Source organism: Montipora foliosa, chromosome 10 (genome assembly GCF_036669935.1).
Source record: "Montipora foliosa isolate CH-2021 chromosome 10, ASM3666993v2, whole genome shotgun sequence".
NCBI classification, from domain to species: Eukaryota; Metazoa; Cnidaria; class Anthozoa; order Scleractinia; family Acroporidae; genus Montipora; species Montipora foliosa.
In genome coordinates, this window is record NC_090878.1 from 4,716,940 (window position 1) to 4,779,361 (window position 62,422).

Consider the following 62,422-nt stretch of genomic DNA (forward strand, 5'->3'; position numbering starts at 1 on the left):
TCAAGAAGTTTCGACTTTTTGCGTAGGCTTGTTTTCATCATGCGACAAGATTGCCAAATCACACTTGAAAATATAAATGGTAAGTGTAACTAGACGACCATGACGCCTGATGAAGACAAGGAATAAGCAATCGAAACGCCTGAACCAATAACTCGAGTGTAAACATCATGAAACAAGCGATTGGCTTAGTACATCACTTTGTTGAAGCTATCTTTAAAGTGCACCTAACAACCTCCAAGTACTTTCTTTTGCAAAAGTTAAATGTCTGACATATATTTTACTTTATATAGGCCTAATGAGGTACGAGAGAGTAACAAAGCTGGCATTCATTTGTCCCATGGCCGAGCTAGTGAGTTGTATAGGTCTATTCCTTCAATGACGTCATCGAAGGAATAGCCCTCGGCCATGGAACAAATGATTGCCAGCATCTGTCTCTTACATACCTTATGCGGCACATAAAAAGTAAAATCTTGAGAAGTGAAGGTAAATATATGTTTGATATATAACTTTCGCTAAAGTAAAAATTGAGGTTGGTTGCACTTAAATAGCTAACAAACATGCAGCTAAAGTAGCAAGATTAAAGTCCACTTAACTCTAAGTTTCCGTTGAGAAGAAAAATCTTCCAATTTATAACAAAAACATTTTACCATTCTCGCCTCGACATGCCGCTTTTTATGTGCGCGCAAGTCACGCATTGTTAGCAAAATTAGCCGTTGTGTGACCCACGACCGAGACAGTGAGAAACCTGGACCTACTCCTGATTATACGTCACGAACTGATTTGTATTGCAGCACAGTTTGTGACGTAAAATAAAGAATACACCCATGTTAGTCACAGCTCGGTCGTTTTCCAGATCAGTGACTGCTAGTTTTACTAATATTGCTAAACGTGTGCAACTCACAAAAAAACGAAATTTCGACGCGACATTATTATACATGGTAACCCATCTTTGCTTTTGAAAGGAAGATTCATTTTATCAACAGAGGACATTTGAGTTTCGGCGTGCTTTAACACTGGCTTTGGCTTTCAGATACTGACAGTGCAATCCCTGAGATATAACAAATACAGTAACGCCTGCTAATTTCTATCGCGCTCTTTCGAAAGCACTATAAAAATATTCAGTGATAGTGAAGAAGTTGGCCTATTCAATTAAAGTTTTAAGGAAACGGAAATTCTAAAGTTTTCTTGAAAACATTTAATAATCAGCTTTTGTCTTTGATGGAGTAATCTATTAAAATTCAAGCGTGTCTCGTTTTATATGAAACGTGAATAAAAATACTAGACATGTTGAAGAGCGGGTTTCGTCTGTGCGGACCTCTGAATCGTATCGATAGCTAATTCAGTTTCTGGATCCGGAATCCTGACAAATTATGAAACGATAAAAAATAGCGCGCTTTCTGATAAATTATATCTATGCCAAACAAAACTAAGTTGGAAATTCCTGTTCATGACATGGGTATTGCCCAGCTAGAGATAGGTTTCAGCCATAACAAGGGGAAATGACGTTCAGGAATCAGACATTATAAAAAAGAAATTGAAAATTTGAAATAAATTCACGACTTGAGCACTATCTGCATTTTTAAGTCGCTACTTAGTCATATTTAGACGTTACATTCACCCCTCCTTTTTGCAAATTGGATAGAACTGCCGATCACTGTGCCAAACAAACAGCCCATTAGACAAAAAATGACGAGGAAATTAGCCTTTAAAGGCCTACGACTTTCTTTCTCTGATTGAAAAAAGGCACGATCGATCTTCATCAGACGACGTTAAGTGTCCTTCGTCGACCAAAAAAAGGTCATTTTCGCACTTAAAAAACTAAAATAGGCCATTTTAAAAGTTGCTGTTTGTTTCGGTTTCGAAGTGGGTCTCGGTGCTCAACTATTCAAAATGAGTTTGATTTGCATAAGAATACGCAACTCATTTCTATTTGAATGGTTGTGCACCAGGACTCGCCTTGAAACTGAGGCATGCAGCAACTCGGAAATGGGCTATTCTATTCGATGACGCCTACTTACATTGACATCAATTACGATGTCTACAATCACGAATTACGATGTCTACAATCACGACTTAGAATAACTCACTCACAGCAACGATTTGCTTTTACAACTTCGAAGATGTTCGGAATGTGACCACTTTTCCATAAAAGTAATGAAAAAAAAAAAAAAAAAAAAAAAAATGTTCGGAATGTGAATGTTTCCATAAAAGTAATCTTCCTTCACACTTTTTCACGAACTTATTCCAAAGGCTGACAACTGTGGAACATTTTACAAATAAATGTTTTGATATTCATATCAAGACTGTATATCTTTTAGTTTCCTCTCTGCTAAAAAAGCGCTATATCAATGCTTTACTAAGAATAAGATGGTTGGCGATCGACCAAGACAAATAACGCTTCAAGTGTATACGACAGATTTTCTTTATTTACTCAATCGAAACATAATGGTTTTCGGAGATGACTTAAACCATTAGAAAAATTCCTTATCGATTTTCCTTCCGTGTCCTTAGCTTTCGGAATTTTCACTTCCGGTGAGGTACAAAACCGCTCTAGTAAGGAGACTGGTGATAGCAGAACTATGACGTAAAAACAAGAATAAAATTTTTCCAGGGATCGAATTTTCCTTTTTTTCTTAGATTCAAAAGTTGCTGAAGCTGCTTCTGAAATGCGTTGTATTTGGTTGCAACATGCAATGATGAAATTAGACAAAAGAACGAAATTTATATCCCTAAAATTTCCTGCGTTCTTGTTTTAACGTCACAGTTCTGCTATCCCAGTCTCCTTACTAGCGCAGTTTTGTACTCCACCAGAAGTGAAAATTCCGATTTTTAAAACTGAAGGACAAGGAACAAAAATCGGTATGGAATTTTTCTAATTGTTTTTATCTCAGACAACCATGATGTTTCGATTGAGTAAATAAAGAAAAATCTGTCGTATACACCTGAAGGACGTCATAAATCATGTTTTTCTGCATGTAAAAACGAATGATTTTTGGATACACATTAATAATATTCCACGAATTCATTCCAAAAGCTGACAACGGTGGAACACTTTACAAATAAATGGTTTACCGTTTGCGATTCATCTTTGTAGTTAGTAAGGAGTAAAGCTTTCGAACCTTCTTCGTTTTATACAGGAAGTTGTATGCAGGGTATTGTAAATAATCTTGAAATAATGAAACGTGAATAATTTTACTTCCTTAAGGATGGTGCCTACTTTTGTTATTGCGCATACGTTCTGCGCATCTCGAGATACTCGGATTTCCTATCGGCGGTGCTTATTAATACAGGGATATTTTTGCACGGTTCAAAACTATGCGGAGAAAGCAGAACTTAGCAAGTGCTCATGGTATCCAAAAAGAAAATTGGGGGTAACCATATATTTTTCAGAGATAATTAAGCTTCAATTTGGCAAAGAACGCCATAAATTGCTTTGTATTTTAAAGCTTTTTACAAATATTGTTGATTAATTATCTTCGAAAAATGCGTGGTTACCCCCAATTTTCTTTTTGGACTTCAATAACACTTGTTAAGATCTGCTTTTCCCGCATAGTCAGTAAAGCGTGCAAAAATACCTTTGAATTAGTAGGCACCGTCCTTAATTCGTCACGTAAAAAGGTCAATTTTATATTTTCTGTCGTTCATACTGGTATATCAAACAATGACGATGACGATGACGATAACGAAAACGAGAAAAATAGAAGCTCGTTTAGAAACCGACACAGATCATGTCAATCAAGTAACGTTTTTTGTCACGATTTATCTCTCAGAAAGCTGCAGAATAACTAAGAAAAAGACTAGCCAAAGACCATCGGTATTTCGAGTTGTATCTTTACGATTGCAGAGAAAAAGTTTCACTGGTGTATATTGAACAAAAATCGATTTTTGCAAGAAGTAAGAGGAAATGTATTTGCCTTAAAAATATATGTTACTGCGCTACTGCATGCTTAATTCGCAAAAGCGTTTGCATTAGAATCCGTGTCTTGGAAGCGCATTCGACGCAAATAAATACTCCGCGCTGCCTAGACTTTCATTTCAGCTTGTTATTGATCCTTTTTGCTAAATTCGAAATTGAAGATAGTTATATCAAAAGTTGCACTGTCAGTGTATCGTGAAAACCAATATAACATACCGTATTAACCCTTGATGTTTAGGTCGTACTCTGGTTTTAGTCGCATCCTAACGCGCATGCCTACTTTGCGTCTCACAGAAAAGTGAAGGCCACAGTGGAACTCCCCCAAACAACCAAACAGTAAATTCATGTTTCCTCATTGTTTTGACCCACCAATTTTCAGTCGTGAAACAAAAACGTTGCATAAAGTTCACGTCCTCAAACATAGTTTTCATTGTTAGGGACCCATGACCACCTTTGGCGTCCCATTTTAAGGTTCATTCCTAAATTTACCCTACTGGAACACTGAAACGACTTTTTTCTGTGGATTAGAATTTTTGTTTCATGCTTCTTCCTGTATATAAATTTTTCTCTTTGTGTCTCCTCCCATTTGAGGCAAATCATAAGTCACAGCACCCTGCCAACTGCTTCTACTCTCCTCGTATGAATGAAATTTCATGGACTGCAAGTTGCTTTCAATTATACTTTGACACCAATCCACAAGTTCTGCTACCCTCTTAAAACAAAAGACCAGTTTGGACTCGAAGTTCTCGTCAATTAAAATCTGTCGCAATCCTACTAATGCTCCTGACCTGCCAACCCCCTCCCCTCCCCACCCCCCAAAAAAAAACAGCCAAAATTTATAAACCGTATTTCTGCCAATTATAAAACGATACTACCCCCGCACCAGGCTAGCATTCACTCCCATAAATATATGTGATCCAAATTCGTTGGTCCGCGTTAACAGCATCCCATTTCCCCACCACCAAAATTTCACCCTGCGTCAATGGCTGAATTCACGAAGTTCCACTGTAATCACACTATGCGTGGCCGTAGCTGTGCTTACGAGCTACTTACATTCAGCGTAGCATTATCGAATATGAAAAGCACGACCCAACACACAGGTTAATACGTTTTGAATCCCACCTTTTCTTGCTTCTGCGACGATCATCTTTTTCTTTCTTGCTTGAACTCCATTGGTTTTGAATAAGAAGAGGACCATATGAAAACTTATGAGGTGGAATAGAGGAAGGCTTCCCTAAATGCACGGATTTTGCGTGGCTCTTACTGCGTGGCTGCGCATCTATGCTTGATCGTATTGCATGCAGTTTCGATCGCTATTTCCCTTGCGGCACCTATTTGCTGCTTTTCCCCTGGCATACCCCATAAAATTAGTTCTTATGGTCCACTTCTCCTGCAATAGCTTACCATTTTGACCCATGGTGTAAAGGCCTCATTTATCCGAATCTCACGCGCGACCTAAAGCGTGCCAAACTAATTCTCCGTCTCAAATGTACAGAAATGACAGCTAATGGGGAAATTCACCATGCAAGCTCCTCTCTATACTTGGCGCCACCACGTGACCAAACAACACTTTTTAATGTCCTAGGTTGCAGTTCTCCAGATCAGACTTAACGACCGTCATAAAAAACATTTTTAGATGTCTATCTGCCGTCAGTTTTCAAAGTAATCCGTTTCAAACCATGTTACCTTAGTCCTAAAATAGTTCTGACATGTAACTCCAACTTTGAGGCCAATCATCATTTTAGCTCACTCCACCTATATTATCATCATTCTTTTACATGGACGACGCTGCTCTGCTGGTTGCTGCTGATCATATCGTAATTTGACACCGTGTCGCCTTGATAGTTTTTCTCCATTAACTGGGAATTAACTTCTTGGTCCACAAATTGCCAATCATAATGTTACCGACTACCCACTGCAAACACGTGGCCACCTCCTTTTTAAGACAGAAATTTGTTTGAGTGCACCAGCTGTTGTCAATTATAATTCGACACTATCACTCTAATTCGACGTCATAAAACACTTTCATGACCCCCAACCACTACATTGCGGACCGCATCTCTTTGGAAACCACCATTATCTTATGGACCAGTCGTCACTGTGGGCTACTCTGCCAATTTCGGCTTCCGCAGGAATGTCACACACCTCAACGTGATGATTGTATGGATGATATTATTCCACCATTTCTCCAGTTTCTAGTCGCGCTGCATGTTTAGCTGTTGCCCGGCTGCGCAATAACTGCTTGCCTATGCGTCTTTACTATTGCCACCCTTTTTATAAAAACATAAGGCCTCGGAACCATAGGTCAAAACGGTCATATAAACATGCTTCTCCGTAGGTTGTGTTTCTTTCCAAACTAACTAATCGTACCTTTACTTGCTCAAGGAAAAATTGTCTGTCCTTCTTGCTTTTGCTTGATTCTCTTTCTTTAACTTTCCTTGTCCAGTCACGTCTTTTAAAATCCTGAGCAGAAATAGAACAAAAACAGCGTCAAAACATGATTAAGAAAATAAATGACTAACATGATATCACCTTTTCATTTGTATTGGAAATTTGAATCTATAGTTGATACAATTGTTTTCTAAACGGGACCAAAAGTAATGTTTGTGAACTTGAAAGGGTTACTTGCTTTTATTGATCAAAATTTGCTTTGCTTTTGCGTTTTGGAAATAGACGCGACGTCACTGTCAAGCAAAATATTTCATATATCTTTAAATGAAAGGTCCGATCTGAGTAACGCTTGTGGTTCTTGTGTATTTGTTTACTCACTATGAGCAATCAGTTTTTCCTAATCCTAGGTGGAGGTATATACACGGGAATAAATTATGGTCCATGAAATCCCTTTCATTCCATTCACTCCCATCCCATCCCGTCCCGTTATGTCAAGTGTTTGCATCCCAAGGTGTCTTATTAGGACGATAACGAGTCTTTTATCGTGCTGTTTAGAGAGCTTTATCAAATCTCACCTTTTCTTGGCCAGTGCTGTCTTTGACTTGGCAACTTGTGTAGTCTTGGTGACATCTTCCTTTAGGATTGACTTCATTGCCTGAAGATAGAGGAAACGATGTTAGAACTTGCATATTTGCCTTGTACCTCTTTCTTAAATTTCATTGCCAAGTGTGGATTGATATCTTTAAAATCAATATAATAGGCCGATTAGTAAAATAGCTTTTGCATGGTGGAGTAAACGATTAAGAGTTGGTTGGTTGGGTGGGGTTGAGGGGGGTGGGGGGGGGGGGGGAAGGATATTCAAGACTCTTGGTGTAACACAAAGTTATATTCTACCTAAATTTAACTCAAAATACTGATTCTCCATCTTTTATTAAACTGTGAACTTTCTCTGTGTCATAGAGTGTCACCACAATTCTATTGCAAGCTGCCGAGCATTCTTTTCCTAAGCTACACTTTCATGCATTGTACTCCATAAAGGCCCATCAATTATTGAGTCTATAGATGCTATAGATGAAATCGTATGACACAGTGTGATCATCCGAATGAACTCTGCAGTTGATTAGATGTTTTTTCAGACATGAGTATTAAAATGATTCACACATAATTCATCTTATTCATAAGTTTTGATAGAAGCCCGAACAGTTTTTAACGCTCGCACTTTATGGCTGCCAATCGAGGATAGTTAGAGAAACTATAAAATTTCGTATTTGCGCGCGGTAAACGTTAAAATTTATATTACAAACTTCATTAAATTAAAGAATGAACTAAACAATTACCTGTAGTGATAAAAAATTCCCTCCAAAACTCTCTCGTACGTTCAAATCTTTGATCATAACTTTGTGTTCACGTCTTCTGCAACCCTCCAACGTCAGGAGAACGGGTTTCTTTAACTTTCTGCCCCCATGGTTTGCACCAGGGAAACGCCAGCAAGGATTTCAGCGACGAAGTCTGCATGGAAAATACTTTAAAGCGAAAAAATGAGCTCCAAGGAGCGCCATATTGTATTTCTTTACGGTTTTAGCAACGTGGGCAAACCAAATTAGCATATCATTTGCAATTCAATTGATTTCACATGTTAAGGGAGTACTTTTTTGAAAAAAGGAGAACTGGTATAGATGAGTTTCCTGTGAATTTGCATTGAAAGTTTAAAAGTTAAACTGTTCATATATTGCCTATGAAAGATCTCGTTAATATTTCTGTATTTAGTGAATATATTAAGTGTAAGAGTTATGTAGTCTTGTATTCCCTTGGTTCCATTTTGGACATAATGCGACTCCCGAGCATGGCCTGGAGTCAAATTTTTTTATTTACTTTTTAAAATTAAATTAATTTTTTTTTGCGGGGGGAAGGTGGGGTGTACAATTATTTCAGTTGCACATTTTTTAAACTGCATTAAAAAAAAAAAAACAAAATTCCATCAATTTGTTCTTGGCAGGGGGAGGCAAAGGCACAACCTCGCGGAGCAGAATCACTTGTCCCCAGAGCCGCCCGGAACCTCTTAGCCGCCAGAGGCTGAGCACGAGAACCAGTTGAGCCACATAACCCATCCTCTACCTCTGAAATAACGATTATTGACAATTCCTAATTTTCTCAAAATAATTGAATAGTATCGTCAATAGACCATATAGAGCGTTTTCACTCACGGGACCAGCAGCCATATTGGATTACTGAAACAAAAGAAAGTATTTGCATAAAAATAGAGTTCAATTCCCGGAGGATTAGTTCTGTACACCAACATGGCTGCCATTTCTTTGTTTTGGAACACCAACATGGCCACCGTGACGTCATGTGAAAACGCGCTATTTGTATTCTCAGTATTGTACTGGAACTACAATAGCTTGCAAAGGAGGCTACGGCGGGGGAATATATTAAAACGTATTTGCATTTGAAAGATTCCCCCACATCAGCCTCCATTGCAAGCTAGTTCCAGTCCAATACTGAGAGGACTCGAACCTGGGAATGTACGATTAATATACTTCAGAGGGAGAGGACCGGGCTGGGCGGCTCTGGGGACGAGAATAGAGCAGAATTTGCTTTGGGAGGCCTGGTCTGAGCATGGTTCAAGCCTTACGCAACTCGAAGGGCTAACACCCTGGATAACGACCTGGCTAACGCTCTGATAAAGAGTTAACGCTTGAAAGGTCAGCTTACACAGGAACCCATGACCCGGGCCTACAACTCTACTGTGTTCGTGTAACGGCGTTTTCACAGACCGATTTATTTTTAGATTGAATTTCCCGCGAATGAGACTCCCCCAGGAGCCCGATGACCAATTACAAGAAATTAAGCTGACGTCATAGGGTCACCGAACCGGAACTGCCTTTGTTTTTTGACCTAATTCGCGGGAAGGGCTAGTCGAAAAATAAACCTACTTGTGAAAACGCCGTTTCACAGACGCTGTATGGAAGTTGACGCTCCAGATGGGCTCCTGGCTTACAATCTTTCTTACGGAAGTCAATTTACCTTTATTACATGTTTATTAACTCATTTGAGAAAACCAAATGCTCTTTGTTTTAATAAATATTACACAGGCAAGGACGACACTGCATTTTGCACCAATGACAGTTAACAATAGATGGTTTTCACTCACGTGACCTGGCGGACATATTGGTGTACAGAACAATACAAAATGTATGCATGGAATATGCACAAAAATAGAGTTTGGCTCCAAAGGAGAAAACGTCTATTGTTCTTGTACACCAACATAGCCGCTGTGACGTCATGTGAAACTCACGTGACTTGCCTGCCATATTGGTGTAGAAAACAATACAAAATGTATGCATGGAATATGCATAAAAATAGAGTTTGTTTCCTAAAGGAGAGAACGTCTATTGCTCTTGTACACCAACACAGCCGCTGTGACGTCACCTGAAAACGATCTATTAAGGCCAAGGATGGAATGACGTCTCGCAAAGTGAATTCGATTTACTTCAATAGACCATTCTCACAGTTCTGTGCTCAGCTACCAAGCCTTTGAATGAAAGCCAGGCTGGAGTTGACCCCTTGCTCTGAAGCAAGGTCAACTCCTGCCTCGCTTTTATTCAACCCCTTGCTCTGAAGCAAGGTCAACTCCAGCCTCGCTTTTATTCAAAGGTTTGGTAGCTGAGCATAGAACTGTTTGTTGTGGACTCACTCCGCTGCGCTTCGAGAATCCACATTTTGACCACTGTGATGACGAATATTACTGTCGATAAGAGTACAAACAACGCTAAACCACTTTCGATTTGTTTTTTTACCACAATATTCAACGCTAAAGAAAGTTTTTATTTCAGAGCGTGAGCAAATTCACGACAGAAAGAAATAGCAAGCGTAGTCTATAGCTTTCTCGCAATATGATTGGTTTATTTCCCAAAATGAGCGTTCCTGATTGGCTATTACATTGCGTGACAAATTGACGCGAGCATGACGCGTTCAGCGTTGTCTTGACTCTTATTGACAACGGCAAATTAGCCAATCATATTGCGAGATTACAAGCAATTGTGGTAAAAAATTGAATTGAGGGTTAGGGTTTAGGGTCAATGAACTCCAAGAAAAAACACTGGAAACCATTTCATTTTCCAATGATTTTATTGAACGAATGTGCAAGTATAGGTGTAAGCGGGAATAAGTCATATTTCTAAATGGAAACAAGTTCTCTGGAACGCTTTGAGACAGTGTTGGTCTGAATAAAGAAAAGATCTCCCTATCCAACTAGAAACACAAAAAGCAACCGAATTAACCAATTTGATGGAGCTTGATCGAGCGAATCACTATTGGCAATATTGGCTAACTCACTAAACAAAAAATGCTAGTTTAACGAAGGAGCTCATAATTTGAGTTAGCATTTTCTCAATCATCTTAACCAACCAATGTCTTACGTCACGAATGCATGAATTAATTTTTAAATAGTAACCTAAGACTAAATTACTCGAACGCGATCGCCCTTATTAGGGGTACTTCTTGTTTGCTCCCAATTACATGGCTTTTGTTCAACGTCATCAATCAAGACAAGCGCTGAACACTCCATGTTGGGTAGCATTGTAATTGGTATAAATAAATACAGCCAATTTATTAGGTAAACAATCAGACCTGGCCTGACTTTAGAACAAACGAAAGTAGAAAGATGAGGCTACTTTGCACCAGCAATTTAAAACCTAGGTATTGGACATGACTGTATCATCAAACGGCCTATTGCTACGAATCTATCCCTTTAGTCCTTTACTGGCCAGAAAAGCATCTTGATTCGGTTCACGGCCAAGAAAGTTCTTCAACATGTCGGTGGCGTCCTGAAAGAAAAAATAAAAACAACTTTTCTTGTATATCTCTGATAGTATGCAAGGTATGATCGCCTAATCCCCCTTTCTACCGTTTCTGACGCCACCTTGATTGGGGGGCCAAACACGGCTTAAATTACAGTGAATTTATGGGAATTTTGCCGACTTTGAACCATAAATTTGGTTGGTCCAGGGGAAGAACTTCACGGTAACTTTTAATGCCGAAATAAAGTATGATTTTTAGTGCTTACCAAAGTTCCACCAGGCTGCAATATAAACTTTCTGTAGTCCAGTCCAACTTTGGGGTTCATAATTCCTTCTTTCTTAAACCTTGTGTGAAACATGTCCATTGAAAATACTTCACTCCACTGAAAACAATAAGGCACAATTGGTTGTTATAGTTCAGTTTAGTTCGTGCATAGATGCAGGAACTTAAGGTTAGTTGATTCGTGCCTGAGTATTTTAATAGACACTGCACAACCAATCTAGTCACCTTCACAGCAGTTTTTTGTCACGCAACACCCCCTCAAAGCGTTGCGTGACACACCAATAACGGCTGCGAAGGAGACTACAACCAATCAAGTAAAAATATCTATTTCCTACCATTTGCATTACTTTCATATACCTGCCTAAATCCAGTAGTCATCAAAGAACAATTACCCTTTGACTCACATGATCTAAAAGTTCGTTCTCCTAACTACTTCCATAGATTTTTTTGCTTAGCTGGTAGTAAGAATTCGGTGTTACATCAATATCATGTCCTTAAGATGATAATAACCTTAAATATCCTTGTCTTACCAGGTATCCATAGTACTGAGCATCATAGCCTCCGGCAAGATGTCCAAATGATGCAGGCATGTTGGTACCTGCAAGAAGGACCAGCCCAGTTGGACAAGAACAAGAAAGGTATAGACTTATGCAGGGAAATCTTTTCTCACTTACATTACTCTCCCCACATTAACCCCTGTTGTTCCAGTCCAACCTTTATCATCATCATCAATCAGATGCATGGCAGGCAAGCACTGGTTTCCTACTGACAACAGTCCTGATGAGCCACTGCAGACTTAGGCTAAAGATGCATTCTGCCCCCCTCCCCCCCACCCACCCCTCCAAAGATGCTGGATGTATTTGACGAACATCCAGGTTTTCCCTTGACATGTAGCAGAACACACAATGCATGCTCTTTAGTAGGATCAACATCAGGCAGACAGAGAACACGCCTTTAGTATTTCAGTTGACGAGTCCTCATGGCTGTATCAACAAAAAGTGTTTTCTTCGTCGGAAAATTGATGGTTGCAATGATACCTGTCCGCTCTCTTGATGGTTGACATAATGCAGCAGGATGATGAGGCAAAGGCATTGCAATACTGAGACGGCTTATTTCCATCCCCTGGCCTCAACCCCTTTCCTTCAACATCTTAGGGGAGGGGTAGAAGAGGACAGCACAGCTTCGAGTGTTAGGAAAATGTTACTAATCCCTCAGGAAAAATAATCTCTCTTTAACATTTTCAGAGGGCAAGATCTTTTACCAACATGCACTTTTTCAAGGAAGGAAAAGTTACCTGGAGTAGATGGTATACGGAGAATCTCAGAGGCAAGTCTAGCATAGATCTCTGCAGTGTTTGCCTGCAAAAGAGTTAATAGAACATAAAGTGAAGAAAAAGCAGCTGGGTCTAAAAAACTGCACAATATCCAAACCACACCACCCACCCTACCCCAATGACATTAGCGGGTTTGCTTGGAATACTAGGGCATCAGTGCCACATTCCTGATAAACTGCAACCTACAGCGAAGGTCTGCAAAAAAAGTCTCATTGAAAGTGTTTGAAGATCGCCCCAGAGGGCCCTCCAGGGGGCTGATCAAGTAAGACAGTAAAGAGGCAGCTTAGTCCAAAGACCATGGTGGTGAGTTGAAAGTAGGTGCTCTAGACTCAAGTCCCTCTCTGACCAATGGCTGGATACGTCTTATCACCCCTTGGTTGCCTTCTACCAATAAGGTGTTTTTTCAACAATGTTCTACTTCTCTTGAATAATTTATTATTTTTAATATTATTTCTGTAGAGTGCCAGAAAAGTGACTTGAGTGCCAAGTTTACTTTCACCATAATTATTTTAAAAAAATGAAAACAAGGAAAGTAAAAGTATGTGTATCAGTGCACAGGTACGTGTAGGTTGTTTTTGACAGCTATTCTTCTTATGATGGACATAACTGAGACAAACATACCTTTGCCATAGTGTGAATTGTTTGATCAAAAGTGGCCAGCAAAATCTGAAAATTACAAATTAAAAAAAACATTTCCTTGAACGAGTTAAACCCTGTAATGGAGTCAAACCTGAACCTCACAGTCCACCAGTTTTCCAAGTTAAAAGAATCAATGAAAAATAAGAGAGGCCTTTAAGAGTTCATTTTCTGAGACTTGTGTGCATTGTAATGTTCTCTCACAAAGACTATAATAACCAGTATTCAGATGTAGGGCTGCTTACTTGTCTCAAGTTAAACACCCCTGTGTTAGCATTGCGAGCAGCTATCAGCTTATTGAGCATGTCATCAGGAACAGGACTGGAATCTGAGACCACAAACAGAATGAATTGTGAGAACCATAATAATATCATATTAACCTATTTATTTATCTTCCCTTGGCACCCTAGGTCACTGTTTTCATTTCTTTTTCCAGTGTTTCCTTTTGTAGTGTTACCCAGAAGGGTAAGTAATCTGTATCCATGAAATGGTCTATCAATTCCCAGGCACTTAGCTAGAGAAATAGGCTACAGACCATGCTTTTAACAGATTAACTTTTCTTCTTTGAGAAAACAAGACATTCTAACCACTTAATTTTGCACATGTCATTATATGGGCCCACAGTAATTGGCGTCAGCTGTTGTGGACACCCTGCCTTAACCCACTATTTGTTTATTATTTGTTTATGTCATCATGTTTTGTTAATAGTTTATTTAGAAGGCAAAATTTAATAAAATAAAAAATAAAAATAAAAATAAATAAATGAGGCACTTTCTCCTGAAATATGAAAACACCCTAAATTCTTGCAGCAAAGTCCAGTGCTCTACCAATCAAGCCAACCAGTAAGTACAGTTATACCTTTGTAATGAGCTGACATCTGATGAAGAGGCTCTTTCTCCCAGCACCAATTTTCAAGCATCTGAGAAGGTGCTTCAACAAAGTCTCTCTCAACATGAGTTCCACTGCAACAAGAAAGCAAGAATAAACACCTGACCTGGGCCCGGTTGTTCGAAAGCTGATTGACTTAATCCAGGATTAGCATAAACGTTTGTTTCCTGTTTTCTACTTTTTGGTGAAAGTTTCTTTTGCTTATCTTTGTTTTGCAAGATTGACTTCTTCTAAGAGAAATAGAAGGATGTTTTGATTGCCACCCTTAAAGGGTTTGTTGGCAGGTTACAGTGGTCATGTTAATTATCAACAATAATAATCAAAGGACAAACAATGTAGTGTGCAAATAAGGAAATGAATGAAAATGAATAAAAATAAACTTTAAATTTCCATCAGCTGGTTTCAATTTCTTTCTCTTCGAAGATTTGTTACTTCTGACAGAAGTCACAGACTTGAAAATCAACAAAATTCAATTAACCCACATAGCAAGATACACAAAAGCAAAAGAAGGCTCTCACACCATATCTTCAACCCACAAAACATTTACCTGAACAAAGCAAAATCTGCTTTAGCACATATTTGATGCATCACATGACCAAATTCATGAAAGAATGTCTCCACCTGTGCAAATAAAGATTGTGAGTGAGCAAGGCAGAAGACCAGCCAATAAACCAACTGGGCAACAAAACAAGGCAGTGAGAAGGTGGCATGATTTACATTTCAAGCACAGTAATCTCAGGCCATGCAAAAGAAAATCTCCTGGAATTTCTGTTTGACTTATGACATCTACCCATTTCCATCTAAAAAACTTGAAGTAAAAAAACAATCCACTCGCTGATCATTATAAATGTATGGACTAATATGGACAAGTTGATCACTCCCACTGCATAGGAAAGGGGCTTTTCAGTGGCATACTACAACAACCTCATGGACGTTTTCCTGGACTGTGTTAATTTGACTACATTACTGTATGTCCACTACCATCTGTGAACTGTAAAATAAGATTGTGTGTGGGTGTGTGAGAGGGGATGGGAGGGTGGGGGTTGGAGCTCTTTTTGCTTTGAGATTTTAACTCTTACACCCCTCACTCATCTCATCATCTTTTCAGACAAATTGTCCCATAACCCACGAGTTTGCTTGTTAACCCTTTGTTGAGTAAAAATCGGAATCACAGATTAAAATCTATTAATGTCTCTCTTCATAGGGAAAGGATTTAACCAAACAGCACTCTGTTAGTCTACGCATTGTACAGTATGTTATCTTGAGGGTTGGTATTGCATGTTTCGATAAGCTGTACTAACCTCTCGATGCGTCAACAAGGATGGATGGTCTGCTGTAGGGCGGGTAAAGTTAGCTACCATGGCTGCAACAGAAAGCTGTGACCAGACAGATGATGATCAGATCATGATGCAGAGGCAAGCTTTTAAGCTTTCACAAAATAACATGTAGATTTCAAAAGGTGAAAGTGATTCCCCTACAGTACCTGTCTTTTTCCATCAGCCAGCAAACACCCAGGCTAAAAATAAAAGAGTTAAAAAAGGAATATTTTGCATTTGTTTTTAATGCCATTTCAGTTTACTGCATCCATCATCTTGAAAGTACTATAGAAATAGTGTAAACAGGAGACTCAGTCTACTGAAGTTTCATTGAGATGTAAAAGGACTTTGTGAAAGTCCGTTTGTTATGTAAGAATCCCATTCAAAACTAATTCACATATGAGGCCCACTTGTTCTTTAATATGTTGAAAATCTCATCTTTTCTATCAAAGCATTTTAAGACATAAATAAGTAGCCTGCATGAGAGGAAAAGTGCTCTTTACTATTTTCAAATATCTCTTTTTGTTCCAGAGATATTCAAGTTTTTAAAATATGCAAATTAGCCAAGTGATGACATCATACACTCAACCAAATTTTGTGCAAATATGATGAAAAAGGATATCTCAGCCAATTTGCATAAAAAATGTTTGATTCTTTGCAGTAAGATTCTACTAAATGTGCTCCACAATTTGAGCTTAACAGTTTCGTTGAGAAATTATAAGTCAAGGACCAATTAAACCTTGCACATTTTCGCATCGTTCGCAAGTTATTTTCAAAGATTGCCTCCTGCTTCTGTGATGTTGTGCTGATCCTCTAAAGCCCTTTATCCTTGAACAACAAAACAGGTTAGTTTGAGGTTTACATGTTCGATTTTCTGAGAACTTTTTCAAAACTCAAGGACAAAATGCCCGCATATACAACAACTGTTGAACCACAAAACTATTAAGCGCTCGAGGCCCTGATTTTTTACATCCACATTTCCAGAAATCAAAGAATACAAGATTAGTGTCCCATGAACATTTAACAAAGAAATTAAGAAATTGCTTCTTTTTGCCGTCAAAAATGGGGGGTCGACTTATACACGGGTAAATACGGTACATATTGAAATCAAGTGGGTGGGGACTGGAAAAGAGTGAGTTGCCATGGGAACACAATGTTTTACAGCCGTAGGTGTGTTTTCTGTAGGACTATTAGTCTACCAAGTTTCAATGGTCTGCGCTGCAAATTGGCGAAGATAGCTCTATTAATTTATATTACTTGATGTAATATTGGGTTGATTGTATGACATCATCAGTCATCTCATTTGCACATTTTTCAAACTTAAACATCTCCAGAACTAATGCAGGTATTTGCAAACGATAAACAGCATTTTCATTCTTTCATAGAATTCTTTGTGATACGCCTAAAAAATCAAGAGGTAAAAATTTGATCGTAGTGGCACTTTAAGGACTATATGAAGCTAAGGAGATAGCTCTGGAGGATGATTAATTGATAAAGGGAAAGTGGGTATGACAACTTATCTTAATTTTGGGTTGCTTAACTCATTCACCCTTAAACTGGCCTAAACCGGCAATACTTAGTATTTTACTCTGTCTAACGCCAGACGATTTAACTCATCAATGGGGAACCCCCAGGAGTCAATGGGTTAATTAATCAGGAGAGAAGAAGTACTCCTAGTCGCTTCATGCTACAGAAACGGCAGATAAGCACCGGCCTGATGGGCCTTCTAGGCTCGTTATCAGACTTTACCTACCTACACAGAACACTGAAATAAGAATCACTAGTTGATACCATTAAAAGCCCTTGGTATTCCTCATTGACTAAATATAAATTTTTTCTTTTTGCCTCTGCATGCTTTGCTTGTCTGTCTGCCTGTCTCTGTCAATGCATGTACATGACTGACTGACTGATCAAGTAGCTGGCTGACATACAAATGGATGACTTAACGACTCCCTGATTCACAAACAGAATACCTCAAGCTTTCTGAATGACAGACTAACTAGAAAATAGAAGTACAGGATTTTCCTGTACACCTGTTGTAACCCCTGCAAAAAAAAACTTTTACTGTTTCATATGTGTTTGTCAGCTTCCTTGTTTGACACTGAGTAAAGTAATCTAGCCTGCCAAATGACCAACTCCCCTCCCTTGCCTTCCACGTCAGTGTGGAATGGCTGTTTCTGGGTTTGCCTTACTAGATACATTGTACATTGTACAAGTGCTTCCTTCCCCCCTGCAAAAAATCAATACTTGCTCAGTCACTACACTAGCTCCTGATTCACCTACAGACTGTAAGTACCCAGTAGAAGAGTTTAGCACCACTTTAGCTCTCCACTCTTAACAAGATACCAAGATCCAACCATTTGCTTTACAACTTCTAATCAACCATTAACATTTTTCCTCAATAACAATGTGATTCGAATGGTTAAGTATCAACAACCAAAAATGTTTAGCTGCAGTTGCATGTGTTACGTTTCCCGTTGAAATAACTAGCACAAAGGTAGCTAACAATCAAAGATTTTAATAAGGTGTCATCAAAGCTCCAGCGAACTTACAAGTGCCGTTGAGTCTACAAGCACATGGAATTTACCACATATGATTCGCTATGTCGAGTCATGTGATAAAGGTTGCGTGACATAATAACGTTACAGCATGTACCTGCAATCCAAAGCAAGCTGCATGACCAAATTTCCCTTCTCTTGGAAACAGATCCAGATAGAAGTAACCAATTAGATCACCAGACGAAGTGTCTTTAACACTGAACTATCAGGAAGAAGCAGCAAAAAAACAATAATTAGTATCACGCAACTAGTGGACTAATGCAAATCCTGCATTTTGATTGGCTACGCTATTAGAAGACTATTAGTAATAGTCCTCGAGTAGCAAGAAGCGTGACGTTTTCTTTCGTTTTATTCTCGAATAAATATTTCTTCAGCTTGCATTTGCCAACTTTATTATTGCCTTTTCTGTCTGACTAGTTGGGTGATACTAAAATAATTATTAGACCCTCCGCCCTCAAGGGCCACCGGTCAACAGCCCATTTGGGTTCGCCTCATGTGCTATTGACCCGTAGCCCTTGCGGGGTATGGGTCTAATTGTTAATTCACAGCATTTTTGGGTGACAAGAAACAAAGATAGGGAGGTTCTAGAGGATGAAAAACGAGATGAAATTTTAATATTAGTGTGCTTTCTCAATTATTTAGTTGGGAATAAGCAGTGCAAAGTCAATGGCAAGCTGAAACAAACATTTTTTTCAAGGGAGGTGAAGGTGTTATTTTCCCCTATCTTAAACCATGTCCAACTGGATTTTTTCCTGATAAGTTTATAAGCCAACAGAGAAGAATAGCAGATGTAATTCATTAAATATATTGGTCAAACAAGGAAAGCACAAAGTAAATGATGTAAAAAAAAAAAATATGGTATTAAACCCATTGATTCCTTGAAGTGAGACTTGATAGATTTTACTCTGTCTAACGCCAAACAACTTTACTCATCAATGGGGAGTGGTTCAGAAGTCAATTCATGAGTTAAGCAAATGGTTATCCAATGGGAGATGCTACAAAGACTTACTACTAAAATAAAAGAATAAAACTAAATTAAGGTCAAGGAATGTATGCTTACCATTTGTATATCTTCATTCCACACCTGTGGACTTTCAATTTTTTCAAAAACTAAACCTAGGAGTTCCTGGAAAAGCAGAGTAATATTCTCTTTTTACCGTTTGATGAAGCACTGTGTACTATGGATGGGAACAATTTGAACATAAAAACAAAAAAGTACAGATACTTTAATTTGCAATGGCTATATATATTATGAAACCATCAATGAAAAATGTAAAATGTCATACCTGATAGATATCCAAAAGACCTGGTCAAAGAAAACAAAAACAATTACCTCAGTTAGCAAAAAGCAGCAGGATATGACATTGCCACACATTAATATTATTGTTGGTTACATGACATGTACATACTAGAACAAAGAGTTCAAGATTAATACAAGGTAAAAATGAGGGGTTTTTTTGCATTACTCTTAAATAACTTGCCTCTTTTATTAGGTACTAAAAAGTAGCATTCTGGGTTATGCCAAAAGAATATTTTTGCTACAGTAGGTGTTTAATCCAGCTCCTGTATAGAATAATGCAATTTGATCGCTGCACAGTGCATTGTGGTTGGAAAAACAATGCATTAACCCACTGACTCCTGGCAGTGAGAATGAGTGTTAACAATCTCCATATCTACCCTGCCTAATTATTTACACGCACTTCTATTTTTTACTTCTATAGGAGGTTCATTTCATGTTTTTGTAGAGTATTCCACTGAATTCATTTTTTTAAAAGAATATATTAACCTATTGACCCCTTGGAGTGAGATTTTACTCTGTCTAATGTCAGAAGATTTTCCTTGTCAACTGGGGGCATGCTCTGGTGTTCGATGTGTCAATGGGTTAAGCCTCATATAATTATTTGAACCGCAGAATAAACTGAAAAGAAAGCTGGAAGGATCTTTGCAGTTAGTTGGGCAACTTATGCTGTTGCAATCGACTGACAGAGCCTGAAACAGGGACAAAGGTAATGACAGAGCACACGAAACATGCTGCCAAGTGTGTGTTGGAAGAAAAAGTCATATGTCTTTGTTTTCTTTTTCCAAAAAAAAAAACACACTCAGTCCACTGTTCGAAATGGTATGCTGAATGCAAGTTGACGCTGACACTCTCAGCATGTTAAAAGACATATACTCAACATGCCACAATTGATAAACAAGCATGTTGATTGATGACATGCTTTGCGTGTTAACAATGACACAATGCGAGAAGACTAGAGAGTCTAACCACTTGCAGATGTAATTACAAAGGCAGCACTTTCTCCTCAGTTATTAAATTTTAAAGACCCTGAGTGTTGGTCCGGCCGGAGTTGAACTCATGACCTCCAGCGTGACAGCCCGTGCTCAACCAACTGAGCCAAGGTGCGCGTCCTTTTCTTTCCAACTGAGCCACCGCCACTGAGCCACCGGTGCACTCATAATTCTATTTTATGGTTACGAAAATGCTGCATACAAGCTTATGTGAACTGCATCAGTTCAGAAAGGAATGAACATTATCTACAGAGCAATAATCAAATTATTTTCAAGCCTATTTGCCAGAAATCATGCATTAAATTGATGCATTAAACCTAAGATTTGAACCCCCACAAATGTGGCTGCCATACTGAATGCGTTGTAGAAGACACATCACCCTGCCAGCAGAGCCTTTCTAAACTCGACAAGAAGGCAGAAATCGCATTACGTCTTTGTTGAGTATGCACAAGCCATTGCTTGGAGACAGTCTCAAACCCAGGCCAGGTATCAATCACACTCCAAGACACCATATTGACTTTTGTACTGAAGGCTCGATTTTGACCTTTGCCTTGTCAAAAATGATGTACGTGAGCTGCCTAACCGGTTTGACTGGAGTGACTAGCCCAGAAACTTGTGCTGCGGCGACTTAAAAGATCTGACACAATTTCTGCCAAGCCTCTCTTTCACGCTCTCTGCTGAGTTTTAGAGAGGCTCTGCTCGCAGGGAGAAGACAAATTAGCACACATGGGAATGTACTATACAGCTCTACATTCTCTTGGGGACTAAGTGGGTTGCAGCTAAAACATACCTTTAGTGACTATCTGAAGAGGAAAGTACTCCTTTAGCTTGTTATGGTCCACTGCATAATTTTTTTCTTCCACGAGGTTCATGTAGTACCGCATGTCCCAGGAATTTATTTTACCATCAAACTCATATCCAAGCTGTTTGTACTACGGACACAATGGACATGGCACAGATAAACGAATGTGGTAGTTTCTAAAGAAACTGTGGTGCTGCATCGGTGGGGTAGTATACAAAAATTTGGTTTTATGAACAGAGTTGATATTGTAAATTGACCAGAGAGAAAGAAATGTGAAGCAAGCTACAACAAGCTGCAAAAAATTTTTTTGATGAGACACTTTTCATTCAAAAACACCTTTTCTAGCTTCCAATACCCACTGTAACTAGAAGTTGATCCTTTCCCACTTCCCCTCCCCTCTCCCCCTTTCAATGTTGATTGTTTAAGTTTCCAACATTTTTTTTGTCTTGCTAGCAACACTGATAAGGACGGGGGGGCTGCAGTGTGAGAGATAATAGGTAAATTAATAACACCCCCAGAAGGTGAAGTGTCTCCACTATTTTTTGCAACTTGTTGAAGCAAATGGCCATGGATGGAAAAAAGTGCCTCTGAAGGCATGACATGAGAACCCTGGGACCTTACAAAAAAATTAAATGGCTACAAGCCTAGGGTAACTACTTGGTGGCACAGTCACAGAGCATAATTTGCTCTTTCCCCAGAAAACTGGTTCAGTTCTTGAAATACAGTACAGCTGCCATAATGCAAAACTTTCTGACTACTTCTTGATAATGTTGCAGGTACATTGCAAGATAACATGTCCCTTATTAAATTCATGTTACTCGCGAATCATTGAAAGTTACAGGAACATGTACTTAAACTGTTAGTTATATCCGAGATGGCAGCTTTAAATATGTCACAGCCTCCAAACCTTTTTAGCTTTTTATCTTTGTTTTCTCAGAGTATTGCATGGTTTATGTTTTTAATTTTATGTTTTAAATGTAAGTGTTGTTGAATTTGCAATGTGCACTTGCATAATGAATAGAAATACCTCTTCTTCTTTGAGCTGGAGCATTACTTCTAAATCTGCTTCTCCAAGTGGCCTTAACTTTTCACATAATTCAGAAAGGAAACTAGAAACAGCCTCAGCTGTCTTGGACATGCGTAACTGAAAAGAAAAAGGAGAAATTAGGGGCATAGTGGGAGTCACAAATTTATGGAAAAGGTCACTGGAGGAAGTCAGTGCCTGAGAATTCCAGGAACTGTCATGCGTTTTACACTGTACCTTGACTGATAATGTCTGACCATAAAATCAGCCACTGGCCCTCAAACTTTGATTTGAGTCACCCTTCTATCATGAGAACACTGTACATTCACTAACTTCCAAATAACCACCTTCTATGCTACAGAATGCCAGCTTCCTTTATTATTAACCTATTTTCTACTGCATTTACATGTACCCAAAAATGTATTGGGAAGCCATATAATTCAATGAAAATGTAGAAACAGCTTTCAAGGCAATGAAACACTTAGAAAAATGATACAACAACCAAAGTAAAAACATGAAACTCTTAAGCTTCCAACACACCCACCAGGAAAATCAGTTTTATGCCCTGAGAAGGACTTGACCTATGACATGCTAACCTGTACATGCAGTACATCTGGGACCACCAAACTAGCATTGCAGCAGATTACTGATGTGTTGTTCTCTTGTTGATCAATTCCTAAAACCCTGTTTCTACAGTGGCAGGAAACACTTGAATGGAGAAACACTCAGCTCAGGGATCTTCAGTTGGCTAGCCCATTTAACATAACAGCTTGAGGAAGTGGCTGCAAGACTTAACCACCTCTGATCCTCCCAAGCGAAAGAACTTTAGAAATTGCAAAAGATAGACGGTTAACAGGAAATGCTGGTCATGCGTGGGGAGGCAGAAAGTAAAACATTACTAGGTGCACAGATGTACACCTGTTAGCAATCTGATGACCAACGGCCTAAAACTTTAATTATTAATCAATCTGGCAAGCCAGCGGCAGCCCAAGTAGAAGCTTCACCAATGCAAAACCTGTGCCCTTTGAGGGACTTGTAGGACTGCGGCCAGCTTGACGAGCCGCATCCCTAAGTGGGTTAAGGACGATTGCCCTCGTAAGTAAACAACCTGACTGAAAGGAAAAAAGGGGCCCGTGTGGGTGGGCGGCCAGAAAAGTGGCATTTAGCACACCTGACTAGCAACAGCAAGGCATGGGTTCAAGTCTTGCTCAGGGTGTAAAACAATTTTTTTAACAGGTGAGTAGCAATGAAAGAAACACTTGACATGATTACTCCATTGTTATCAGATATTAATATTCTTCGAAAAGATGTTCCCATTGTAGGATAGTTTTCACATTCACCAAGCCCCACAATTTAATTGTTTCTTACATCCGTGATGTAGCTTGCATGAGTTGGATAGCCCAGAAGATCAGCCATCTGCAAGAGAGAACAGCACTGATTTCTATGAATCATGCCTTTCTCATATCACCAAAACCAAAAGAACTCAAGTTACGTTACAACATACCTTTTGTCTAAGTTCAACTAGCTCCTCTAAAATTGGAGTGTTTTCTTCTATACACCTGAAACAGTCATAAGAGCATAATTATCTTACCAGCAGTATTCCAACTAAATTGCCTCTCTCTTCATTGAATTGAATGAATAAAGTGGAATAAATTTTGATGAATTACTTGATATCAGTTCTGTAGATTACAGGCAAAAATGAGCCAAAATCGAACAAGCTTCTTTGATTTTTGCCAAACAAATTTCAGAAAGGACATTAATTTTGCTGTTTGTCGTAAACAAATTATTGATGAATCTTAGAAATGATTTAGATCTCAACTTCTTAATCATTGCAAATTTATTTCAAATCAAATTAAGAAGAAGTTACAAAGCTGCTTAATTTTAATTGCAATCTGTATCTTCGGAAGATTCAAGTCACGATCAAGAGAATCTGTAGGGAATTTCTTGGGTTTTTGTGTTGAATTGTGATTGAATTGGGAATCAAAACCAGAGAAATTGCAGAAGTGCAAACTGATCAATATTCTCCAATCAAACAAACTGTTACTAGTGGTCTTCAAGCTTCTCATCATAAGTCAAAGGGAACAGAGCTTTTTGACACAATCGCTTGTAATCTCGCAATTTGATAGGCTAATTTTCTGTTGTTCATAAGAGTCTAGAAAGTGCTGCTTATGCCAACTTTCTCTTGTTGTAATAGATGGTTTTCAATCACGTGACGAGACAGCCATGTTGGTGCACAAAACAATTGCAAATTGTGGCTCATGTTTTGCATTATAATAGAGTCAAATTCCCAAAAGACTTTTTTCTCTATTGTTCTGTAGTCACCAACATGGCTGCTGTGACATCCGGTGAAAACCATCTATAGCTAATCATATGTAAATGCTCATTTCAAATACAGTAAACCAATCAGATTACGAGAATGTTATAGACCATGCTTGCTCTTTCTTTATGTCATGATCTTGGTCACGCTCTGAAATATTTTTCTTTTATGTTGAAGTGGTAAAAAACAAAATAATCAAATGTGGTTCAGTGTTGTCTGTACTCTTATCGAGAACAATAATTTATTCAAAAATTATTATAAAAAACGTTCACTGGCTATATACAGTTAAAAACTTTCGAGCTTTCGGCTGTCAGGCTACAGCCTTCAATGGAAATGAATGGAAAAAATGATGACAACTACAATATATACAAAAATAGGTGAGAAAAAGAATATAAAAACGGGAAAAAATATTTGTCAAAAAAACTAATTGTTCTTTTTTAAAAGAATGGAGTATTGATTAGGGAGCGGCCTAGAATTGTTATCTGCATGATCTATCGAAGCGGTGTGCCAAGATTCCAGTGTCTTGCGGGTACGAGAAGAACCCTTGTCAATCACTTGGGAATTTTTAAAGTCAATAGTAAGAGTGATTTGAAGACCAAGCGTGTTTAGCGATGTTGGAGCCTCTTGCGTAAGACTTCACATTCCTCATATGTTCTTTTTTTCTGGTTTCAAAGAATCTGCCAGTCTCGCCAACATAACTCCATAACATAACAATTCTAGGCCGCTCCCTAATCAATACTCCATTCTTTTAAAAAAGAACAATTAGTTTTTTTGACAAATATTTCTTCTCGTTTTTATATTCTTTTTCTCACCTATTTTTGTATATATTGTAGTTGTCATCATTTTTTCCATTCATTTCCATTGAAGGCTGTAGCCTGACAGCTGAAAGCTCGAAAGTTTTTAACTGTATATAGCCAGCGAACGTTTTTTATAATAATTTTTTAATATGTTTTACCCTGGCTACGGTTCTTCTATTTTTAAATAATTTATTCATCATCACAGTGGTCAAAATTTGTTGTGGGCTTACTCAGCTGTGCCTCATCAGTTCACTACATTTTGACTACTGTGACGACGAATGTCATGATCGTAGATAAGAGTACAGTCAGACAATGCTGAAACATTCAATTTGTTAAATGCACATTTAAGGTCTACATTCCTTGCTTGAATCATCCAAGTGCTATGATGTGCACTTTTGTGCTTGATTTACACCTGATGTAAATGTGTTACCTTTTCAGTGTACCACCACTGTCCTTTTATTATTATTTAATCTACTGATTCCTGTTGGGGCAGTGAGAGAATTTTCAGGCACAATGTGAATTACATATTAGGAGAATGCCTATGTACCTTCTGTTAAAAGCATATTCAATTTTCTGGCGGGTGTGTGGATTGGATGCTTTTCTTGTTATTGGAAAATAGTGTGGATACTTCAGGGTAACTTTATTCAATCCAGTTTCCGTCTAGAACAAATAATAAAACATAAAATAATAATTACTAATTTGCATCAATAATAATACATAATTACATTACACACTTATAATTGACCTGACTCAACAGATGGGCTTTTCAGGGCCAGAGACTCAATCATACAATGATACAAATTACAGAACAAAAGGTGGTATTATTTCCTTTATTACCCTGCAATTTGAGATAAGCTTGAAGTAAAATGTACATGAAGACATAGAGGCAAGTACATGCATTTCTCTGAGCATTATACACCTAGGCCACACCACAGCTGACTAAGCTGCAAGTAAACATGATCCCAAACTCTTTGCCAACAGGCAAGATAAAGCTCTTCTGATTGGCTAACTGAGTGGGCAATATGGGCCCATCTTGTCAGCCCATTTTGTTTTCAAGCTTTATTGAGTCAGACCTACATGTAGCTTGTTCAGTCAAGATGGATGGATGTTGAACAAAAGTTAAGCCAGCTGCCAGAAAACATCCCAACCTACTTCATTGTTTTTTCTGCCTGCCCTGCTATGCTATTTGTGAGCAGATATTACATTTTTCTTTTTCTTAATCTACTACATTATTAATTATGATCATATTCCATTGCAGAAAAACATCTACCGGGAAACCTTCTTGCAATGCTGGAACATAAAGGTGTTGCCAGGTTGTCAATGAAAAGTAATAATACATGGACAAGCATCTTTGTAGTCAGCCTATTAATTATTTTTACCTTTTCTAAGCTGTTTATGAAGTCATCTGGCAAACCAACTATTAAAAAAAAAAGAAAATTTGATTTAAAAAATTCATAGACTCTTTGTGAAATTAAAGTTGACCAAAAAGTGCCTTTACTGACAAAAGAATTCCTATCTATTTTACCTAAATCTTTGTTGCTAAATTCCAGTACTGTGTTTTCCTCATTCAAGTTCTTGCTGAAGTCAATTGACAGACTGCTCATACGACTCTTGATTGCCTTTATTTCTGTTTGAACTTCTTCTGGTAGATGAAGACCTAAACAAAACAAATGCAATCTGTTGCATTGGCCCAGTTCCATGGGCTATGTGTAGAAGTGAAATTGATAGTCTGAGACAACCTTAAGCCATCATGGTTTTCACAGAGACTGCAGCAATCAATAAATTGTACTCCAGGCATCATAACCCCCCCCCCCCCCCCCCATCCTAGTGATGAGGATGACCCAAAAATATTATACCGTTATACCGTAATGTACACCAGACTAGCTACACAATGAAATAAGTTAAATTGCATCAAAGTCATGCTTTGCAAAACCACATACAAACGTAAACTAAAGCTTAAAAATGGTTGTACAACAGCAGTCCAAATTAAACTAAAGGCTGTCCAAAAACCTATCATGACAAAAAATGGCAGTCCTGTTAAGGCAGCTGGCCTAGGTTTGCTTAGAGGCTAGGGCATGTGTCAATTAAATTAACTTATTAATTTTTTGTGGATAATGTGTCTTAAACACTCAACTGAGAGCAGGATACAGTACATACATGTAGGTCATAAAAAACTAAAATTTGATTCAACTCACCATTTCTTTGTCCGAGTTTGATTAACCGATCCAGAGCCCTGGAAGCCTCTGATGTCAATGGTGTTTTGTTGTTCTTCTTGGGAATTTCAAAGAAAAAAATATTATTTCCTTCAAAAAAGCAAGACTTATGAAATTAAAACCACTCTTAAAATATTAAGCAAAATTGACAGTCATCATGATGTAATTAATTGATTTTATTTTAATCACCTGGAAGGCCACAAGATTATCAAAGACATCCTTGCGCATACTGTAAAACAATGGAGACGCATGGAAAAAATGATGGAAGCAATCAGCATATTGTTACTCTGGTTATACATAACATGGTACTACTTTAACGGTTATGTAACAGAGTATTGACTATTTGACTATTTCCAAAAATAATGGTTGTCCTTGCATAGTTCACAAACACAAGCAAACCTCTTTGCAATCTTGACAGTGCCTAGTGTGTCTGCAGTCAGGAAGTGCAGTTTTCACTCATAAATCATTTTATGGAGTGAAGCTAGCGCCCAAGCCAGCCCCAGTCTATTTCATTTCCAAAAAAAAAATATTAATTTTGTAGCTCTTCCAATGCTCATTGACGTTGTTCCTGTTTGTGCTCACAAGAAGTTTCACCAAATTAACAACTGGTCTTCAGGGGGCTCAAACCAGTTTTAACAATTTCAACAAACTGTATGAAGGGACAATGAGATCTTCACCTCCTTCTTTTGGTGGTGGTTTGGTTGCAGTTGTCAGTTCTGTTTGCGTTTAGGTTGTTCTGCAGTAAGCTGGTGCTGCCCCACATGGATCTCTGAGTTAGGTTTTCTCATCACTGCATCATCCATTTCTAGCATCCCCCATTAATGCTCACAAACTATCCACGGAGTTGCTCAATTTATGGCTTTCATGCTGGCTTTGATTCCTCGTAAGTGTCATTAGGCTTTAGTGGTTGGGAACATGCAATCGGCTCTACTTCAAACAGCAGTCATGAATTGATGAGTACCTATGCAATAAACTTCTATGAGGCCATGATGCTGGACATCACTATATGAGACTCCTTCCCCCTTAGACAATCTCCATGTGAGTCACTTTGGTGTAATTCCAAAGAACCACCAACCAGAAAAGTGCAGACTGGGGTATCCAGTTTGCACTCTGATAAACTTGAGGGTCCTGCCACATGTCTTACACTTTTCACTCCTCACTGGGCACCACTACCCAACTTTCAGATGCCATCTGACGCAGCAGGGGCTGTTGGCTATGGAATCTTTTTCCAAAGGAACTGGTTTGTGAGTGCTTGGTCTTCATCTCAGATCCCCTCTATATTGCATACAGAGAATTTTTTCCCGTTGTGATTGCCACACCCCTTTGGCACCACTGGTGGTCAGATATTCCAGAAATGTAATTAATCAAATGGATTTCAATAAGTGTCACAAAGTGTCCGCCAAAAACTGCTCCTCAAGTAAGGATAAACTGCTGCCTTTACCCTAAGCTAAAGATAATGCTATGCTTTACCCTTAACTTATTGTTAGAAATAGGTAGCTAATGCTTAGACTTACCGGTAAATTGATACTTCATAAATTTGCATATATCATTCATAATGAATCTCTGGACATAAAGTGCCAGTGGTCATCAAAATATTTTGAGTTTTGTTGGGACAACTGAGGTTTTGTGATCTGGCACTTTATGAGATCCCAAACTGATGGTTTTGCTTCATTTCTTGTCACTCTGCACTCCTTTTTCTTTTACTGCTTCCTCAGTGGCGGGTGCTAGGAACTCTGTAGCTGACACTCTGTCTCGTTTCAGATTTCAGAAATTCCACCATTTAGCCCTTCAAGCATCAATACCTGGCTCTTTCCTTGAAGAGCTCCAGGTACTTTGCCAAACAACTGCCAGTATTACTTTACACAAGGGTTGGCCTCTTCCACAAGAAGAGTTCACATTTGCGCACATTTTCAGCTCCAGGATTTTTGTCGCAATGAATTTGGTGGAGATAGCTCAGTTGGGGTCCTCCTGGATTTAAAACATACTCTGATTCGTTTTTCTGCTCATTTTGCAGATCGCCTTCACCACACTTCTATTAATTAAAGGTATATTTATCAGCAGTTTGCTGTCTCCATATTGATAATGGTTTTGCAGATTCCCATGCAGGCTTTCTCCAACTCCAGTGAGTGTTAAAGGGCATCAAGTGCCCACAGGGCTCTAGTCAGATCCTCTGCCAGACTATAAAAGGGGACGTCATGAAGATTATCCTCCAGACCTTTGCATCTCGCCAACAAAGGGCACATTGTGTTCTGGGCTGCTTGTTGTCTTGGTTTCTTTCGTTTTCTATGAGCATGACAGTTTACCTGTGAAATGAATTCTCCCTTTAACCCAGAAGTTCATCTCACTGCAGAAGACCTGCAGGTGGACTCCCAGTGCTCAAAATCCTTCTACAATGTAGTATTCAACATGACTGTGTTTGAAGACTGATCCATTCCACAAGGGCGCTTTATTTTTTTGGCTTATGGTTCATCCTCCATACATGTACGATCCATCTCAGCCCTCTGCTTGTTCCTTACTGTTTGAGGTTACAGTTATGGCCCACTTTTTCAACACCAAGATAGTTCTCCCTTGACTCGCCAGTCCTTGTCATCTTTTGTCAATCCAGGCTGTTTACTACTGGTATCCCAAGTACATTGTACCTTCAGGACACAGCTGGGCACCAACGGAAGCCCCTGGACATATACCAGTCACCCAACCTCCATTTAGCGATGCAGTTGTTAAGTGCAATCATAATACACCACATTTCCATGATATTTATAATAAAATCAAATGTAGGGGCATCTTGAAAATTTATCAATAGCAGAACACCCCTTCCAATGGTGAAAGTCACTAACCACCAGTTTGATTCAGTCAAACGGTTCAATTTAATAGTTAAGATGTATAAGCCGTGGTTTGATGAGAACTACCTGGTTTGAAAACTTCAACCCAGCATGAAAAATTTCAGCTAATTGTATCCTTAACCTCTTTTGCAGATTCTGGGTGACAATGATGACATATGTTTGCTTTGGATGGGGAGACTTAGGTATAAGAAACGAAAAAATTAACATTTAAGTTTTGGCGTACTTTAAAATTTAACGACAACATATAAAGAAAAAGGGCTACAGTACCTGACTTCTACTTCAAATTCTGAAAGTTTCCTATCAGCTTCAGTACTAGCTGACCTGATGTCTTTGTCTGCAACAGAAATGGGCGTTTTGAAAGATAAGAACTTAAAGCTCCCCTGAAGGCATTGCAATGCAACGCAACAGAGTCACTGAGATTATTTTCCGTAATAAAATTTTATGTTGCTTTAGTCACCACATGCAGAGTGATTACAGCATGGCTGCTGAATTAAAAAATGGATGCCTCCTATTTTGTCAATGTCATCAAAGATGAGACAATTTTTAATCATCAAAGAATTCAATTATGAAAAAACACTTTATTACTACCTGAGTAATTATGTACTGAAACAATATTATTATAAATTATGGCTGGTGTTTCTGGCCGATATAATGCGCTCTGTGATTAGCTAAGTGCAGCTAACTGATAGGGCATTATTCTCCCAACATGCCCACAGGACGATTTATGGATTATGCAAATTAGTTTTATCTTCTTTAGAACCATTCTGTTAGTCATACATCATATAATAAACAACTTAATAACCTTGACCGTTCAGTCTTAATGGCAAAATCTCAAAACTTTGCCTAGCTGTATTGACCTTGCTATTGCTTGGTCAATACGGCAAGGCCTCACTTTGAGATTTTGCTGTAAGGACCTCACTCTCTGTTATTAATTTAAGTGCTATAACCCCTTAAATTTTTTTTGAGCCGGAAAACATCTTTATATCTCACTGAGCAAGATTCCGTAAAATTTTTTTCATTCGGTTGAAACCTCAATTTTCTGTGAATTTTCAAAGTAGACAAAAGTAGACCCCCATTTGAAACATTACCGAGTTACAACACTATCAAACTGGGTCTGGATCGAGCACGATTCCTGACTTCATACCAGGATTTCTCTTGCGAGCACCGTGATCAACAACTTGGTCGGGTGTAACAACACTCCAAATCAGAAGAAAGGTATTGGACTTCATCTACTACCTGTTTATGGAGCAGAGAACCCGCAGAAAAGAAAAAGAAGAAAAGAGTGGGTTGACTTTGTTCACTTGAAGCGGGCACATTGGAAGCCCACCAAATACTCGGCTGTGTGTTCGAAGACAACTACTTCACAGTGAAGTTTTCAGATCTAACTCAGGACAATCTTCAACAAAGACTGCGAAAAGATGAAGTTGGAGTTGTGTTTTTCCAACTGTTCATACACCGGCTGTACATTCTGTAGGAGAGAGTGTAAAACCATCTGAAAGCGAGCGAAGCAAGAGGAAGGTGAGAAAATTATTGTTGAGAGCATTGCCTCTTGTTAGATAAACATTTCTTTCGTACACGTCCTTCTTATGAAACATATTCGGCTAACCAGATAAGATCTCCTTCTAAATGAGCACATTTCTCAACATGCTCAAAGTACAATCCCAGAGTTTATCTTTATTTTTATTTTAAGAGTTTATTTTTATTTATTATTTACAGGAATAAAGATGGTTATGAAAGTCCCGATGTTCTCGTCAACGGAACCCGAGACAAAACACCAGAGGAATAAGAGTACTGCAGTAGAACGTCCTACAACCATGGAAGAAACAACACAAGATAATGTAGAGGAGTCAACAATGGTGCGCGAAGCGCATGCAAGAAGGCTTGAGCGCAGCGCCGAAGGAACTCTGTGAATGTGCCAAAGGCAGTGTTCTTTGCTTACACGACTACCAGTTGATGCAAATGACCGAGATCCTGGAATGACATCACTAGACTCAGTCTTCGCTTCACTTGGTTGGGCAGAAAAAATAAAAAACTTTAAAAAGTCATTAAAAAACGAGGTTTCAACGATTGGAAATGAAAAAAAAATTGCTAAATCTTGGACAGTAAAACATAAAGATTTTTTTCAGCCCAATAAAATTTTGGAGGTTACAGGCACTTTAAGTAGTCATTATCATTATCATTATCATTATTATTATTACTCAATAGACCATTTTACAGTTGTGTGCTCAGTTACCTGGCCTTTGAATGAAAGTGAGCCTGGAGCTGACATTGATTTGATAGAAACCTCATGCTAATTAGTAGGAATTTACATAAGAAAAGCAGTGAGGTTTCTATCAAAGCAAAGTCAACTCCAGCCTCACTTTCATTCAAAAGGCCAGGAAACCAAGCACACAACTGTAAAATGGTCTATTCAGCTTTAGTGCATGTTTCCCTTCTTTTAACCCTCCTCCCTCCCTTCCCCCCCCGCCCCCCTCTCTTCCTGAGAGTTTGACACTTAAGGTGTGAATGGTTAATTAAATAATGTTTAAAAAACGAGCAGCAGTGTTGTTCACCTGTTGAAACATGTTGAGGAAAATCCAGGTTGGACTTTGCAGTATGGTATTCAGTAGTATCATCACACAATGCCTGAGAATAAAAGAGAACAAGGAAATCAGGAAACCTTTCTTTAAAAGTGTTACCTGACTGTGTGCTTTCAGAATACTTGGTTGGTGACAAAACTAGATAACAAACCTCTTGACAATAATTATACAGAATAATATATTACAATGTACATTTTCACTTACTGATGCCATGGTACAGTTCACCTCAGATATATCCAAACCAAAATATATGCGTAATTCACGTCAGCCCAATATGCGTACATGTATATGCGAATGCATATACACACATACATGTACGCATATAGAGTATACGCGTGTAAGCCTCATAAGTATGTATGAGCTAACATAGAGGATATTACATGGCCGCGTGGAGATACGAAATATTTCGCAAGTGAGCTCAGCAGGGCGTGGCATGGTGTCCAACCTCCTTCAGGATAGTACAAGGATTGCCAGCCTTCCCTATCGGAGCCTAAGAAGCCATAGCTTTCGTACAGGCGCGGTCTCAGTCTCAGTTGCCGCTGCAGCTGGCTTGCCTGACTGGCTTATAAAAGTTTTAGATCACTGGTACTTGGATTGTTACCAGCTGTACATTAGAACTCTTCAATCTATGTTAGAGTCTGTCAATCCCAGGACGGCGGCTGTTTCTGGACACTTCGCATAAATCTAGTTTCTTGTCATTTTTCCAGTTTTGTCTTTGGGCTTGGGGGGATGCATTGCCTTGCATGCATTGGTGGCGGTTAAGCCCCAAGCTTGTTGGCTGCGTTGCCTTTTGAATATCACCTGCTAACCAATACTCTTGTCCGATCCAGCACATGCTGTTTTACATTCAGCTTGTAGTGCTGGGGGGATAAGTGAGGTTCCTTTGTCACACAATCACCGGAAGTCGCACAGGCTAACTTAACGCAAGGCAGCGCTCCCACATTAACGCCAACTTGAGTCAATGTTTGCTCATAACTAGTAGTTAGCACACAAACATAAGAAACAGAGACATTAACGACAATATGTGGGTTGAGTTTGTTGGTTCTCTACTCTGCCCTGAGAGGTTTTTTCCTGGGTACTCCGGTTTTCCCCTCTCCTCAAAAACCAACATTTGATTTCATTTTTTCTGATTTCAGTGCAAGACGAGGTGGATCGAGAGGTACTCCACATTTGAAACAATTTTTGATTTGTATGAATACATTGTCATCACACTTAATGAAATATGTGTACCCATAAATGATGATGTCCAGTTTTATCCAAACAACGAAGAATGGAGCTGGATGTCAAAACTAAGACGATGGCAAATGGACTCCGACACAGTATGATAAGCATTGGACATACATGTATTTTAATTAAGCTTTGTTTGTGCTAAAGAGATGCTGGAGCCAATGCGACCACTCGTCACCACTCTGCAAGGAAGGCTTGTCGAGGTATACTTTGGTTTCCAGAAAATTGCAATGTGATTGACCCATGGTTTCAACGCATGCATCAGAAAGCTTTTAGTCTATCAGAACTGGTAGGAGGGTCTGAAGAATGTCCATGTGTTTGCAGTAGACAAATAAATCAAGAAAACTACCCAGAAGAGTCAGCTGCACAGTACTGGAAACAAACGGTGGTAATACCTTTCCTTGACAGAATCTGTTCAGAACTCAAAAGCCACTTCAGTAAGGAAAAGAGGGCACGTTATGAGCTCTGTGCTCTTATTCCTCAAGTAATCACTTCTATGTCTGAAGAGGCCACACTAGAATTTGCGCAAGTACTGCATCAGAAGTGGAGCCACCTGATGCCATTGCCATCATCTTTCGAAAGTGAACTGTTTCAATGGATGAACCACTGGAAGCGACATGAAGAATCGTATCATGAATCCATCTCGGTCTCCTCACTAGTAGCGAAGACAACATCTTCTTTCCAAACGTGAGGGAACTTCTAAAAATTCTCGTCATACTTGTATTCGGAGGATCCATACTTGGCTTCGCAACACAATGTCCACCGAAAGTCTCTCAGATTTGGCCGTCATCGCCATGCATGCAACTGCAGTTACCATCGACTGAAGTGTGGTTTGTGAGAAATTGGTGGCGCTACACCCTAGACAAATGGCCGCGTCAGGAACCCATGAGAGCCTACAGTTCCCATACTGGGCCTATGTACATGTAACAGCATTTTTACAGACCGATCTATTTTTAGACTATCTGTTCCGGAAAAAAACAAAGGCAGTTCCGGTTCGGTGACCCTATGACGTCAGCTTAATTTCTTGTAATTGGTCATCAGGCTCCTGTGGGAGTCTCATTCGTGGGAAATTCAATCTAAAAATAAATTGGTCAGTGAAAACGCCATTACACAACACAGCAGAGTTGTAGGCTCCGGGTCATGGGTTCCTGCCGCGTCTACACTTTTGGCCAAGTAGGTTAGTAAGGTATTTTTAATAGCTTCTACTTCTTTTATTTAGTGTCATTTCAAGAGTTTGTTACCGTCTCCAATCTGTCCCTCCTAAATCGCCAAATTTGGGAACAAACGTCAGACAACTTATAATATATTAGCGTACAGTTTGGTGGCCGATTGCATTAGCCACCCCCCATTTAAAAATATGGGTTATTCCAGAAAAAATCCACACCCCCCCAACGGATGGGGTCGTTTTTTAACCCCCCCTCTCACCTGGATTTCCTGAAGCCCAAGACCCCCCCTCCTGTCTGGATTTCCAAGACAAAAGACCCCCCCTCCTGTCTGGATTTCCAGGAAAAAAATATAAGGCTTAAATTTAATTTATTTTTCATAGAAAATACGCACAATCACGTATAGAAGATGTTCTTTTTTAATTTCTAAAGCTTTGGCTAAATTATATAAAAATTCTGTTGTGTGGAACTAAGAAAAGAAAGGAGCAAAAATGCTAAAACCCGAACGAGTGTTTATACACTCTTAGCTCATAAAAATCAATTGCCCTTGTTCTTTCTTTGCTCTTTGCGCTTTCTTCGTTCTTTCTTTGTATCATTACACGAAACAGCGTGACTAAAAGCCACTGACAACTTTGAGGAAATTGTCATTTAAAACTCGCACGTGAAGAACAAGTCGTAACCCTCGCATGTGCTTACTGTATCACCATTAATCAAAAAAAAAAAAAAACGTCAAACAACATCTCAAGTACAAGCGCCTAGTTATCGTTGCTTCGCAAAATAAGAATTAAGTTTGAAAAGAATAATAGGACCAGTGGTCCCATGCTAATGAATCATACCTGCACGCCAGCTGCCAAAATCTGCACACGCACACACGTGGACAGAGCGTGTGAATGCACGGACAAAAAACAGTTTAAGACAAAACAACAACTATATATATACCTTCAAACAGTTTTGGTAAGTCACTTGGTCAGGCTTCAGCGCACCAATAGCATCATACACTTTCTTGGATCTTTCGATTAGCTCATCCGTTCGCTTGAGGATCTCGTCGGTGGATAAATCCCAGCGCAATTTCACTTCCTTCAATGTAGAAGCCATTTTCCCTCGAGCACTAGATTAATGTTATTCGAATGACCATAATGCCTCGGTTCTTGAACTTCAAAAGGAAACAACTTAAAAGTCACGTGGTACCGTATCCCAAAATGGCGTCCAAAGATCGCCGCGATCGGTCTTCGTTGACCACAGCAAAGTTATGTATAGGAAATTATGTTCTTGGAGCGACACTAGGCGTTGGAACCTTTGGAAAAGTTAAAAGTAAGTGCCTATTGGGTTTATTTATTAAATTATAGCTTTTGATTGGTCGACATCGCCAAGCGTGATAAATTTCACGTACGCGTACGCATTGAGTGCCCGGGTTGTAATTTGTGCATGCGGAAATATTTCCCGAGACGAAATTGTGTTCATTTGAAGTGAATCGACAAAATGCTGTGACTTGCAGTTTATGGAACGCTGTCTTTCGTTATCTCTTTTGTTTAAGTTATATGGAAAATTGTGTTCTTGTAATAGTTTGACCACTTGCATTGCAATTGTAGCTGGCTAAGTTTACGACATTGACGTTGTTTATTTCTGCGAGAACAATGATCAGATTTCGTTTGACAAGTGCCACCAACAGGAAGCACTATTGTTTCTTTTTTAAATAGGAATTTTGTGTTAATCAATGCTTGTATTTGTCAGCTGTAATCATTTGTTCAAGATGCGAACTTTGAACTCTAAAGACACATCTTTCTACGTGCATTGTATGAAAGCAGACAAAAGCTGACGTGGATTTGTCTAGCTACATTTAAAAAATCCAGCCACAGTGAATATAAGGTTTTCATGAAAATAAATGAATATAAAAATAAACAATATTGAGGATGAATTAAAAAGCGCAAAAATACTGCACTGCAGCATTTATCAAAAGTTAATTAATGGCGGGTTTTGACTGCTTATTAATCCTAAAACTAAGTTTAAAATACATGTAACAGAAATGAGTTTCCTTACTTGTAACCCAGAATGTCTCTTTGTCAAATTAAAGATTCATTTTTCTCTAAGAGTTTTATGTCTTTCTATCATCTGCTTATTGGGATATTTAGCTGATGAGTGATTAACCCAAAATCGTCTGGCATTAGACAGAGTAAAATACTAAGTATGGCTGGTTTAGGGGTGAATGGGTTAACCCTTTCACTCCCAATAGTGCCACTTATAGATTTTACTCTGTCCAACACCAGATGATTTTACTCGTCAATGGGGAACCCCTAGGAGTCAATGGGTTAACCCATTCACCCCTAAACCAGCCATACTTAGTATTTTACTCTGTTTAATGCCAGACGATTTTACTCGTCAATGGGGAACCCCACGGGGGTGAAAGGGCTAAAACAGTGTGATAAAAATGTATAGTTCCTTTAATAGCTTTTAGGTAACCTGTTCCATGTAACATGTCCTTTGTCGAATGAGTAGTAGGAAAATTTCACTGTAAGGCAAAAGCTTCTCACTTGTTGTAGCCCAATCTTTAATTACCAGCAGTCTTAACACAACAGGATTCCACTGCAGACCTTGGTGATTGTACAATGCAGGGTCAGTGATGGTAACCCTTTTCTGAGTTCTGAATTGGTGATAAGTTAATAAGAGCTCTTTTCTGCTGAATTTCAGTGGCGGTCCACCAGCTTACTGGTCACAAGGTTGCTGTGAAGATTCTCAACAGGCAAAAGATTAAGAATCTAGATGTTGTGGGAAAAATTAGAAGAGAGATCCAGAATTTAAAACTTTTCAGGCATCCTCACATTATAAAACTGTAAGTACTTTTATCTTAAGCCACCCAGACTGTACTGTGGTTTTATGACCAGACAATGATTATCAACATATATATAGCAATCTTTGATGTAAACTATGCACTACAGGTATGTACATTACATGTTAAATTTTGTTTCAGGTCAAAATGATTTTAACCTGTTGATTTGTAATTTCTTTTTGTCTGGTATTCATTATCTTAAATAAAGACAATTTCTGACCTGAAATCAAATTTAACCTGTAACATGTATTCATGGCCAATTAGTCTACATAAATGTACATGTATTAACAGTTCACTGAAAAAGATACCAATAATTATTATATCACTCAGATGGTATGCATGCTGTGATTGGCTAGATTACTGGGCCGTATTCCACAGTACGACCCGCTGTGCAGCCCGCTAAATTTAAAATTTTGATAAAACAGTATCTATCAAGTTTTTCATACTGTTTCTGTTACATAAACTTGTAAAACTGTCTGAATTTGCAGGCAACTCTTTCAAACAGCCAAGAGGATTTAGTTTTTGGGACTTCAACATGGCAATCTTGGAGGCAGTTGAACCCTCCACTTGACTTCTACTAGTTTCCAAGAATATTTATGAGGGCGTGCTGGATATGAAGTGATAGATAACGTGCCAAGTTGGTCATAATCATTTCATATCCAGCAAACACAAGTAGAATAATAATAATTATTATTATTCTAAAATATTATTTTTAATTATTGTTTTATTGAAAACTCCAGGATCAACAACTCTTCCACTGAAGCATTGATTTCTGCTTTGGTCAATTCCAATCCAAAAAGGCTTTTGTCAGCCAATTTTTTCTCAGAGCTGCAAAACTGTTTTCAGCTCGCTTTGTTGCTGACACGTTCTTTGACCACGTTAGGTGGAGCAGGTATATAAACTGATAGCCTGTGTCCGGTGAGCCAATGAAAGTGCTGGAAATCTGATATCCATAGTTCAGTTTTTAATAAATTATTTCATTAATTAATATCACATACATGAAATCTTTTACTACTTTTTTTCAGATATCAAGTAATAAGCACACCATCAGATATATTTATGGTGATGGAGTACGTGTCTGGAGGAGAATTGTTTGATTACATCCTGAAACATGGGAAGGCAAGTACAATAACAATAACCATAAAATAACTTTGCTCAAGTCTTATTAAGAGGTGCAGACATGCTACATGTACATGAAGATGGCCAATAAGTAGTTTATATGACATTTAATGTTCTGTTTGGTTTTATTTTTACTTAAATTAACAGCTTGAAGAAAGAGAAGCAAGAAGATTTTTCCAGCAAATTATTTCAGGAGTAGATTATTGTCACAGACATATGGTGGTACACAGGGATCTTAAACCTGAAAATCTTTTGCTGGATTCTCAATCAAATGTGAAGATTGCAGATTTTGGGTTGTCAAATATGATGACAGATGGTGAATTTCTTAGGACAAGTTGTGGATCTCCAAACTATGCAGCACCTGAGGTCATTTCTGGAAAGTAAGTCGGCAACCTACTTAAAGTACAGTACAGTAGTTTACAAGTATGTGCTACATGTTGTCTCTTGGCAATATGAGAAAAAAGGAAACAGGAAATCAGACTTCCAGGCAGGAATTATTCCTACTGACCTTGACACTTAAGAGCTCCTTTTCCAAGGGTTTTTGATGAGTTATTCCATGGATGTTTAAATTCGAGTCCCATGTACAGCAGTCTCAATAAAAATTTGAAGATGGTGGCTGGTTTAAGTACATGTAAAGTAACCAACTTGTCATTGCTAAACGGCATGACTATTCCATGACTATAGCTGAAACAACCCAAACCCTTACAAAAATGCTAACCTTGGGCCTAAACACTATGCTTTCTAAAGATAATGACTAGGCCTAAGGTTAGTATTTTTGTAAGCTTTGGGTTGTTTCAGATATGGAACCCTAACCCCTACCCCTCACCTCCTACCCTCAAACCCCTTACCCCCACCCCCAGAATAGTCATGCCATTATTTAAAGTGAATTTTAATATTGGGTTTGAAAGAATGTGGAGAAAAACAAGCTGACTTCTGAGTGCAGTAGTCAGTGGTTTTCGTCGGTTGTGGGAACTTATTGAAACCTGAGTGCACGTTATGGTTACATAATTGCCTGTTAACCTATTAACTCCTAAACCACCCCCTGTCTGGCGTTAGACAGTAAAACCTATAAAGTCCTACTCCCAGGAGTCAATAGGTTAAACATCTGGGCCCGGTTGTTCAAAAGCCGATTAACGCTAATCCCAGATTAAAAATTAACCAAGGAGTTTATTTGTCTACTCCCAAATACTGTTCAACGCTGGTATTTGGCAAAACTTTGCATTAGAAGAAGTAAATCTTGAAAAACAAAAATAAGCGAAATAAACTTTCACCAAAAAGTTGAAAACATGAAACAAAAGTTTACGCTACTGTAATCCTGGATTAAGTTAATTGGCTTTCGAACAACCGAGCCCAGTACATACAGTACATGTATAGACATTGGTAGATGCAAATTACATGTACTTTATATGAGGCAACGGACATTTTGGTAAGGATTTTTTTTTATTTCAGACTTTATGCAGGTCCTGAAGTGGACATCTGGAGCTGTGGTGTGATTCTATATGCCCTTTTATGTGGAAGTGTGAGTGCTGTTTGCACTTTGATTTACATTTATGTGGATAAATACACTATGTCTTAAACTGACGTGTTGCTTAATTATACTTACTTTTATAGCTGCCATTTGATGATGAGCATATCCCAACATTATTTAAGAAAATAAAAGGTATGAAATAAGTTGCCAGTTGGGATTCTTAACAGTTGTTGTTGTTGTTGTTGTTGTTGTGTCCTGTCGTTTTGTTGATTGTGTTTCATTGGCCCTGAAAAGCCCCTATGAGGAGTGGTCAATAAAGTATTGATTTAGTGAATTGTATTGCACTGTATTGTATTGTATTTTATGATATGACTAGCTCCGTGAGCGGGCAAGATGAACCAAATCGTGCACTGTAATTGGCTACCCGAGCAGGCAAGATGGAGCTATCTTGCCCTCTCAGGATTTCTCGCTTGGTCCCACAAGATCAAAGATCATTTTTTGGTGTTTTAAGTCATATAATAAATCCTTTATTGACCAAGCTTGTTCAGTCAAGATGGCTGGATACTGGCCTTGTTCTTTTTTTGCATGTTTATGGACCTTGACTTGGTCTCAGTCCATAAACACTCAAAAAAAGAACTTGGCCATCTTGACCTCACACTTGGTCAATAACCCATATGTATTGTATTGTACATGCAATTGTTTGATCTTATTTTAAGCATGAATCTTTTTTTTGTTTTGTATGTTGCAGGTGGAGTATTCTATGTTCCATCGCATCTTTCACCAGAAACAAGTGGTCTGCTCACCTCAATGCTTCAAGTTGATCCAATGAAGAGAGCTACCATGCAACAAATAAAGTGAGTGTTGAATGTAGAGTAACACAAAACCATTGTTGAAACAAGACGAACATAATTACAAGGTCAATGTAGTTATTGATAGCAGTTCGAAAAAGTTACAGTGTGTATAGATCTGCTATGGCTCACGTGGTCCACTATACAAGCTTGGTGGTCTTCATGCATAGCTGTCTTGCATTCTGTTATACTCTTGAATGATTGCTTTTACCCATTCATCCTAGAAGTGGTCCGCATTGTCCTCTGGCATTAGACAAAATAAAATGTATAAGTCTCACTATCAGGTCTGAAAGGCCTAAAGCTTTTCCACATGGCAACTACCCTCTATTCTTTGAAAGGTGCCTTGAAGCTCATGTCTTGTTTGTAAGAAGTTACCTCCCAACCGCCTCAGTGGACAGAACAAAATAATTACGTGTATCTCCATGGCACCCCATTTCCATCCAAGAATACAGCTGATTGATTAAGGACGGTGCCTACTATTGTTATTGCGCATACATTCTGCGCATCTCCAGATACTCTGATTTCTACCTTTCCTGCATAATCACACACCGGGGCAAAAAATTAATATCTTTAATTAGTAGCACCGTCCTTAATTAAAGGGGTTCAAGACACGTTCTGGCCACTCGTCCTGGCTGCACTAGTAAATAGCCAACTGGTTTGCCTCCGGCCAGTTGGGATTCTTAAAAGTTGTTCTGTTCAATGCTCATGCAGAGATATTAGCTACTAGCTACCCTAAAAATCCGAAGGTAAATAATGATACTTACTTTTACTTACTTTACTTTCAATGCTAAAGTTGTATTCAGTCACAGTATTCTGTATTTTAGTTCATTTATGTGCACTTTCTTATCGTGAGGCTGGTTTTTTTTTGTCTTTTCAGAAACCATGACTGGTTTAGGAAAGATCTTCCTGTCTATCTCTTCCCGTCATCAAAATTAGAAAGTGACATTATTGACCAAGAATGCCTGGCACAAGTCTGTGAGGTAATTTGTGCATCTTTTATCTCATATTTTCATCCCAGACATCCACCATTAGACGCGGCTCTACTGTGTAAAACACAGCAGGGGTTTCATGTGAGGCCAGGGGCCTGTTTCTTGAAAGTCCCAAAAACTTTTTGCACCCAAAAAGCCATTGTGAACCTGTCAACCACTTGTTCAGGAAAGCTAATCTTTTAACATGATTTCAAGATAACAGATTGTGAAGTTTGATGACTTAAAATTAATCCTCTCCATTCTTGAGATACAGAGGGAATTGTGACACATAAAAATGGCCCGTAATGTTTGAGGACTTTCGAGAAACGGGCTCCAGAGGTTTGTACATGTAGGTTTTGTTTTTAAACTTAGTGACCTGACATCTACAGTACATGTACTGTAAGTCACTGACTGGAAAACAAGAAGGACAACAAGATGAACAATTCAAAGAATAATAATATTTAATTAATATAATGCAGGGATGGCACAGTGATGAGAGTGCTCGCCTCCCACCAATGTGGCTCGGGTTTGATTTCCAAACTCAGTGTCATGTGTGAGTTGAGTTTGTTGGCTCTCCACTCTGCACTGAGAGGTTTTTTCTCTGGGTACTCTGGTTTTCCCCTCTCCTCAAAAGCAACATTTGATTTGATTTGTGTTAATTTGTTGATTTCAGTTAACGATGTCCCCAATTAGTGTTCCAGCACTAGAAGACTAGACACTTAAATAAAGTTCCTTTCCTTTGTTTTGCCCTTGTTTTTAAGATTTACATGTACATGTAGTAAATTTTTATAACTGTACTATAATAAATCATCTCTCACCAGAAACTGAACTGTCACGAAACTGATGTGAGATGGGCAATTAAGAATGGTGATCCACATGACCAGCTGAAGATTGCTTATCACCTTATCCTAGACAATAAGAGAATGAAAATGTTAGGTAAGTACAGCTGTAACTGTACCAGACCTAAGCTAACAAATTGAATGCAAATTATTTTGTTGTGCACATGATATACTGTACATGTACAAATTGTACACTGCCACTTTTTAGGCATTAACCCATTGACTCGCAGGGGTTCCTCATATGGCCGATTCATGCCAGCTTGGGAGTTTATGGGTTATTAACCCATTGAATCCCAGGGGTTCCCCATTGACAAGTAAAATCATCTGGCATTAGACAGAGTAAAATACTGAGCATGGCCGGTTCAGGCCCGCTTGTTAGTCAAAAGGTTAAATGTGCTGTGGCTCAAGTCAGGGTCAACATTGTGATTGCTGTCCATAAAGAACCAACATGTTGTTTGTCTCAGACAAAGTGATTGTGTCTTAACTTTGGTATGTTATTGGTTACTTATAAGCGTGATCTTTTGTTTTAGAGAATATTTTCCTTTCTTTCAGCTTCCATAGGGGAGGGGAAACATGTTCAGGATTTCTATTCATCTATCTCACCTCCCATATCTCAATTCCTTGTTAAAGATACAACATCTATTGTAGTAAGTGACAAATCTCATTCAATGACACAATGAAAGCCTATGATCAGATGTGGGTTCAATGTCTGTTTTACATTTTCCTCTGAGTTGTGTAGCAATTGCTTAAGGCACACAACGAAAACAAAAACAACTACATTTACATGTAAAGACTGGCGAAAAGAACTACTGCAGTCACAGTTGAAAATTAATCAAGATTAGTAATAATTAGATAGTATTGTGCTCAGAATGAAAAACTCGTACTCGTAGTCATCCTTGTCCTTCGATCTAAAGGTCAAAAATAAAACAAATTCAGGGGTCATTATACCAGAACAGATCATAGGTTTTGTTGACTTCAATAATTAAATTTTTTCTAGATTTGTGCCCTTATGGTGCATGTTATACAATTCTCATTTGTGCTGCATTTATCAAACAATATTTTCACTTTAGTAAAACACACAGGTGATTATACAAAAATCGCGTGCTCTCATTGGCTCGCTATCTCGGATTATCAGCCGATAATCACCTCGACGGACAAAATGGCTGCCAGTAGTCGTTTTGCCACTGTAAGTGAAGATGATTTCGCGTTGAAATGTTTTTTTTTTCTCTTTTTTGAAATAATCACCTGTGTATTTATACTAAAACAATTATTCGCCTCAGGCTGAGTGATTATTGGTGAATATTCACCTCAACTTCGTCTCAGTGAATATTCACCGATAATCACTTTGCCTTCGGGGAATAATTGTTATTAATAAGTAGTCTCTGTATGTTACCATATTGGTAATCGGTCTAGAGTTCTTTCTTCTTGCTCTGTTGTGAGTGCTTGCCTTTCTCAGGCCATTGCAGTAAGCTTTTGACTATCAGTCTGGCAATGGATTTCCACTTATGCATCTGTTGCAGGAATGTCACATGTTATTCAGAAAAATAACGTTTGTGGTTTTTTTACTTCACTAGACTACAACTGCTTCAAACGAGGGTTCCTCAGGTCAGTTTGATGTGTCAAAAACTGGCTCAGGTGTCCTCCCTACAACACCATCAAAGAAAATCCCGTATGTCAGGCTTGCACTAGGAAAACGACCCAAATGGCATTTAGGTAGGTTGAAACTAAACCAAGTTGTCTTTTGTAGGTTTAAATGTTATTGATCTTCTTCAATGCTAGCAGTAGTGCTGTGTTATTTTGTCGTCAGTCTTCTTCACGGAACTAAAAATTGGCACCACTGTGTACATGTATAGTTCAATGGACATTAAACTTGTTTTTGTGTAGGAATAAGATCACAGAGTAAGCCAAATGACATTATGGGAGAAGTTTATCGTGCAATGATGACCTTGGGTTATGTAAGTACAATTATTATTGAAAGTGAACTTCTTAATGTGCCACCCCTGGCCCAGCTTTGCTTAAAAAACTACTCCAAGTTTTCTTCCTTCCTCCCTTGTAATCCTCCATCTTCCCCTTTCTTCCTTTATTCATTCACTCAGTCATCCATTCATTCATTTGACCATTCATTTGTTTGTTCATGCGTTTGTTCATCCATTCATACTTTCTCTATTTCCCTTATTACTTTCCTCAAAGAACAATGTATAGGATTCAACTCTGGGGTTTTTTTTTATGCATGTGGGAGCGCGTGTGTAGGATTACTTTGCCTCGTAGAAGGCAGCCCAGGTAGGATTCAAACTTGGTATCCCCTCTTTCAGAGGCAAAAGCAACGACCACTAAACCACGGACGCACTATCCAACAGATTAACGAGGAAATGTAGTAAGGAATTGTGTGCATGACAGGAAACAAGTTTTTGTGTTTCCGTTACACGCAATGCAATATCCGGTCATCGTACGTGTATGACTCGGTAACACATCTTACTGCCCGGCTAATAACTGAGCATTGTTTAAAAAAAAACTATTTTTAGATACCATCATATAAAGTTGTAAAGCATTTGTTTTAAACTGGTTTTGATTGGAGTCATCGCCATTAACAACAGTTTTAAATGTGAATACAAATTCTACGATCGCACTTTGAATGTGGACTTTGGACTTCAGACTATGGAATTGAACAAGGTAAATTGTAACATAAAAAATCAGTGATATACTGTGAATTTTAAAGGAAATCGGCTAAAATTCCTTCTAACAGAGTGTAGGCTACCCGTAGCCTCTTGTTAATTTTGTAAGAGTCTCCGACAAAATAAAAAATCTTACATTCGGTATTTTATCTTTTTTTTTTGTTTGCTAGGAATGGAAAATAATAAACCCTTTTCATCTTAGAGTGCTCAGTCGAAACAAAATCACTGGAAAGTTTGTGAGTGCATGTATTGTGGTATCATTATTTAGTATCACCCAACTAGTGGACCAATGCAAATCCTGGTACTAGAGAACTATTAGTAATAGTCCTCGAGTAGCGAAAAGCGTGATGCTTTCTTTCATTTTATTCCCAAATAAATATCTCTTCAACTTGCGTCTGCTAACTTTATTATTGCTTTTCTGTCCGACTAGTTGGGTGATACTAAAACAATTAGACCCTTTGCCCTCAAGTTCCACGGGTAAATAGCCCATTCAGCTTTGCGTCATGGGCTATTGACCCGTAGCCTGCAAGTACGGGTCTAATTGTTAAGTATCATTATTTTAACACCAATTACATGTATAACCTATTAAGTAGGTTTTGTTTGTGCATGCATACATGTATGGTTTAAGTAAAATCCAATAAAGCTGGTCACCATACATTGATACTGTTGGGTAAATTTGTTTATTAAAACTTTGAACCTCAGTTAACGCATTCACCCCTCAGGCAACCTAGGACACCCCCAGTTGAAGATTAAAATCGTCTGGTGTTAGACGGAGTAAAATCGATCAAGTCTCACTCCCAGGAGTCAATGGGTTAAGCTCAACCTTAAGAAGAGAAGGTCCTTTCTTACTCTCTTCTATTGAACTTACAGCTGTTAGCTTGTAACTGATTTCAACTAAAGCTGCAGCATTCATAATTTTCTGTGAATTCACTACTTTGCACAATCCGATAATGCAAAATCCGTTTTGGGGGGCTCTTTACATAAAAGCAATGGACATCCTTCCTGTTCACTGAAGCATGATAGTCAGTCCCAAGAGTAAATAACTTGTATTGTGTTTATGTAAAGAACCTCCCCCCCCCCAAAAAAAAAATTAAATAAATAAAAAATAATAATAATTATAATAATAATAATAATGATAACGGATTGCATTATGGGATTGTGCAAGAAGTGAGTAGAAAATGTGTCCATTTTGGCATTTACATGTACATGTAGCATTTTTGTTATTATGATATAGTTTTCCGTCATTATTTTCACACCAATCATATTATTATGAAGGAACAATGCATTAAAGACATACATTTGAACTGCAGGAATGAAACAAGTTAAGTATTTTAGATCATAGTAGTTATGAATGCTACTTTAACTGTAACCAAAGGAAAGCCTGAAAAATTCAGGCTTTAATGGGATTCAAACCTGTGGCCACTGTGATACCGGTGCAGTGCTGATCTACCAATTGAGCTATCAAGCCAACTGGCAGATTATCATTTTTTTGTGAGTGCGTAACTGAACCCATCAATGATATGGTGTGGGAACAATAGATTGAAAGAAATACATTGTTCCTTCACCATATGGTCTTTCAATACATTGTTCCTTCACCATATTGTTGATGGACTCAAGTTACGTACTCACAAAAAAAATTACCATCTCCCAATTGGCTTGATAGCTCAATTGGTAGAGGTCATGGATTTGAATCCCTCTCAAGGCTGAGTTTGTCAGGCTTTCCTTTTGTTACTGCCTAAAGTACATAACTGCGATGATCTAAAACACTTAACTTAATAATGTTATTATAGACAGACAGAGGTCTTTGACAGCAAAATCAATTTCTTCTTTAACATTTGTTTAACCATTTTGTTCCTAGACTAAAATTGCCCTCCAGCTGTACCAAGTTGACCACAAAAGTTATCTTTTGGATTTTAAAAGTCTTCCTACAATAGACGTCCCAGATCATCTTGAATCATCCAGGAAATCTTCAGCAAATTCTTCCTACAGTAGCTTGAAAGACTCGGATTACAGTGCATCTCTCCACACACAAGTATCTAATGGGCAACATCACACTATGGAGTTCATGGAAATGTGTGCAAATCTCATCGTTGCACTTGCCTGTTGATATCAAATTGCTTCGATTGGAAGTGGTGTAACCAGTGTAGTGTATTGGTATGGATCTTGCAATGTGGTTGCTTTTCTTACTGGTTTTACTACCAAGTCCATGGAGTGACAATAGATAGAGATTTCCCATTCAACAGTTAATTTTGACAAGAACAGTGCCACTTTTCTATCAGTTTAAAAACAGTGCCATTTTCTGGATGTGTGGTTCCTGTTTACAAAGATATTGACAGTCAGTAAAAACGATAAAATCTCACTTTCGGAGATGAGTAAAGAGCAGCTAGGAAAATTAATATGGGGGACAACTCGACCATTCCCAGTGACATTCCTGTGCCTATTTTGCTTTGGCTGCAATGCCCAAGTACATGTACTTAAATCTGTGATGTAAATTGGCTAGTTTGAAATCAGTTGACCTAACATTCTAAGGAGAACAAAACAGCGCTCCAATCTACATTTTAATACCAATGCTATTTGTAGCATAGACCTTTTTGCAGATACAGCGGCCATTTTGATATCTATTGTTTGAAATAGCTATTATGGGATGCCCAGGGGGCAAATGCATATTAATTTGTCCCCTGAGCATCCCATAATATCTTTCGAAACAATAGAAATCAAAATGGCTGCCGTATCTGCATAAAGGTCTATGGCCTAGGGATTGGCAGATACAATGGCCTTAAGGACGTTCGCGCGAAAATTTTTCAACATTGATTTTTTTCTGAAACTTTTACCACTGTAAGATGATGAGTTAGTTATGTCAGAAATGTAAAAAAAATGGGGGGTCACCGACTTCGTTTTGGAGGGAACATGCCCGGAAAAACACCCAAAATGTGACAAAATCGGGCATCGTTAGCGAATAAGGCCAGTGTCTGTAAACCCAAATATATTGCAATTAAATCTTTGAAGTGAAATCTTCTCTGCCAAATATTGTTTAAGTGGACTTATTAAGTGAATTTAGTCAACTGGTGAGGTTCCTTAAAGATCAAGTTCGCATTTAGCGACCACAGTTTCACTCGCCTTGCAGCCGCAAGATGGCAAGATTCGATGTCCCATGAGCAGAAATCTTGAAATTTTTTTAACTTCCCACATTGATTTTTTGTTCATTTTTGGACAACGTGGAGATAATTGTTAATAAAATCCGTTTCTGGAAAGAAAAATAGGGGTCACCGAACGTCCAAGACCGGTAAATCCAGGCAAAGCTATGGCAATGGCCTTTTGCCCTATCATTTCTCATTTTATTACTTAGCGCGCGCGCTCGTGTATGACGTGGCGTGTGCATTTGCGTGCGCAGTAAGGATGCGCAGAAACAATTGGCGCGAACGTCCTTAAGTTATAATAATGCATACTCTAACCATCATTAGCCATGTGATGGATAATTAGGGGTATCAGAGTGAAACGTGGTTAACTATTAATTTTTTAAAAATACATGTGGGTGTTGAAGGGATGCATCATAGCCTTGACAATGAGTATGTTCTGAGGACTCTTCCCAACCCTTTGCCACCCGTCATTTTGGATATCCTACACAAGGAGCTCATATACTTAACCGAATGCTGCTTATACTACACACCAAATAAGGTATTCTACTGTTCGAGGTAGTGCGATGTTCCTTGTATTTTTATCTGTCTTCTAAACCTGCTACACTTTTCACCTCTTTAAGATAACCAAAGAGGCTATGTGAATTGTGGCACTCGGAAAATAGTGATATCAGGAAGTTTAAGCCCGCAACGTATTTGAGCCAGGGACGGAAATCGGAGGTGAACATTTTGCATGCCACGATATTAGGCTCTACCAGCTTTTCAAACTAATCTTCTCTAATAGTGAAGAGACTCGTAACAATATAAAAATGGTGCTGTCAAGACAAGGTGAAAAAGAAAATAGCTCACTTACGGTTGCCGTTGTTGGCTCAACGTCGCATTAGGGAGCTTAAGATTTTACGACGGCGACGGCAACAACAACGCCTTAAAACAATGATATCATTGGTTAAAAGAACATAAATAATCGTGCTGCACGTGCAGCACGGATTTTAGGACAGATTCTTGCAGTACTCTGCGTAAGGACGACGTGAAATCACCAAATTTGAGGTTTTGACGACAACGCGAGCATGCAACAGAGAATCTTTCATTCTCTATTCTCACTTTGTAACTGCTCGTACCAATTTATTTTTAGGATACTTCGCCCAAGTTGTAAAACGTGAACGAGATAGAATAACCGCGAAAGAATTATGATAAAGCAAAGTGATATTTCGATGTGACGTTTTCGTTGAAGTCGCCGTCGTAGATCTTAAGGTCCCTATTATCGCGTTGAAACGTCAATTACTTCTTCAAGAAAATGCCACAAATGAGGGCACGGTTGTGGCAATTTAAGTGTTCCAGTTTTGTCCCAAAGCTACCCGGCTCCTATTTTGCCAACAGGGATTTTTAAGGGTGGTACATGTATACGAACCTAAGGCTTGGATTGGGGGGGGGGGGGGGGGGGAGAAATGTGGTTCCTTCAGGGGATAATTTAGAAGAAACATGAGGTCCTGTTATTTAAAGCTTAGCAAACAAACGTTATTTTTTATACATTAATAGATGGAAGCATTAGTTGTTTACCCTTTGCAAACGAAAACCTGTTGGTACTTGGTTTGTTGGCAAAATCATGGGGGAATGCAAACGATAAACAAGTTTTCCGTTTGGAAATTTCGGTAAGGAATTTTGGACTACCTTGCAAGACGTCCCGAAAATTTTGGAAAACTTCCTATGACGCCCAACTAAAATTAATAGCTTTACCATTTACATTTTGAAAAAGTGTATGAATTTCACAATGGATAATTATGTGGCTAGGCTAACCATTTACATTCAAACCGAAATTTCCGAATTTTTTTGGTAAATAGTAAACAACCATTAATGTTCACTTCTTTCTGCAACTTACCATTGTTAGGATCAGGTCCTTACTGATTTTCAGTAACGTCCTGTTCTAGTGAAAGACCCCATCAGTGGAAAGGGGAAAGATAAATAAATCCGATAGTTGCCTAGCTCCTCGGTCTTCTGAAGAACAACGATTTCACGCTGCGTGCCCTGTTATTAGAGAGATATAAGACAGAGACGTAGCGTCACGTTTACCACAAACAGCAAACGTTTGGCTGAAATTTGCGTTTTTGCTCAGACCTGCTAACAGTTGAAGAAACTTGTATTTCTATGTGTATTTTATTTTTCCCCCATTCAAGAAGAATAATACAGTTGATGCGTAGACAATACAAAGGCAATAAAATGCAAATAAGGAATAGAGAAGGGCATAATATAGTGGAAATAATTATGGCCCTTTGGCAATCTTAATTATATTCATTAAATTTTCATAAAATCGTGCAGTTCTCTACAATGAAAAAGTCAAATAATACTTTTTTGGTTTTAGCTCAATTCTATTGCCTATATCTTCAGATATCGAGCAACTCTTAGAATACGAGAATTTTTATGCGGTTATGACGAGCAGCCGTTTGCTGTTTCACGTAAACGCAATTCTATATCCAATTTGAAAAGGTCTCGGAGCTCGGACATTTTCCAATATTTAAGACTCGTTCGTTTGCAAGGTTAGTATTCCCCAAGTTATTTTTTTCAGGGGATTTTAATCCTGAAAAGGTTTTGGAAGAAAATAAAATGTTAATGAAATGCAGTTTTTGCATGGGCGGTGGTTTTGAGGGATGGAAAAAGTTAAGTATTGCACTAAAAATCTGTACAGGTATGTTGTAGTATGATCTGTCTGGCAATACTGACCTGACATCGAGCTGTCAACCAAGGCTGGTTTCTGATCTTTAACGTCTCACTGTGATCGAGAACGTTCTTATTAAAACTCCCTTCCTTGTTGCAAAAAGCACTCGCAGCTCGCTATTCCGTTTTTGTCTTCAAAGTAGACCTAACGCTACAAACCTTGGGCTAGTTGTTTAAAAGGAAGAGTAACTTAGGTCGGGGTGTCCTGAACGTTCTGAAGTGAATTGCTTTCTCCTTCAACTCTTTCCTTCTAGAATTAGATCTCTTGTCGCCAATTCACACCGAATTACAGGAATTAGAGGCTGGAAATATAGACCGAGTTTGGCAAGTTCATAAAATTTCCCAAACTCTCACCCCCTGTAGGAAAAATGAGTAATGGAAATTAAATCGATCACCGGCGCTTGAGAAAGATTAGAAAGCTGATGTTTCGATTTTAGCCCTTTGTCAGAGCGAACCACAATGGCATTTAGAAAGCAACCCCGTTAAGTAATCGGAATTGCAATCAGTGGTGGTAATAGTCACTTTGGCATTTTACTATGCAAGTCTCACAGTTCGACATTATTCTATGTTGTATGCTGTATACTGTTGTATTGTAAAGCCTTTGCCACGTATCGAGCGTGTTATTAATTAGTTAAATTCTAAACTTGAAAATGTTTCGCCTTCCCGGCCTCTTCAGTTCTTAATATTAAGAAACATTTTCAAGTTTAGAATTTAACTAATTAATAACACGCTCGATACGTGGCAAAGGTTTTACAATACAACAGTATACAGCGTACAACATAGAATAATGTCGATATCCAACTTTGCCTATGCAAGAATCAAAGATCTGACTAAGTCTCACAGTTAGAAATGAAATTATCGAGTACGTACCAATATTGGAAATTTTCTGAGTGACCAAGCGAAGAAAAAAGGCCACATTGTATAGCAGTTTGGTGGCTATACCGATATTGGACTTCCCTTTCCTTTAGTTTGTCTGTGTCATTTCCGTTTGATTTCAAGACCAGATGGAATGGAAAATAAAACAGAAACGGCAAAACGACAGCAAATGGCAGTCCTCTGATACAAGGGAGCTTGATTAAGGCAAGAACGACGACGGCAACTCTGAGAACGCAAAAACAAAACCCAAAAGATTTAATTTAATAGCAAAAACTAAAGCTCTGCACGCCCTGCACGTGCGTTTTGCATTTTGGTAAATTTACAAGCCGTTCTCTCCCTGGCAACGACGTCAAATGACTAATTTTGGGGTTAAAGTGGAGGACGTGAGCACCTAAAGAATAACTCAGTTTCAATTTTATATCTACATCTACAGATAATGTTATCGTAGCCATCATCGGTCCTAGCCGAAGTTCCCCCCTAAAACGAAGCATCTCTCAGTCGCTCCAAACTACGTAAAAAAGACAGACTTTCATTTCAAACTGGCAGATGAACATACCCGTTGCAGCCTATGCATTTGGTACCACGTTCAAAGGCACGATTTGCGAGAAGTCAGAAGCATCCCCTAACGAATCTTAACCTTGAAAGAACTGAAGACGTAAACCTCACCTGACCCCCCAACGGTAAATTCACAAGGTGTGCAGCCCGCGTATTTTCCCGCCAAATTTACTATCTTGTGAACAGTAGCGAGTTACCTTACGAGTTTTCTTATTTTTGTTTCGACGGAATTTTACAAGCAACTAGTCTTTTCAGCAATTTTCATGTAACATAAACTGCTCGTTGAAACCGTCGTAATTTAGAGGATTATAAGCCGGTTTACGGCGGAGAATTGAAACCATAGACGGCACGAGGAGAACTACTTTCCTTTCAAATCGACGTTAATTTGTAAGTTTTTAGCTTTTATTGGGCTTATTTTGTTTGTCAATGACAACGAACGGAAAAGTGAAGCGAATTGATTTGGATCATCTAATTCAGGAATTCACGCTATGGCAAAAGGTAAGCTTCTAAATGAGGAAATTTTGTGAGAGGTTTTTGTGTGTAGTATAGCGGAATATTTTTCAGAGTTTTCCTGTATTTTGACTCGAAAAAATACAAAGCACAAGTAAGCTTATATTAAAAATCCAACTAGTGGTCTATTATCAATGCTGCGTTCTGATTGGTTGAGCTACTAGTAGGCTATTTGTTATAGCCCACTAGTAGCGAAAAGTGCCGGCTTTGAAAACCAAAACAATAATTAAAGTATAGCTTTACTTAGCGAAAGATGTTTTGTTTCGATATTTTTTGACCATCTAGTTGGATTTTACTAAAACAATTATTCCTCTCGCCCTCATGGCCTCTGAGTCAATAGCCCGGATTCGGCCTTCGGCCTCATGGGCTATTAACTCAGAGCCCATTCGGGCTCGAGGAATAATTGTTAAATATCATAGAGCTTTATGCGCCTATCAACTCGAAACTTCAACATCGACCCCCTCCCCCATCCGGGGGGGTGGGGGGGGAGCATTTGATTTTTGGAGATTAAATCATTCAAATTCCCGCCCCCTCGGGCCAAAATGGTGTTCAAATGCCTTACCCTATTGTCGGATTTGTCTGTCATACCCTTTATACGATGATGCCGTTTTTGCCAGACTTGAGCTACTAAAAAAAACACAACTTTAATATTGAAACTATTAAAAGTGACTTGAAAATTGAATTAATTAAGTCGGACAATGTCAATAAGCAAGTATAAGCTGCTCTAATGCCGAGACACGGCAAAGGTTCTTTAAACGAGGGAACTGTATTCTTATCAACAGTAGAGCCTAGAGCGTTTACGACTGCAGTTTTTTCAATTGTTCAGTGTCGGTTGATTACCTCTAACAGAAACGTACAACTTTCAGAGCTTTAACAATGATTACTGACATTTCCGGTTCAATTTTCCCCACCCCACGCAGGCAAAGGACAAATTCCTCACTCTCCGGGCACAGAAGATAGTCAAATGCCCAGGCTTTGCCCGGGGGGGGGGGGGGGGGAAGGTTTCGATTTGATCAGCGCATTAATACTCCCCGATACCACACGCCAAAACATCTAACTTCTAACTTACGATTTATCGTCCAACTTTTATTGCAAACAGAGAATTTATGAAACTGGGAATAACTTTTTTGGGGAAAGGTGTGGACATACCTTGGTGAATAAAAATCGAATAAAAAGGAGAAGGAGGACAGACGAAAAACGAGGACCGAAATGAGAAGCCTATAATTTGTTCTAGCTGAGAAAGTAAACAGGAGGCTAAAGATAGCCTTTACTTTGGCCGACTTCCGTTTTAATTACCGCTAAAAGGCGCTGACGGTCTTCTCAGATCACTTGAATGTGGAAAATTCGAAAATTCGAGTAAAGAGATTCATTGTAGTAGAAACAAGACAGTGAAACATCGACTCAAACTTTCCGATGTTCCATAGCTCAATAGACCTATTTACAGTGGTGTGCTTAGTTACCTGGCCTTTAAATGAAAGTGAGGCTGGTGTTGACCTTGTTATGATACAGACCTCCCTCCTTTTCTTACAATGTATTTTAATGATGTTGTTGTCATGCTTATTAGTAAGAATAAACATAAGAAAGGCAGTGAGGTTTCTATCAAAACGAGGTCAACTCCAGCCTCACTTTCATTCACAGGCCAGGTAACTAAGCACACAACTGTAAAATGGACTATTGGTTTTCCCCTCTCCTCAAAAACCAACATTTGATTTAATTTGCGTTGATTTGTTGATTTCAGTTTACAGTGTCCCCAATTAATTAGTGTTCCAACGCAAGAAGACTAGACACTAACAAAGTTTCTTTCCTTTCCTTTCCTGATACTTCCCGCAGTCTTTATTTATTGAAGTCATACTAATGAAGGCTTTTACTTTGACCTGACATTTTGACTTAGACCCTGAGGGATTCTGTTCACGAGAACAACTGTTTGCAAATGGAAATTCGCTCTCTTATGAAGAAGGTACAATCGAGTGAGGAGGCTGAGAAGATTGCGCGTGAAGGTTAGACTAATGACACTGCAAAGAATGGATATGTTTTCAAATTTAAGGGCGCTTGCCGGCCATCTGACATGCAAAACTGACCAGCCAGACCGGGGATTTGGAAGGACTAACCCTAACACCTTCAAATAAACACACTTGGAGGATGATATATACTCCTTCCGAAGAATGCGAGGGATTATCATAGAAGTGTTCCTTCAAGTTGTTGCGGCATTTTCTTTACAAACTGACGGCTCTTGCCGGCCAGTTTTAACAAATGGAAAGCGCCCTAAGATTATGATACCTGCGAAATTAAAAGTTCTCAAGGACCGTGGACCAGTGCAGTAAAAAGCTAAATAACTTGTTTCCATTTAGAACGATCAAAATGCTTTTCTTTTAGAATTTCAACACTAATAACTCAAATTTCCAGTGAGTGGAATTTCTGCCGCCTCTTTTGTGGATCAACTGTACCTGTAAAGCGGTTATTTCGATAATGGAGTAGAGCATACATATGTTGCAGGGACTTCTCCGGTGAGGTGGTCTGTCCTTAGACTGGTTGGGTGTGAGGCATCAAATGTAGACTGATGGCATCTACCTTAATGATGATATTTAATCTCATCCGATTAGTTTCTTGTTGATTTACTTAGAGCCACTATTATGTTATATTTCATGAAAGGATGTGCTCTATTTGTTCTCCCTTGATTATAAAGAAGCTGGAAGATTTAAAGACATGGTAGACAAGTTACAAGAAGTTATTTCCAAACGCTGTGATTATGAAGGTAAAAAGTCTTATCCTTTAACCTCGAAGACTGACAAGCAGTTGATGAGTATGGCTCAACATTCTTTTTCCGACGTACTTTCAGACCAAAATGAGGAACTGAGAAAACAAATCGCAGGAATGAAGGACAAATCAAGCAAGATTGAGGAGGTAATCGATGTTTTTTTGGCATAATTAAAATTAGCATAAGTGCTTCTCCTTTTTAGAACTATGGCGATATATGGCCAGTTTGAGTGGCCGCTGAATTTAATTTGACTGTGTAATACCAAGAGTTCAATACAAATACTTTACTTCCTTTGTTTTCTATTCATTTAAGGAACACGAAAAGCAAATTTCTGAAGCGCTAAAGAATCTCGAAACAGCTGACCAAGTCCACAAAGAAGAGGTCTTGAGAGTGAAAAAGGAAACCCTTCAACAAAGTAAGAACTGACGAAAGGCAGAAGTGATCTCCGCACTTATAACTGGACAATTTAAACAATTGTCTTTTTATAGACACCTGAAAAATTCAGGTGACTTCAATGGAATTCGAACCCATGACCCATGACCCATGACCCATGACCGTCGTGATGCGGTGCAATGCTTCACCAACTGAGCCACGAAGACACCCAGTTGGCCGCGGATCAACCTGTTGGGCCTATTTGTTTCCGTGAAAGGACTTGATGAATGAAATTAATGTATGTAGTATATACCAAAACAGTGGATAACGTTGAAGGCGCGCGCTGATTGGCTACTCAAACGTACTCCGGATATCCATTGCTATTCACCTCCAAGCAATTCGCGTGGAATTTGCGCCCGAAAAAATTGTAATCTTTGCAGAAATAAATGAATTAAAATCACCTTTTTGTGCTAAATCATCTCACTGTTTTAGTATATACTAAAACAACTATGGATAGTGGTGGATAGTCTCTTCGCAGCTCGGTAAATATCCACCACTAGCCACCTCCACTTCGGTGGATTTTGAAGTGCGCGAGCTATAGTCGAAAGTAAGAACTGATTACAATTCAAACACGGGTTCTTCTTCGTCTTCCTTTTTGTCAGGTAGGGGGCGAATGCGCTTTGTCACGTAGAATTGATGGATTCTCAGCATTTGGTAGAGTGTTATAACAGGAGGGCAATCTCGACCACAGAGCTCTTCTTTTGACTCAGGGAGGGGAAGGGTCGATTCGAGGCTCTGGTGACGAGAATGAATAGAAGGGTTTTAACCGACTTGAACTATAACATTAAAAAAACTGGTATTTAACATTTATTCAATACCAGAGAAATTATCCAAGAAATAATGTCTAAAATTTATGCCTTGAAAAGTCCGAAAAGTTTTTGAACTAAGGAGAAACGGACCTCAAATCTCTTGATAGTAATGTTTAACTTTATTTTCACCATGAAAGCTGAACTAACTGAGTCTATTCGGATTCCCATGCGAAACTAATGTCCATGCTTTGCTAGATTCGAGGGGAGCCTGGAATGTACAAGTAAACTCATGCATAATTGTTGCATGTTGTTGCTCAGTGTTGTGGTTGATGCTGCTGTTGTTCCTTTGTGTCTCAGACAGAGGCGAGATTGATACACTGAAAAAGTCGTTAAAGGAAAGTGCAGATGAAGTTCAACAGCTTCAGAAACAGTTAGCTGAAGTCAACCGTGCTAATCACACTGAAATAGTCAAACTTCAATTAGAGGTGAGATGATGAAAAAAATACGACCAAAGGGATTTTTTTCTACGGTGAAATTCAGCTACCACTGAGCTAATGATCAATTTTAATCCATTGTAATCTGAATGACTTCAACTTTTAGTATGACGCAAAACTGCAGAAGCTTCAAAGGAACTGTGTGAGGACACAGAGTGGACAGGCTTCTAACGTCAATAATGACATATTCAGGAAGGTAAGTTAAATCAAAACTGGAATTGTTCGAGTTCCATCCTCACCGTCTCTGCGGCTGAACTTAAAATAGTTGAAAAGAAGGATGATTTCGTCTTCTCGAATAAGGCTGGTCTCATGATCCCAATCAGTTAAGTTACGTCAGTAGTACATAGATTAGCCCTTCTACGTCGGGTGGATCATGTGCATCTAGCGGACGAGCCGCATCCCAAGTCCCTAAGCTGAAACACTCTAAACCCTCACGGGCCGGAGATACGGATCGATCCGCTAGACATAAAACAGCTATTTTAGTATACACTACTTATGTCAACAGACCACTATCCAAGTACAATGTAACTAATCTCTGGCCTATCTCATTTGGCTGATTTGTAATATGCATTAAAAAAAGCGAAAGCAAAAGGAGTAGAGAGGTTAACTTGCTAGTCATAGCTCGGACATGGCTTGTTCCGCTTAAAGGCATGATTGTTGCGAACTGTGGAGTTGAATTTTGCCTCCCAGAAGTAGTCTGAAGAACTATTGAAAACAGTTATTTAAGCTCGTTATTCCACTGTAACAAATAAATGTCACATCATTGTAATTACTACAAGGGCAACAAGGATAAGCCTGAGGATGCATATATTAAAGTATCTAGAACCATCATTATCATTGCACGGATTTGATTATGTTAAATGTCTTGTTTTATTTTATTCAGTTTGTCTTTATCCATGCAGAAACTACAATTTGCCAAAGCTGAGGCACAAAAGGAAATTGCTGCTCTCAAAAGTAAGGTGTCTGAACTTGAAAGAAAGCTTTCACTGCAACAGATGTCTGCTGCAAAGAGGAAGAGGTTTTAACCTTTGTGAACATTGTGGTGCCAGGCACCTATTTAGGTATTCAAAGATATACATTTGTTCAGGAAAACGCTTTGTTTTCCGCCATAACAGATATTGTATCAACTTTTAATTAAACTAACCTTCATTAAAAAAAGTAATGAAGTAACGACGGATGCGTTGCTTGTGATGGTCTTGCGAGTTTTTTGAAGTTCGTTTTTAACATTTAAGCGTGGGCAAATAAAATTAAATTTAGTGTAGTTGTTAAGCACACTCGTCTGTATAATTGGGTGGTAAATAACAATAATTATCATATCACCCGTACGGCCCCGCGCGCGCTTTCATTGCAAAACTATTGAGAAAATCCCCGTATGAGGGCCGTACGCGATGGTGCGAGCATGGCCACGGACCTCGCTGCGCTCGGCTACGCCATGACCTCGGGCGAAATATTTTCCCGTCCGGCCCTCCCACTCAATCAATAAGTACATAGTATCATTAGGATGCATAGACGATAACTATGCTCACTACTCGACGACTATAGGTGAGGGGCGAGGCTTGTCTTAATCAACCGGCTTATTTCACAATCGTTACTAGGTTTGCATGGGTGTATTCTCTGGTCAATAGCGGTGGTCAATTCACATCATTTGACTCAGCACACTCACTTTATATGCAAGATACTGTATCTCCTTACAAACAGCCTTTTCTTGGTCAGTTCTACAAACAACTGGGAAAAAGAAGTCTTTGTTTTAGTAGCCGCTGACGGTCTTTTTTAGCACTTACGGAGTTTAAGAAACGAAGAAGTTTACGGCAATGACAGCGCTATATAAAAACAATAATATCATTGGTTTAATTAACGAAGAAAAGTAAATCGTGCTGCACGTGTGGCACGCACGAATTTTAGTACATTTCGCGAATAACTAAATTTAAGGTTTTGACGACGACCAGGGCATACAACAGCGGGAGGGTCTTTCACCGGCTCTTCGTACCAAACCAGATATAGGATCGTTCGCTCATACCGTGATATAACGTGAGCAATACGGAATGCTCGGGTAGGTATTTGGTGTCTCTTTTTCTATTGTTTCAATTTTTTTTTTAAGCAAAGTATAAAACGTTCAGTAATTATACAATTACCCTAACCTAACCCTAATCCTAACCCTGAAGGTTTTACCGTGTTTAGATAATTTTGTGCAATAGATAACCGCCAGATGGCAAAATACACCACGTATCTTCCAATACTCGAGGTCTCAAGGAATACTTTTGATAACGCAGCTATATTTTTAGCGACTTTTTCGTTGCTGAAACCGTCTTCGTTTCTTAAAGTTCATCATCAATTCGTGGTATCGACGATGTCGGTAGACTTTCATATACCGGACCAAAATGGCGGAAGACAAAAGAGCCATTGTTATTCTGATTAGGCTTGTTGATTAGGTATTGTTATGTTCGCTTTTTATTTAGTTATTTATTTTTTTGTTTTATGGACGTTAATTATTCCGGATCCGGTATATGAAAGACAAGCCACGATGTCTTTGTATACCAATGTGTAGTTTCTGGAAATCCACTTTCTTTTCCTTCAAATTTGTGCTCTTTTTACCAAACACAAAAAAGGCAAACCGAACCAAGCCATACGTTACAATGGTGTAATTTTTTTACCCCTTCCCAACCCCTACATATGACTTGACACGGACAATTTTATCATCCTCCTTATTCCTGTGGAAGGCCCTAGTCTCATAACGCCACGTTCGATCTTTGTCGCTTTCTATCCTGCACAAGTCTGAGCACTTGGTCGAAAACCTGCTTTATGGCCTTTACTTTGGCTTGCACTATCATCAAAGCCAAACTTTGCCATGCAAAGAGGAAAAGATTGAAAGATATAAATGAGCTGTTTAACTAAAAAACCTTCGTTTTCGTTTGTAAAGTAATATAGGAGCGATTGATGCGTTGCTTGTAGTGGTCTTGTGCGTTCTTTTCAAGCGCTTTTTATTCCTTTTTCCCTAGTCGTTGAGCATCCGTTCTGAACTAAAGAGAAGGTTTATTCAACCACTTGTGTAGTGTATAGGAGTAAGTAATAGGCCACGTTCGATATATCTATATTCACATGAACGGGCTGGTTGCTCGAAGCCTGGTAAGAGCTGGTTTCCATGGTATTTTTAACGCCGGTTGGCGCTAACCATGCTTCGACCAACCGGCCCCTGTTGTTTAGAAATCTCCCTTGAGACTTGTGAGACAAAGAAAACAGAAGTGAACCGTGAAATTTGACCATAAAGCCTCGTAGCCATTCCTGAATATTGATTTATCGAACAGTACGAATTAGTAATTTGGCTAATAAACAAATAAATAAATAAAGTATAAAAGAGCCGGGATGATTCAAATATAAAGAAGAACTTTCGAGTGGATTTAAGGAAGGATAATCGCACAATTTTACAAGAATGGATGCTGGGGTTGCTTTTTCTTCCCTTCGTCCTGCACCTACAGTTTATGAATTTTCCCGAAGAGCCTTTCCTTTGTGTACTTGACCAACTGTTGGCGTCTTCTGTGCTTTCAAGTGACCCTTGTAAGGCCGAGGAAATCCCATGGGTGACAACATAATCATTCAACTACAAAAGCGCGTTTTTCATTGTTTTGGTTGTTTTGGAAACTAAATCTCTCATTTTCAGTTTGTGCTTATTAGCTTTGTTTGCCTTTGAATAAAAACTTTTAGAGTGAGTGGTGGATGCTAAACTTGGAACTGAAAGTAGGGTAATCATCTTGAAGTTTACGCCGTTCAAGGATTAGGTGCGCTGTGGTGTAGAGCCTCGTTGGTTTAATTTTTCGTGGAGATCAGTGAAACAATTGGGCAGGTAGTTGTTTGATGATTTGGAAACTTATATTCTGAGGTCGGACAAATCAATTTGTTTGTAGAAAGATCTCAAGCTCATTGTGTTTGGATACAAGTGTTTGTACTTAGCAGTTTGAAATGAGGATGCTAAACCAAGGAGTTTGATTTTTATTAGTCTAAATCTAATTTGATAACGGGAAGACAAAAGATGACCGAAACTACTCAAAGCTACAACTAATTGGTCTCGATCACTTGCATGGTTATCTCGTCTGATTAATGCAAC

General features: G+C 38.7%; 3 protein-coding genes across 4 annotated transcripts; 2 read left to right on the forward strand and 1 right to left on the reverse strand.

Annotated features, from left to right (window-relative positions):
• Positions 1–10,416: 10,416 nt before the first annotated feature.
• On the reverse strand, positions 10,417–36,612 carry LOC137974260 (thimet oligopeptidase-like). 2 transcript variants are annotated; one of them, XM_068821128.1, is made up of 25 exons: positions 36,311–36,612; positions 32,955–33,027; positions 30,670–30,736; positions 27,752–27,791; positions 27,545–27,617; positions 26,875–27,006; positions 26,729–26,766; positions 25,897–26,009; positions 23,740–23,794; positions 23,604–23,651; positions 22,239–22,355; positions 21,200–21,341; positions 19,407–19,426; positions 19,181–19,246; positions 18,218–18,322; positions 15,730–15,762; positions 15,548–15,622; positions 14,794–14,867; positions 14,217–14,320; positions 13,604–13,686; positions 13,344–13,388; positions 12,684–12,747; positions 11,920–11,987; positions 11,373–11,489; positions 10,417–11,133 (listed from the first exon to the last, which is right to left on the reverse strand). In XM_068821128.1, exons 1-25 carry the CDS (start codon positions 36,464–36,466, stop codon positions 11,050–11,052), a joined length of 1,992 nt encoding a protein of 663 aa, XP_068677229.1. In that variant the 5' UTR covers positions 36,467–36,612; the 3' UTR covers positions 10,417–11,049. The 2 variants fall into 2 exon arrangements, with proteins under 2 accessions (XP_068677229.1, XP_068677228.1); XM_068821127.1 differs by having other exon boundaries at positions 27,545–27,620.
• On the forward strand, positions 36,479–49,662 carry LOC137974261 (5'-AMP-activated protein kinase catalytic subunit alpha-2-like). Its single transcript, XM_068821129.1, has 14 exons — positions 36,479–36,682; positions 38,057–38,198; positions 39,221–39,314; positions 39,462–39,694; positions 40,764–40,833; positions 40,926–40,974; positions 41,531–41,636; positions 42,508–42,610; positions 43,420–43,534; positions 43,990–44,084; positions 45,012–45,150; positions 45,322–45,392; positions 46,280–46,345; positions 47,968–49,662. Exons 1-14 carry the CDS (start codon positions 36,499–36,501, stop codon positions 48,214–48,216), a joined length of 1,716 nt encoding a protein of 571 aa, XP_068677230.1. The 5' UTR covers positions 36,479–36,498; the 3' UTR covers positions 48,217–49,662.
• Positions 49,663–53,809: 4,147 nt separating this feature from the next.
• Positions 53,810–59,457, forward strand: LOC137974238 (coiled-coil domain-containing protein 152-like). Its single transcript, XM_068821110.1, has 8 exons — positions 53,810–53,881; positions 55,785–55,890; positions 56,577–56,645; positions 56,730–56,794; positions 56,961–57,063; positions 58,187–58,314; positions 58,430–58,519; positions 59,226–59,457. Exons 1-8 carry the CDS (start codon positions 53,810–53,812, stop codon positions 59,346–59,348), a joined length of 756 nt encoding a protein of 251 aa, XP_068677211.1. The 3' UTR covers positions 59,349–59,457.
• The last annotated feature ends 2,965 nt before the right edge of the window (positions 59,458–62,422 follow it).

What these genes read in the sequence shown, in the direction of transcription:
- LOC137974261 (XM_068821129.1), top strand. Translation starts at nt 36,499, where the DNA reads ATGACCATAATGCCTCGGTTCTTGAACTTCAAAAGGAAACAACTTAAA. An exon ending in ACGACCCAAATGGCATTTAG is followed by an intron (nt 45,151 to 45,321) that starts GTAGGTTGAAAC and finishes GTTTTTGTGTAG; the next exon opens with GAATAAGATCACAGAGTAAG. An exon ending in ACAAAATCACTGGAAAGTTT is followed by an intron (nt 46,346 to 47,967) that starts GTGAGTGCATGT and finishes TTTTGTTCCTAG; the next exon opens with ACTAAAATTGCCCTCCAGCT.
- LOC137974238 (XM_068821110.1), top strand. Translation starts at nt 53,810, where the DNA reads ATGACAACGAACGGAAAAGTGAAGCGAATTGATTTGGATCATCTAATT. An exon ending in AATTCACGCTATGGCAAAAG is followed by an intron (nt 53,882 to 55,784) that starts GTAAGCTTCTAA and finishes ATTTTGACTTAG; the next exon opens with ACCCTGAGGGATTCTGTTCA. An exon ending in AAAGGAAACCCTTCAACAAA is followed by an intron (nt 57,064 to 58,186) that starts GTAAGAACTGAC and finishes TTTGTGTCTCAG; the next exon opens with ACAGAGGCGAGATTGATACA.
- LOC137974260 (XM_068821127.1), bottom strand. Translation starts at nt 36,466, where the DNA reads ATGGCTTCTACATTGAAGGAAGTGAAATTGCGCTGGGATTTATCCACC. An exon ending in TCATAAACAGCTTAGAAAAG is followed by an intron (nt 26,010 to 26,728) that starts GTAAAAATAATT and finishes TATTTGTTCTAG; the next exon opens with ACGGAAACTGGATTGAATAA. An exon ending in CCTTGTTGACGCATCGAGAG is followed by an intron (nt 14,868 to 15,547) that starts GTTAGTACAGCT and finishes TTATTTGCACAG; the next exon opens with GTGGAGACATTCTTTCATGA.